Here is a 70238-nt window from a genome sequence, read left to right as displayed (position 1 = left end):
TTCTTACTATCCTTGTAAGCACCTTCCATATCATTTATATCTAACCTGGCAGTTCTGCTCATGTGACAGACAGACAGACAGACAGACAGACAGACAGGATCATAGTGGTTACCTGACAAGCTCTTCGTTGTACAGAGACTTGGGTGATTCCCGGCCCAGGATGTAGACTTGGCCTTTGAACACAGACAGCTGCACTTTGCCCTCTACATTCTCCTGAGACTTGGCAATGCAGTGGCGCACAAACTCACACTCTGGACTGTACCAAAATCCTGGTGAGAAATCAAGCATGAATCAACACAGGAGAAAGAGATGTAGGATTCTGTAGCGGCTTACGGTGTTTCCTTTGTTTGATTTGAATTTATAAACCGTTCAAGTAGCCTTCAAACTTTTATGTACAAATCTTCTAGTATTTATAGATTACTAAATAATTTTTAATGGAGACTCGTAGTGTGTGATTTAGGACACTGCCTCTGACAGTCTGGATCTGCTTGTGTGTTTAATACATCTATAAACAGTTGGGAAGAAAAAGCAATCTCATGCCAAACAATAAATGACTAGAAAATGAATGGTATTGGGAATGTTTTAGGAACACTGCATCAAGTCTATTGAAAAGGATCATAAGACGAGCTACACACACGTCAGCATTTTCTCCCCCACCGATTTTCCCCTGCTATTAGCGTATCCACTGTAGTTGTGATGGTGTGCAGGTGTGAACGGAGCCCCATGTAAAGTCCATCATTCCCTCTCTTCTCTGTGGGACAGCAGGGACCGAGCGCTCCCTCTCCGGCTCCGGCTGCCTCGGTTTCCCCCGAGCGCAGGGCTCTAATGAGTTTAATCTGTTCACACCTTTGTAAGGTGCTCTGTTCCTCTGTGCCTGCTCTCACTCCCATGTGGCTTTAATTGCAGGGAGACTGATCTGTAATCAGCCATTAATGAGTTCAAATCCTATTATGGGAAGGAAAGACGGGCCAGAGAGCAGCCTGCTGCTTGTGACAGAGGGATTAGGACACCTGAGCTAAAGAAAGACGGAGAATAGAAGAGGAGGCTTGGTGTGAGAGCGAAAGGAGGAGAAGAGGTGTGTGTGATCAGTTAGGTGCTCACACCTGGGCTTTATTATTATGTAACATCTGTTATATTGCCTGTACCTTTAAGTGTATTAATATTAAAGTTGAATTTTGAACAAAAGGAGATCAGCGAGATTTACACGAAACAATTGGGCAAGTGTAGTATTGATGCTATTATACAATACATACAGTAAAAATAATACACATTTGTTTTAATGCTTTGTGTGTCAATAATTGTTATTCTATAATTCTGCTCGAAAAAGTATTCAAAAGGCTTCATACCATTATACAAAAGCTCAGAGAACTTGATGCCTAGCCCTTGCTTGATGCGTCTGACCTCTCTGTCCATAGTGAAAGCCTCGATGTCCAGATGAGCATGATAAAGAATGGTGCCTCCAGGGGTCTCATAGATACCTGACAAGGAAGTAAGAATGATATAAGAACAGAAGAGCAGACATTTGCCAAGTGCCATAAATGTAAATGAGGACAATTTAAATAAATAGAGCTGTCAAATTGTCTAGAAGATGCTAGAAGTATCTGAGTCCGGTCTCATGACCAGGTCACATAATTAAGATAATGAAGACTGCTGACCAGCATGCTGTCCATCACCTGTTATAGACAGAGCAACAAGCGGAAATGATAGGGTAACAACCCTCAGCTGCCAAAATCTACTGCCCTGACTCTTCCACCCTGCAATTTACAACATCTTTGTGTGTGTGTGTGTGTGTGTGTGTGTGTGTGTGTGTGTGTGTGAGAGAGAGAGAGAGAGAAGCCAATATTTAACTTGTGCACAAATGAAGCTGTCACTCAGCTGTCTAAAGAGATACATGACGGGAAGATCCAGGGCTAAAGTTTTAACCATGTGAACAGGTTTACACACATACTAAACAGGCACATAATAATCCTAGGAAACAACCTTTTAAACGTATTTTCTGTTTTGAACGTAATCAAAATCCAAACTATTATTTCTCTTTACCGTACAACGTGATCGGTTAGCGTCGTATTCGACAGCTTTACGAGACGTCTTAGGCTATAGGCTATATGCTCGCTGTATTTTTCAGTTGCTTAGCAACAATATTCTAGTCTAGATTTTAGACACTTGAAGAATAATTGTATTTATGTTAAAAACACAAATTTTTGAGGCCCATTATAGCAGAACATTACATATACCTATCATATACATATGATTTGTTCATTTAGGTTCATGTTAAAAAGAAACAGTTCAGTTTATGCTAACTATGATTACAGTAGTTACGCTGAGAGTTCCTGAGACGCATCTCATACGAGGGGCTTGGAGAGATCTGGCTTGCAATGTGAGCAATGACACAACAAAAATATAGGAGCCCATACTGTATGTTGTATTTTTGCACCATAAGACACTCAAGCAAGATTTTTTTCCCTACATTTAAACATGCTCGTGTAGTATTTTGAAACTGCATTACAACACCAGCACATAAGACGCCCGAGTAAGCGACGTTCAAAAGTGTAAATCAGAGCCACATCACACTCGTTCAGAATTTATCTCATCAACTGAGAAAAAAAGCTCACAATCTAGAAAACATCATTGTTTCATGGTAATTTGTCAAAATAAATTATTTTAGTTTGTCTATTTAAATTACAACAGCCGTCTCAATAACTGCATAAAAAACATTTATGCTGCCTCATAATGACATTTGTTAAGATTTCACAAGAGCAGTGAAATCAGGTGTGTATGTTGTCAGAACATACGTTGTGGGAAGTGAGGGATGTGTGATTACTCGTTTTAAAGCTGTTCACGTGTGAGAATGACGATTCACACGTGTAAGTAGAGCTACGGGAATAGAGCGGGGTTTTTTACGATTTAATATTTTTTGGGGAAAAAAACTGAAGGAAAAAAGAGAAGAGATAATACTAAGAAAAGTTCTCATCTGACATCGTCCTGGGCTGTAGGTCATTCTAAATGTATCCCCAGGTTTCTAGCGAGCATTCCTCTATATCACAAAGCTCTTAATTGGGAAGCACGCCTCAGGCTGGCAGAAGGGAAACTGAATGACCATAGATCCTTCTGCCCAAAACAGGACTTAAAAAAACGACTGATCTTTTAAGAACTAAAAGCTGGCAATCTGATACATTAAGGCTCTGTGGATTTAAGTGAAGCTAGAGCCAAAAAGCTAAAGTGCTCCAGTTCCGTAAGGGGGCATCTGATAACTCTCCCTGAATTAAGCTCCCTAAAGGAACGGACCGCTAGTACAGATTATCTAGACAAAAGCCTGCTGATTTGCAAGCATTAATCTTTTAAAGTGTGTGTGTGTGTGTGTGTGTGTGAATAAGACAGAGAAGGAGAAAAATGTCACTTAACCTAAGTAAAATAAAAAGTGTGTGTGTGTGTGTGTGTGTGTGGTTAAACTACCCCTTGCTTGGCTCATGACCCTTTGGGCGTCCCGCCCTGCTAACATAGGTACGCAGAAGCAGCTTAGCATTCTTACTGTTATCTAAGCAGGTACGGTTCTCTCCAAGATGGCAGTGTGGAATTAACGCCAGGTTTTAACACTTCAAAGCCTCCGTCACACAAAAATACACACACAGATTACACTCAATTGCAAATAACCCGAGGCGTGATCAGGTCCAGATAATGGGTAATGACAGGATAAGTAAATTTTTTTTCTTTTTTACGGGTGTTGCTTTCTCTTTTGGGTTTAAACAGCATGTAAAACGATTCAAATTTTTACGTTATTGTTTTATCTATTATTATTTATTAGTCGCTTTAACGTTTTTTTAACATTTTATTTTATTTCTTTATTAATTTTACACCAAATGTAAAAGATATTTATTAATCGTTATTCATAATAAAAAAAAAAATCAGATCCTCATTCCGTTATAAATAATTAATATACAATTACTATATACGAACAAAAGTTATTATTTTTAGAGGTAATCAAGTCTCTAAATATAAGATGCGTGTGATACGATACTGCAGTCGTACGGCACGTAATTTTCCACACAGGGAAATAAAAACTAAATAGAAATACATGACGTTTATGCTGTGCTTTCTTATTTATCTGTAAAAAAAAAATGTATAAATAAAAACACAGTCGATGTTTCTGCAGGTCTTACAGGTATGACATCAGCAGGTGGATATAAATCTGCGACATTCCTGTCTGGTTTTGCCTTTGAAAGGTTTTAGACTTCATCCTGACTGACAATGTGACAGCTGACTGCGAGTCTGCGGCACTGGGAACAACAAACACAAACAGTGCGCTAATGGCCAGAGGAGGGTTGCCAGGTCCACCGCACATCTGTTCGGCATTATTACGTTGACAACCGTCAACCGGGAGTCGTTTCCGTTCCGTTACTCAGAAATGACCCAATGTCTGCCGAAGAATCATGACAAACACACATCTCTCACTTCACTACGTTCGTCCAGATTTTGTTATAAACACAGGCTGTCACTTCCTGTTTCTGCACTTCTAACACCAAACACCTTCATCTTTCTTTAAGACCAAAGCTACAGTCAAATCTAAAATAAAAAAAATCTACCTGCCACACTGTGGTAAAATGGAAAAGATGTGGGTTCACTGGTCAGTGTTACACTCTGATGCTCTCATGTGATGCACAATGACAAAAAAAATAAACAAAAACAAAAAACGTTTTAATCCATTTTTCTGGATGTAAAGAAGCTTAGACCCTTTGAGGTCACATGGGTGTTAGAAATACCTCTGGACTTCATTCCGATGAAGCGGTTCTCCACGATGTCGATTCGGCCGACTCCGTGCTTTCCTCTGTAAGGACACAAAAAAGAAAACACACGCACACATATACAGTACATATATAAAACAGCGTTGAATATAACAATTTTAAAGTTTATAGTATAAAAATATAGCTTGCAGGTTCTTACCCGACTTCATTGAGATAGGTAAAGATCTCCAGCGGCGTCTCTTTGGACGTTCCTTCTTTCAGGTGGCTCACCTTCACTGGGACTCCTGTCTCACACCATTTCACAAAATATGAAGCATAACCGTAGACAAACATAACGGAATCATGCAAAAGTAATGGCCCCTATAGTTTGATTTAAAGATATAAAAATAAGAAAGCAAATAAAAAACAAACAAAAAACAGTCACATATACGCGTGTATTACATTCTAATTCCCATTTGTTCCGGGTTTTTCCTAGCTTTTCTTATTTAGCAGAATTTCCATGACTTTCGAATGTTACAAACGTGGACAAAGACGTGACATTTTTAATCATCCGTGATGCAAATTAATTAAGGTAGAGAGAAATAATCTCACTAGGTGACTGGTAACTGGTAAGGTTTTAAATTAGTTTCAGTTTTTTTTTTCTCATCCAAAAGACCAGCCGATTTAGCAGGGGAAGAAAAAACACCTAAACTCAATACAGAGCTGAAGAGATCTGGAGGAGGGATAGAGTGATTTAGGAGGAGTGGTGGGAAGAGGTGAATAGCAGCACTGAAGAAAGGCACTTATAAATTCAAAAGCTTTACTACTCTTAAGGCTGTGAAATTGTGAGCAGAGCCTTCAGTAATTTAATTACACACTCCAGCTATTGTGTCACCATGTCCTCTTTAGTGAGAAAAAGAGAGAGAGAGAGAGAGAGAGAGAGAGAGAGAGAAAGAGAGAGAGAGAAAGACAGTAACAGGCTTCAGATCTAAACTTCAACAGATTAGCGAACATTTCAGAGATTAGAAATAAAGTTGTTGCTAGTTAGACTTAGCTGTGGCTTTCCTTGACGAAAGAACATCTCTTTTCCAGAGATGTTCATCATCGTATTAACTAGAATTGGTGTAAATGTCTCATTGGTGCAAGGATATTATTCATAATAACACTCTCTGGTGTTTATAACAGTTTATAATCGCACCCTCAAGTGTCACCCACATGAGGATGAGGTTCACTTCTGAGACCGGTTCCTCTCAAGGTTTCTTCCTCTTCTATCTAAGGGAGTTTTTCCTTCGCTTCAGTCACATCAGACTTGTTCATTGGGAATAAACACAAGCACATTTAAATATAAGTCTAATATTAATCTTAAACAGAGACGAATTTACTTAAACTCGGCAAGTCGACGTCCTTTGAGTTTTGAGATGACTAAAGTCACCGTTATAATCAGTTAGACGAATGACCTTGTTATGTAGGGAACAAAACAATCTTTAAATGAAAAAATTTATTTTATTCATTAACTCATTCTTTCTAGAATAAATCTTGAACAAAGCTGAAGACGTGTTAATTATAAAGATTGTTAATGGATTTCTAACCCTTTCCTTAATGTATTTGAATACGTTTCTATTGTCAAGTTGAGTGAAGAATCCAACTTTTACCAGAGCATTTATTTGGATTAGTAATTGCACTTTTGCGTGAGTAACGAGTTTGGATGCCTTCGCCATCTCTTTACATAAAAGCCTTCCGTGGTAAAAAAGAAACAAAAAGACAAATAGGACACAGTTGAACATTCTGGCACAGACGAACACTATGTAAGAGCCACCATGCCTGGTCCAGCTCTCGCTCTTTTCACTCCACATGCTTTGGAGCCCCATAAATAAATCACTGTCAATAGGCTACTTATTCATAGCATGAAATGAGCAACTCGGAGGCCAAAGGTGGAAAAGATGCAATAGACCAAGGCTTAGGGTGGAGAGCTGGAGCGACTGGAAGAAAGACAAGAGAGGGCTTGAGGACTCTTTTGAACAGCGAGAAGAAGTAAAAAAAAAAAAGTGCTGATCGTTTTCTAACCTTAACCGCCTACTCCCCCTTTTCTATGCATCTGGGAGCCTCATTAGCATTTAGCATGCTTGCAGTTGCCAATCACGGCCAAATGGAGCGGTTCAGGTCGCCCTTTCTCGGCTGTGGGTGTAAAAGCCCTGTTAGAATGACACGTAAAAAAGGGACTTGACAAAATATTTTCAGACATGTTCCTTTGTCAGACGCCCCATTCCCATATCCTGGGAGCGCCCCGAAGGGTGCAAGGGCGCCCCGAAAGAGCAGGCCTCGTCTGAGGAACAATGCCGAGGATCACTGCAAATAGTTAATAATTAGATTAAAAGTTCAAATAAATTAAAGCACGGCGAGAACGCGGGAGTCTCTCGGATGCCCCCCTACCCAGTGCCTATCAACATGCAGGTCCTTTTCTCTGCCTCAGCCTTTCCTCAGTGTAGTACAAAGAAACAGCAGACACAGTTGTAGGAAAAATTAAAGCTTTACATTCTTCCTCTCTTTTTCCCTTCCTCGGACCATGTCTCTCTCTCTCTCTCTTTAACCACAGAGTGAGCGCAAGATGTGGAAAAGTAAAAGGGAGGGGCTGGGCTTGTAAAATGACAAGAGGAAAAAGGTTTAGTAGTTAAAAATTCTTTTTAATCGATGAGAAAGCAAGCGCTGAGAAAGTAAGCGAGAAGAAAAGAAAGACGAGAATAATAAAAAAGGAGAAGTTTTTTTTTTTTTTACAGGACCAGAGAGGAGGGGGGGTGGATCTTTTGTGCGTTGTCAGTAAACCAGCTTTTCTCATGGATACTAAATGGAGGTGACTAAAATCTATGAATACTGATCAGAAAAGGATCATAGACTAGTTTAAACAACACAATGACATCAATGTCTGATCTAATCAGTTCACTGGAAACTCAAGGGAAGCTTGGGGGGAAAAGAAAATGCAGTTCCTTGAGTTCCTCCATGCGTTAGGTTTAACTTCTTAAGGTTTGGGAAAAGTAGTGCTTTATTTTTCTTATAGGACGGAGAAATGATGACGTGACGACAATATCGTTACGGATCATAAAGAGTTAATGTGTTAATTCCGTTGTAATAGAGTACAATCAAATCTATGTGCGTAATTAATAATTAATACTTTAACACACAACGGGTCATGTTATTGATATAGAAAAGAATATAACAGCAATTATAATGATTATTTTATTTATATAACAGCCAATGATTGTTTTTTTTTCAAGTCACGAATTTTAACAGTATATCGTCACGTATCATATTAATGTCGTAAAATGTCCATAAAATGAGTTCGATCCTGTTCTCGATTAAGTTATAGCAGCTATAAACACTCGCTCCCTCACACAGTTCATGATGTTTGTAATCCTTGATATGTAAAATGCGCTGCATTGAAAGAACAACCCGTACAGTAGCGAACACTCGTTGCCGAGTAGTTACCGTGGTAATAGCTCCGATTTCGCAGAGAATAGATTTTAAGATTTTACTCTTTGTCTATAAGTCTCTCCATAATACCGCTCCTCTCTATTTATCTGAACTCCTTCATCCCTATTTTCCAATTAGAAGCCTTCGCTCATCTGACCAGGCCATGTTGGTGGTTCCTCGTGTACGGCTCAAGCGTAGAGGTGAGCGAGCTTTTTCTGTGGCCGGTCCTAGACTATGGAACTCCCTGCCACTAGAGATTAGGACGGCACCCACCATATCTAGTTTTAAGTCCATGCTAAAGACCCACTTATTTTCTCTAGCCTTTTCATGATTTGCCCAGGGGTTTATGTCTGTTCACATCCGGTTTATGGTTTTATTTATCTCACCTTCTTTTACACTGGTTATTTTATTGTATATTTATTGATTTTTATATATATTTACATATATACATATATTTTTTTTAAGAATTCTTATTTTAGTTTCTTGAACTACTTTGTGCATGTGTGTATTCTTAAGCGTATGTGTGTGTATGTCAAACGCACTGTGAAGCACTTTGGTCAGCCATGTGGCTGTTTGTAAATGTGCTATACAAATAAAGTTGAACTTGAACTTGAACTTGAACTTGAATAGTTACGACGGTGCAATTCTTTTTCAATACCCTTTGTACATCATTATTACTACTATTATTTGTCTTAAGCCATCGACACAGGGACTTTCGATCAAACCGAACAAATTCCTCTCTCCTGTTCCACGACTCGTTTTGCAGTTCTGGAACATTCCACAGCCAATGACTGGCATTAATGCTCATGTTTTTATACTTGTGTCATTTAGAAGTGTGTCAGTGCGGCTAGACTGAGGCTAGTAGGACAGAAGATTGGTCAATATCACAACGCAGCAGGAGATCTGACTCCCATCACCGGGCTGACGGATGGGGGCAACACAAACACACACACGTACACACCTTTGTTAAACTCTATCTCCAGCACGTCTGGTGTATTCGGTGACTCTTGAGGGTTCTTGGTCATCAGATAGAGGTCAGAAGGAGCATGATTCTGTGGGAAAAAAACAAACAAACATTAAATCTGGTGTTATTACGATCAAAATGAGACCTAAACTGACTTCTCATACACACTGTCCATGATGGAGGAAGAGAAAAATTCAGGATGCGCTTGTGCCATTTTGTGCATTAAAAGTTTTGGCACCCTTATAAAGCAAGAAACGGTTCCAAACAGGTCTCTGAAAAAACGTCGAAGGAACGAGAGCGAACCTGAATTTTCCGCTCCGAATCTCTGCCTCGTCTACATTCGCATGGGGTGAGGGTGGGTGGAGGGTGTTGGGGAGCTGGGGTTGCTGAAAGTAAACGAACTGACGCGTCAGACAGAGACACCCCCTGCCAATTACCTGACATTACGGCGAGATGGCAGACGACGCATCCCGAGCAGAGGCAAATTGCAGGGGAGGTATGCAAAATAACCACCGGGCGCATTTAAATGGAAACCTTTACCAGACAAACATGACGATAACTAATCTACGTCCAAATGAGTGCCTTCGCTTTCCTTTTAACTAAACAGCATACCCGACTGCCCCGGCGTCGCCTCTTTTCTTTTCCGCTTCGCCGCTTTCTGTCACGAGATAAGAAGATAAAAGTGGGAATAAACATGTCTCTTCTAAAAGCTCCAAATCGAGGTTTTCAAGCAGAGTGACTTTTGCTAGAGTGAACTAGATGTAATGACATTTCCTTTGAAATACTGAATATGCTGCTGCACAAAAGAAAAGTCATCAAATAATAAACAGTATTGCTTTGCATACGTGTTGAAATATCAATTAATAGTGTGTTTTTCCCCCCAGTGAAACGTTAGATTACACGTAATGTATAATATAATTAAGGAGTGAATAATAATAATAATAATAATAATAATAAAAAATCGAGTGCAAAAGCAGAAAACAGAATTATGACTTGAAATTAAATTAAATTAAATTATGATTCAAACTAAATGAAATGTTTCTATGGAAGTAATTAACCATGTAATATGACAATGCTTACAATTTCAATATTAAAAAAAATGAACATTTTTCCTCTCACACAGCTTGTCATGTTGATGAGAAATTAAAAGTATATACCCTTTTGTCCTGAAAATGTTCTCGTGTTAAGTTAAAGCTTTATGTCTATCTCTGAATTTGGAGACTCCTTCCAAAAATTGCCAATAAAACATGTCCTCTATTATAAAATCTATCCCACATTTTTTTACATATAAAATAAGAGACTTAATAGAAACCTGTGATTTGATTTCATTACATTAAGCGTTTTTAGATGAATATCATTCATCTTGTGAACTGAAAGTCTGTGTCGAATCAATCAAATAGACACAAAAGTCGAAGGTCTGTAATAAAGGCTTCGTATTAAAAAGAAAAAAAAGAAAACCTTACAGGATACAAACGGGAGTCAAAATGCTCCCCAAGCTAAAATCTTTTACTACCTACAGGGCCGAACGATACCCAGCAGTACTGTGACGAGCATCCACATGGACAGAGCTCGACAACGTGACATCGCAAGGTTCATGGAGGTAGAAAAGCAAAGGCGAAAAGCAGAGTCGCAGCTAGAGTGTGAGCAGATCAATGAATTTCAATTCCAGCCCCCTGCAGGTGGAGCCGGCCCTGCTGCACGGCCCTGACAGAGAGACAAACTGTCGGCAGAAAGGAAAGCTAGAGGGAGAGAAAAAAGGGGGGACATTGGTGGCAAATGGTCCGTGAACTGGCCCATCATGTCTCCGCTTAGGCGGCTCACTATGAGGGTCTTTATCCGGCTCTGCCCATATTGTTGTCCTCCGAGGCGAGTGAATGCGTGGCCCCTGAAAGAGGACCACGGCATGAACTTAGAGCAAGTAAATTTCTCGCTTTCCACATGTTAGCTGCCTCATTGCCTTTCAATCAAAGACCTGGAGCTGAAAGTGAGAGACAGAGAGAAAGGTACAGGGCAGAAGGGGGGAAAATGAGGAAAGAAGGAATAAAGATAAAGCATTGAAACCTGGGCACTGGAATGGAAGTGACGTTTAAATCACATGTCTTTTGACTCTCTCCCTCTCTCTCCCTCTTTCTTTTGACTCTCTCTCTCTCTCTCTCTCATACATATATATATATATATATATATATATGTATGTATGTATTTTAACCATATATATATATATCCCCAGATATATATATATATATATATCATATATATATATATATATATATATATATATATATATATATATGTATTTTCCCCAGAAACGTTTACAGAATGCAGAAAGCCATAAATAACTAATAACTAGACTGTGAAATATATGAAGTTTAACTTTGTTTTTCTGCTTAATCAATTTTAGTATCGGAGAAAAACATGCATGAGGTTCATGCTTCATCTAAAGGAATAAAACACTGGCAGCATGTTGTTATAGGACAGTAATTATTAACGCTGATGTAATCAATCAGATCAAACTATTTTCCAATAACAACATGTTTATACTTAAAGGTGTTGAACAGCCAAAAAACTAAATCCTATAAATGTATAACTGATGATATGACAAATCTTTTCGTTTTCTGGGTATCTAACATCTAACAAGGAAGGAGTCTCCAGTGTCAGTGTTTCATCGATTAGGTTAGTAACTGTAGATAACTCTTTCTTGGTAACATGATACACTGCATTTTTAAGAGAAAAGTTGAGAACTTTGTGCCTTTGTGCCTTTAAGACGTCTGGACATTATGTAATTCATCATTGAACACTGCTGTAACAATTTTTTAAGTCTTACTCAGTTTTTTCCTCAAATCTCCAAAAACAAATGACCACCCAACGCTATGTATCTTTCCCCCTCTGGGCGAAGTATTAATGAGCTGGTGAGTGGCTCAGAGACACGTTTCATTTCATTTCCTTTTCTGCTCAGAGTCACACCAAAGGTCTCATTGTATTTACCAAACAACAACGTGTCTCTTTCATATCTGTCCTCTGGGTCACTCTCAGTTAGGCCGACACTCTTCGTGAGTGACAGAGATGCTATTTTAATGAGCGCTAACATGGCTGGAGGACACATCCGAGGTCAAATCGGGAGGGGAGAGAGAGAGAGAGAGAGGGAGAGAGAAGGAGGGAGAGAGAGAAGGAGGGAGAGTGAGATGGAGAGAGAGAGAGAAAGAGAGAAGGAAGGAGAGGGGGAGAGAGCGAGAGAGAAGGAGGGAGAGTGAGAAGGAGAGAGAGAGAGAAAGAGAGAAGGAGGGAGAGAGAGAGAGAAGGAGGGGGAGAGAGAGAGCATGTGAGAGGAGAGAGAGAGAGAGAAGAAGTGAGAGATAGAGAAAGAGAGATTGAGAGAGAAGGAGCGAGAGAGAGAGAGGGAGAGAGAGGAGGGAGAGATAGAGAGAGAGAGAGAAGGGAGAGATAGAGAGATAGAGAGAAAGAGATAGAGAGAGAGAAGGAGGGAAAGTGAGATGGAGAGAGAGAGAGAAAGAGAGAAGGAAGGAGAGGGAGAGAGAGAAAGAGAAGGAGGGATAGTGAGAAGGAGAGAGAGAGAAAGAGAGAAGGAGGAAGAGAGAGAGAGAAGGAGGGGGACAGAGAGAGAGAGCATGTGAGAGGAGAGAGAGAGAAGAAGAAGGGAGTGAGAGATAGAGAAAGAGAGATAGAGAGAGAAGGAGCGAGAGAGAGAGAGAGGGAGAGAGAGAGGAGGGAGAGATAGAGATAGAGAGAGAGAGAGAAGGGAGAGAGAGAGAGAGATAGAGAGAGAGATAGAGAGAGAGAGAGAGAGAGTCTGTATTGTCGTATATAGTGATGCTTTTTAAAAATGGGGTTGAGTGTTATTAGAAAATTCTGGCTACGTAAACATTTGTTGTTCAACTGATACAAACAGAGACTAATACCAGTTATAAGCCAGATTTCAGCTTGTACATGTACTAAAAAAGGGATCAATAATTCATGGAATAAATGATTTAAAGTGGCATTAAATTCTGAGAGCGAATCATTTATGGGAACTTTCAAATTCATTTACTGTCATTTATATATACTGTATATATATATATATATATATATACAGTATATATATATATATATATATATATATATATATATATATATATATATATATATATATATATATATATGCGCTTTTTTCTGTTTTAAAAAATCAATATTTAAAAAAGTCCATAAGCAAAATTTATGTTCCAACTTCAACCTTTTTTAAATATTTTTTTTATTATTATGATTTTCCACCTACTTACTATAATAAAGGCAGAACAGCTGCAAATAATAATAATAACAAAATGAATAACTAAGCAGCACAATTGTGTTCATCTCGTATCGAAAAGGGAAATATGACAAAGCCACAATGCTAGTTTGATTGGATCGAGCTCATTCCTGCACAGTCTACAGGAATTAATAATCCGTATCCCATCACACAGACAGCACATGATCTCTCGCCATCCCTCCATCAGCCTTGATCTATCTCTCTCTCTCTCTCTCTCTCTCTCACTCTGTCACTCTTCCTGACATGTATGTGTGACAGAGGCCTTTGTACTTTACTGTTAACGGTGACATCTTGGTGTCACGGTGTCACCCTGAAATGTTTCCCCTCCCACGTCGAAGCCCAAGGCAGACAATGGTGGCCCCGAGAGTGCCGGGCAGCCAGGGGGCCCAGCTGGGCCGTGCATTCCCATGAAATCAGAAATTAGCCAGGGCCGCTGTGAGGACAGGTCACTGTCTGTCTGTCTGTCTGTCTGTCTGACTGTCTGTCTCTTTGTCTGTCTGTCTGTCTCTTTGTCTGTCTGTCCCAGCCTCATCATGAGTGCAAAGAAAACAAAAAAGAATAAAAAAGGTATGATGCAAGGGTTCAAAGGTCATGTGACTGGGTAGGGTGTACGGTTTTTTAATTCTCAAATCCGATCGGTCAGAAGTTGTTGATTCATCTCCTATAAGAGCGGCTCCTACGGAAGCTCAGGCGCAAATTACACGTTAAATACGAATAGTAACGAATCATCCACAGGGACTTGAATCACAGGGACACTGGATGGGAGATGCGACACAATTAGAATCTAATCGTACGGTCATTTATATGGTGGTGTTAACAGTTATGGAAGGAGTCGCCGGTGTCAGTGTAATTTTAATAAGTAAGAGTAATTATTTAATAAGTAATTAGTCTTCAGGATGGAGGATTTTGAACTTCTTGTTCCACAACGTTAATTATAACTATCATTTCTTCATAAATCCAAAATGTTGCCAATTTGCTGATAAATAAGAGATGTTCTGCTATAGAAAACGAAGCAGCTTCGGGTTGGGATGGGTTCCAATCCTGCCCTTCGTTATTGTATTTTATCGTTAATTATTACCTATTAGTGATTTGATTAGGGATTTGAGTGGTATCTCGATCCTCAGGGACACCGAGCGATTATATAAATCAGAGAAAACATATTTTACAATCAATCGTGAAAAGTTTTTTTTTATTGATTTTTTTTTTACCTTGGGGTTCTCCAGTATTCCAGACTCGTAGCTGTGGGAAAAAAAACACATCTGCTGTTACTAAGATCAATAATATAGGGTGATATGATATGATCCTGATGATATGATAGGATACGAATATTTCGATATATTAAATATAATGTCATGATAACTTGAGTGCTTCAGGGTAACAAACATTTGCCTGTGTTCACACTGCTGCTAAAAATATATCCTCATGATACTAATTCGGATTTTGGACCACGTTCTTATTGGGTAGTGAAATCTGATACCATCCGATCTTAGATTATCTGATCTACCTGGGTGCAGGGTGACTTCAGGGCTCCTCATAACAAATGTAATCTGTTTCAAGACCTTTGCTTTTGCAGATATGTTTGTAAGTGCAAATTTACAGATGATAAATTCATATAAAATTATTTTAAATATCCAGAGAGAATTGTCTACATTGTGTATATAAAATAAACGTTTAACTGCCACGATAGACAACGTGTCCTGTTCAGGCATATTATAAAAAATGTGAAAAAAAATCAATGAAATGTGAAGATAAATGTGAAGGATTACGGATGTTTTGAGCTGAAAGATCTCACCTGATGTGCATGAGGTTCGCGTCCACGCTCCAGGGAGCTTTTGGAGTGACTGGGACAGGAATACCATGATTCTAAAAAGGAGATTGTGTTAAAGAGCAAAACTAAAATGTCAAAAGATTTAACAGAGGCAAGTGGAGTGTATCTGAGGCTTGTATCGAATAGTTTACAATCGTCATCATAATCATCATCATCATCATCCCTAATCAACATTTATCACTACAGATTTTTAATACCTCTGCATACTCCATGAGATCCGTTCGGCCCCGGAAACGGTTGTAAAATTCCGGGATCCTCCAAGGCGAGATGATCTAAGGTAGGACACAGAAAACTCTAAATTTAAACAGGAAAGCGAGTCGAGAAGATACAGAGATTACACACAGGCAGGAAGAATCCAGTTCTCACCTTCACTTCAGGGTACAGAGCGTAGCAGGTCAGCTCAAACCGAACCTGATCATTGCCCTGAAAAAACAATAACATTGACATTATAATTAATTTTATATGTATATATGATTTAAATGATGTAAATAAAAACACATTTTAATGGTGAATAGGAATAATGACATTAATAATAATAATAATTATAATAAGCCTAATAAGAAGAAGAGGAAGAAGAAGAAAAAGAAGAAGAAGAAGAAGAAGAAGAAGAAGAAGAAGAATTAATAAGCATGTATAATCACTAAATATAGTGAGGTACAAGAACACAGAAGGATCAGAATATTTGTCTCCATCTAGCGGCAAAAACATGAACTGAAAGTCTAATCAAATTCCTTGACTTTTTTAAAGGCATTTTACAGCATAATGAATTTTAATTTCTAAAATATCAAAAACAGATAAATTATCAGATTAAAATACAAACTGTAAATATAAAACAGTAAATATATATCTCCTATCATATTAACTATATATTGAATTTCTAAAACAATTTATTATAATTCACCAAATAAAATGTAAAGTTTTTACATCATTTGAACATTTCTCAGGAAAATGTAAAAAAATAAAATAAAATAAAATAAAATAAAATAAAAACATAAAAAGATGTGCAAGTCCAAAATAAACTCACACACATTTATCTAATATTCATTCATTCATTCATCTTCTACCACTTATCCGAACTACCTCGGGTCACGGGGAGCCTGTGCCTATCTCAGGCATCATCGGGCATCAAGGCAGGATTCACCCTGGACGGAGTGCCAACCCATTTTATCTAATATTATTTTAATTATTTTATCATTGTACGTCTTTCAGGTTTCACAATTTACCTTTTTTTTGCCTTTGTTGTGGTCTCACAACCGTAAAATGTTAATCTTAAGTTTATTTTACCGAATACTGATCAAACTGTCAGTGAGTTTAATAAACTGGGTTTATTTAACTCCACCCAGCATGTGGGGCCAATTCTGACTGCTGCACCAAAGTTTGTTTTATGCACAGAATAAAAATCGGACGCTAACGAGCAGCTCAGATCTGATCTGAAGTATGAAGTGTTCAGTTGGACTCCAGCTTGTGTGCACTAACCTTCCCAGTGGCCCCATGGGAGACGTATTGTGCCCCCTCCTGGCGGGCAATCTGGACCTGACCCCGAGCGATGCAGGGCCGAGCAATGGAGGTCCCCAGCAGGTACCGGTCCTCATAGATGGCGTTGGCCTGCAGTGAGGTCCAGATGAACTCTTCTACAAACTCAGCACGTAGGTCCTCAATGAACACCTGTCACACACACACGCACGCACACACAGACACACACAGACACACACAGACACACACACACACATGCACACAGACAGACACACACAGACACACACAGACACACACAGACAGATGACTTTGAAATCATTACTTACTATACTATAACAATGTTATTATGAATAAAAATAAAAATAGTTTATGAGGACTACAACTGAAAACATACAAGTTTTGAATTTTACCACAAATTGTACCATAACATATTTATTTTTACGTAATACAACACAGCTTTTTTCACACTTTTATTCAACTGAAAGAGATGACATGCTGATTTCCAAATAAACCACTGGGTGAATATTCATTCATACTTTATTTAATTCACTGGTTTATCCGTTACCTTTTTCGCCCCGAGATTCGTTGCTTTCTTTCTGGCTGCGTCAAAGTCTTCCTCCTGCCCAATATTAGCCTACAAACACACACAAAAAAAATCCCTGACTGCATGAGGGCTCATTAACGTACATTTCTTTCTTTTACAAAATGATCAATGTGCTGAAATTCCTCTATATTGAAATCAATTTTCATAAAACAATTTTCATATTCGACCAAATTTCCCTGTAAGCACAAAGTTAAAGATGGAGTTTGTAATATTTTAAAGTGTCTCTACATGTACAATAATTCTATCATTTCATAGAAACTTTTCAAAAACTGTAATTCACAACATTGCCATAAAATGTGCCAAGCTTGCTTCTTCGTTTCAAGCGATTATTTTTCATTTTTTTCTGGGCCAGAAATGAGCTCCACCCCTTATTGAAAATTAAATGCTCCTGGTCTTATACGCCAACACACAACTAGTACTTAAAGCAGAGCTCCATAATATGAAGGTTGCAGAAATTCTGCATTTTACATACTGCTCCTTAAAATGTTTTTTTTTGTTGTTTTTTTTTTTTTTATAATTTTGTAGCTAATCACCAAACAGAACGTTTACTGTAGTTTAAAAGCTAAGTAAGTACCTTAGTGTACCTTAAAGTACCTTACTGGTCCGAGTCAAATGTAAATTGTTTGGCTTGAAGTTTTACACTTTTAGAAAAGAGTTTGGTCCGTGTCTGAGTCATTATGGGATGTTAAGGTGATGATGACTTTAATAAACACCTCATCCACAGCATACTTTATTCCAGAATCTAGTGTTTTTATTGCCAACAAACAGACAGTTTTTATCGCCAACTAACAGACAGTATCTCCCAGAAAATAATACACGATTCTGTTTCTTTTAAGCATCGCCCCTTGTCCTCTGACGCCACCTACTGACTCTAAATACACAGATCTCAGATTGTTATCTAATAAAATAGATTTAATATAATAAAATAATAATCGAGATTTCCAATAAATATTTAAAGAGCCACTGCGATGATACCATCACCTTACACCACAGGTTTTCCGCGCCTGGTTCTTGGGTTGCTTTAATTAAGAAAAATTTGTTTTTTTCCCCTCTTGTCTAACACACTGACACTGATTAAAATAAAAGCTTTTAATTGGTTTATAGAAGGATAAGTGCTTACTGGCAAGGTGTGTGAACGCTGTGTGCTTTTTTCTCACCAAACAATTCACAGATGAATTACAATGTTCCCATGACACATTGAGTCGTTGGCTCAAAAATATTAATAACTCTGCCAACGATATTACATCTAACAAATATTTTCTTTCCTATGAAAAGAAGGTTATGTTTGGGTTGCACCAAAAGCGAGAACCAGAGTGAATGAATGGAGTCAATGAGTCAATGAATCAATGGGTCAATGAATCAATGAATCAATGAATCAATGAATCAAGGAATGATTATTTATTTGCATTTCATGTGCAAACACATGTCAGGACAAGTGTGTGTTGAACATTCCCAACACTCCCATTACAGGAAATAAAGTATTTTTTTACAGCAAGGCAGAAAGTTGTGTAAAGCAGTTTTGCAAGTTCAACTGGACTCAAAAAAAAAAAATATATATATATACACACGATATATATATAAAATAACTTAACAAGGCCTAGAGTTGTGAGCGGTATGCGGAACTGAAAAGAAAAAAAGTAAACTTACTCTATGGTTAAACTACAGTTAAGCATCATACTATTGTTCTGTCACATTCAGATATGAACACAGTATTGTGTAGCTTTTGTCGCTGTGGGCTTTAAGGGATCAGGATTCTTCACACTTCACAGCTTTCTTTATGAGCTGCTCTGGCAAATCAACACAGTCAGCGGATTTCTGCTACTCTGCCATGTATGTTGTTTTTTTATTTTTATTTTATGAGCTCTACAGCTCTAGATCCAAAACACTGTTGAAACCACAGCAGCAGCGAAAGCCCTATATTGCAGATTATCATCAGATAATAAGGGTGAGGTCACGTGGGAAAAGTGCTTCATTAGCAAATCTTGCATGTCCTGGGATGACACTTGAGCCTAACCACTTTGTCAACTAATGACTTGCAGTGCAGCGCAGTGGTTTTAAACATTCTGCACTAATGACCAACAGGTTGTGGGTTCAAATCCCATCACTGCTTCTTATTTGCTTATAACAAATAAATGTTAGCAGTACTTACACTGTAACATTTAATTTTTCTTTAAATTACACACACAAAACCAAGTTTTAAGACAACATTTAAAACACACACATACACACACACGTTGCTGTAAGAGCAGGCTTGATTTCTCAAAGGTCGTTCTGTAAGCAATTAACTTTTAAGGAATGCTTATTAAACCAATTCCACACCAAAGCAATATTTTCTGTGATCTTTCATGGAGTGTGTGCCATCACATGAAAGGAAATGAAAAGGGGTGAGTTTCCATGGTGATATCTTACCAGGTAGGCGATGACATCATAACCTTGCTCCTTGAGCCACACCAGGATGCAGGACGTGTCGAGTCCGCCGCTGTACGCCAGGACCACTGTACCTTTGGACATTTTTTCTACCTTTGGTACCTTTCATAAGTCAGAGAAAACAGAATTAAAGTTTAAACAACCAGGCAATCATGATTACAGATTCACAATGATGTTTTTAACACGTGAAAATAAAGTAAATCTGGAATTTTAATAACAAAAACTCATATTAGTTTTAAAACACTGACTTGATAAGGATAAAATTAATTTCACTAATTTAGAAATACTACAAAAGACTGTCTTTGTAAAGGAAATGGTGATTGTCACTTGTGTTTTCAGAGCTCAAGACACCGTTTTTAAAGATTAATGTTTAAACCTTGTGTATTAGACCTACTGTAGATTAGTAAGTAAAAATATACTTTAACCCAGGTAAGTAACTAAAATTGGGAACAGGAAACATTTATATTTTACGAAATTCTGGTGTGATTTACAGCTGTTCACATTTTTTTCTTCCTCTTATGTATGTGTTTTGAAGCCAATGTGCATTTTAGATTATGCATCGTTCATTATTTTGTAAAGCAATGGTTCTGTGCAGAAATCCAGAATTCTGGTGATCAAGATTGAAGAAAATAACTTATGACTTCCTTCTGAAACACTGAAAAACGCTGTTTTACATCCTGAGAATCTGCATTTGTGGATCACGACCCATTAAATATATTTTAGGGTGTAAAATAACATTTTAAGCAATATTTTAAATGATAAAGTCCAGTCCACTGGACGATGCCGAAACAAATAAGCGGCGTTTCTTGGTGTAAAGTTTGTCCAAGTTTGTGGATATATACTTTCAACACGATCAGCTTGTAAAATAAACATTCATTCATTCATTCATTCATTCATCTTCTACCGCTTATCCGAAACTACCTCAGGTCACGGGGAGCCTGTGCCTATCTCAGGCGTCATCGGGCATCAAGGCAGGATACACCCTGGACGGAGTGCCAACCCATCGCAGGGCACACACACACACTCTCATTCACTCACGCAATCACACACTAGGGACAAATTTCCAGAGATGCCAATCAACCTACCATGCATGTCTTTGGACCGGCGGAGGAAACCGGAGTACTCGGAGGAAACCCCCGAGGCACGGGGAGAACATGCAAACTCCACACACACAAGGTGGAGGTGGGAATCGAACCCCGACCCTGGAGGTGTGAGGCGAACGTGCTAACCACTAAGCCACCGTAAAATAAACATGATACATAAATATAATTAAGGAAAAATTAACCCTGTTTAGTATTGAATCGTGTTGGTTACGTAATGGTAATTCTATCCGTAATGCGTAATGGTAATTCTATGCGTAATGCGTAATGGTAATTCTATGCGTAATGCAATTCTATGCGTAAAGCGTCATGCGTTATGCAATTCTACCTTCTGCACTATATTTTCGGAACATTTCTAACAGACCTGCTAAATAATGACATATGTTCTAACAGTGGATAACTTATGAAAAAATATGACTCACCCAAAGCGAAGATAAACAAACAGGTAAAGAAACTCAGACAAAAGCTTCCTAGACCAAACAGCAGGCGCGCGTGGACTTTATATACAAGCCCGTGTTTCGTCAGCGCGTCTTCATGCAGCGAGCCAATCAGACACCAGAGGAGTATCAGGGGGCGTGGCAACGCCCACATCCCTCAGTACGTGGCCTGATGTAACGTTTTATCGAGCTTACACGTGCTGGGATTGTTTTGTCAGATACTAACATTAACAACACTACAATAATAGTATATAAACACTTTATTACGGTTATATACAGTATTATTTCTCTCTTCCTTTTAATAGAAAGTCTATTTAAGATCTGTTACTTTACACTTTTATAAACATCATCCTTGGAGATGAGATGAATTTTATCAACAGTTAATTAGAGATATTCTGATTAAAACTGGTATTTGTCCAAAATCATTAATAAGTAATTTTATACACACAAAAACGTGTTTCGGTCCATTATTGAGAAGTTGTGTCACTTCTCTGTGAAGAGAACTGGGGTTCAATTCTAACTCAGCATGCTTGCTGTTTTTTTTATTTTATTTTATTATTCTCTTAATAATAAACGTGCAAAACACACTTATTATTAACACCTACCACGTAACGGATAAGACTTAAATAGTTAACCCGGTTAAAAATGTATCCGTGCATAACCAGCTTGTATTTAGGAGGTGACACGAGACAGGACAAGAACTGTGAACCATAACCTCCAGGTCCAATATTATGAATGGTGATATAATCGTAATTTATAAACATATGGATACACGATTTCTTCATTTTGAGATCAATTCTACTGGGAGTTCTGTAACTGTCTTTGTTCACTCATGGGTTCCTTGGATCATGATGTCTTGTCTCTTCTAGTAGATTTGGACATTATCTGTATTAGTCTTGACTGTGTCCTCTTCCCAGGCACACGTCAGTATAAAAGCCTTCTGTTTCCAACCTTTAGACTAGAAATCCCAGGTTGCCTTCACACAATAAACCTTCTCTTTAATTATTACGTGGCTGTCGGTCTCCTTATTCTTCAGACATCTTCTGATGCCGCTGCAGAATTTTGATGCTCCAGCAGTCTTTTTCGTAATACAAGCTGTTCACATCTAACGAGGTCCAAAATATTTTCCATTATGTGACACACCCTTATCTCCCAAATCTACCTTGAAGGAAGTCTTTGTTATATAAAGACCTTTTGAATAGCATTGATATTAATCACAATTGTTCCTTCCAGGAAACATGAGCTGGAAATTCCAGGTTTGCATTTACAGAAAAAAAGAAGTTCTGTTTATTAAAAGTGGAGGAAATTTTACGCTAAGCTGTCAGTCAGTGGCCTATTTTCTCAGCGTTCTTATCCGGATACCTGTGGTTTCTTTTAAATCAGTCTACATCTGCCTTCTTTACTTGATTACAAGAATCCCATTTCATCTATTTAAAGTTGCTTATCAAATAAAACCAAGAGTCAAGAAATACTCATAACCCACATTTTTGTGATTTATTTTTTAAATTGTAAAAACATTGTATGCAATGGCATAATTGATCTGATACGCTGGAAACATCTGACATAAACAGTAGGTCTAAAAAGAGTTTTTACAGCCGACATATATATGTCGGTATATATTCTGTATATATGCCGATATATATTTTGAAGAAAGATGCCACAAGCACACTTTTTGAGTGGAAAAAATAAAGGATTATGTATATATATTACATTTTTTTATATATTTTTGCAGGATTTTTTAATTTAATAAAAAAAATGTGATGACTAACGTGCAGGCATTTATCTAAATATATATAATATTTTTTTCCAATAAATATTTCCTTTTTACCTTATTTCCGACTTTCCTTCTCTGTTGTTATTTTATATCTTACAATTAGAACTAAATGTAAAGTACTTTGCAGTAAAAACGTGTTCCTGAACCGTTTAGTTCCGCACATCTTATTATAAAGACTCATTTCCTGAAAAGAAAAAACAAAGCAAACAATACACAACATAATGAGACACACCCTTGAAAGCTGCAGCCACATAACAAGCTGTGGTGCAGTGTAGACCAGACCGTTCCGTTCTACTGGAAATTATGTTTAATCTTTCACCCATCTACAGTAACCGGTTTATCCTGGATACGGCTGCTGTTGATCCGGTGATTACACCAGAAACCAATCCATCACAGGGTTTCTCTCTCTATGACCCTCTGACACACACACACACACACACACACACACACACACATTTAGAGTACACTACTGACCTATAGTGTTTGTTTGTTTGTTTGTTTGTTCTTTCATCAGACCCAACATAACCTGCTGTCATTGTTGCTACTCTGTGACTGAAAGATTTTTTTATTATAAACCATAACGTCATCTTTTAACAATAATCCCAGGGTAATAAATGGTGGAACAAATAGATGCAGCATGTAAATGTGTTGGGGGAAAAAAAACCTGTCAAATTATTTCTTTTGAATGATTAGTTTGAAATCATATGACATGCGAATCATTTATTAAGCTCTACTATGAAGGATTTAAATAGAAATATAATCCTTCTCTGTGTCTTAACCATTCACATTCACAGCCCAAACTTGGAATCAATGTTCATTAACTGTAAACCCTTTTATTCACCACGGGAATTCCCCTCATTTGTTCTGATCGGAGTCTCCATCCACCGCAGGCCAACCTGAGTGATGCACTGCAAAATCTGGCAAACCAAATATCAGGCTTGGAGCAAAATAACCCGGATATATTATCCTTGGAGACTTTAACAGAGCAAAACTAACACTTGAACTTCCAAAATACAGACGGCATAGTAATTGTCCCACAAGAGAGAAAAATACACTGGATCATTGCTACACAATTCTTAAGGATGCATATCGCTCTGTACCCAGGATAGTCTTGGGGAACTCTGATCACTGCTTGGTCCATCTTATCCCAACATACAGGCAGAAACTAAAATCTACTAAGACTGTAGTCAAAACAGTAAAGAGCTGGACCAGTGAGGCAAAGCAGGAACTTCAAGACTGTTTTGACTGCACTGATTGGAGTATCTTTGAGTCTGGAACTGACAGCCTGGATGAGCTGACTGACACTGTGACATCTTACATCAGTTTTTGTGAAGACGTGTGTGTGTGTGTGCACCAATCAAACCCTTCTGCACATTCAGTAACAAAAAGCCATGGTTCACAGCCAAACTGAAAAAACTTTGACATGCCAAGGTAGATGCATACAGAGGGGAGGACAAAGCTCTGTATAAGCAGGCCAGGAACCCAGTGACAAAAGAGATCAGAATAGCCAAAAGAAGCTATTCTGTCTTCAACAGATTCCTGGAGCTGTGTGAAGTCCACTCCTGCTTTACACTTTCCACAGTCATCCCAAGAATCCCTCCATCACTGGACCGAATGACTACAGGCCTGTTGCTCTGACATCTGTTGTCATGAAGACCTTTGAACAGCTGTTATTGGCCCACTTAAAAACTGTATCAGAACAGCTGCTGGATCCCCTACAGTTTGCCTACCGAGCAAACAGCTCAGTGGACGACGCAGTCAACATTGGACTGCACTACATTCTGTAACACCTGGACTGCCCAGGGACATACACCCGGATTCTGTTTGTTGACTTCAGTTCGGCTTTTAATACAATAATTCCGGGAATTCTCCACTCCAAACTCCTAAGGCTCACTATACCGGCTTTCATCTGTCCAGCTTCTGTATAGCTTTCACTATACCAGCTTCCTGACAGGCAGGAAACAACAGATGAGACTGGGAGGTGTTAACTCCAGCATTCGGACAATCAGCACTGGTGCTCCTCAGGGATGTGTCCTCTCCCCGATGCTATTCTCTGTACTAATGACTGCACGTTAAGTGACCCAACTGTTAAACTCCTGAAATTTGCAGATGATTCTACGCTCATCGGTCTCACCCAAGATGGCGACGAGTCTGCATACCAGCAGGAGGTGAAGCGGCTGGTGCTATGGTTCAGTCAGAACAGTCTAGAGCTAAACACCCTAAAAACTGTGGAGATGATAGTGGACTTTAGGAAAGACCCCTCAACACTACTCTCCCTCACAATATCCAACAGCCCGGTGTCATCTGTGGAGTCCTTCAAGATTCTGCGCGCTACAATTTCCCAAGACCTGAAATGGGAGTGCAACATAAACTCTATCATCAAAAAGGCCCAGCAGAGGATGTACTTTCTACGTCAATTAATGATGTTTGCTCCGCCACAGGAGCTGTTGATGCAGTTCTACACTGCAGTCATCGAATCTGTCCTGTACACATACATCCATCACCATCTGGTTTGGAGCAGCAACAAAACAGGACAGGAACAGACTGCAACACTCAGTAAAAACAGCAGAAAAAATAATTGATGCCCCCCTGCGAACCCCCAGGACGATACAAGAACCAGAAACCGGGCAGGAAAAATCACTACTGACCCTTCGCACCCTGACACAACCTTTTTCAGCTTTTACAGCCGACACGGAAACATTTTTAATATGAATTTCACCGCATTTGAAAACAACGTCAAAACAAATGATATATATTTTGAAGAAAGATGCCACAAGCACACTTTTTGAGTGGAAAAAATAAAGAATTATGTATATAAAAATAAAAAAGTAATTAGACAAAAAATATCTTAATTGTGGTTTAAGTGTTCAAATAGATTTTAGAGTCACTGTATGACATCTTATAATCATTTTCTGTTCAGTGATATTGTTATTAAGAATCATTTTATATTTGTGTCCATTTTCTTCCCAAGTCTTTTATTTAGAAAATAATAGACATATTTTTGCAGGATTTATTAATTTAATAAAAAAAAAAAAAAAAATGCGATGACTAACGTGCAGGCATTTATCTAAATATATATAATATTTTTTTCCAATAAATATTTCCTTTTTACCTTATTTCTGACTTAACTTCTCTGTTGTTATTTTATATCTTACAATTAGAACTAATTGTAAAGTACTTTATAGTAAAAACGTGTTCCTGAACCGTTTAGTTTGTTTTGAAAAAACAAAACAATACACAACATAATGAGACACACCCTTGAATGCTTCAGCCACATAACAAGCTGTGCTGCATTGTAGACCAGACCGTTCCGTTCTACTCGAAATTATGTTTTATCTTCCACCCATTGTCAGTAACCGGTTTATCCTGGACACGGCTGCTGTTGATCCGGTGATTACACCAGACACAAATCCATCATTGCAGTTCTACACTGCAGTCATCAAATCTGTCCTGTACACATACATCCATCACCATCTGGTTTGGAGCAGCAACAAAACAGGACAGGAACAGACTGCAACGCTCAGTAAAAACAGCAGAAAAAATAATTGATGCCCCCATGCCCACCCCCCAGGACGATACAAGAACCAGAAACCGGGCAGGAAAAATCACTACTGACCCTTCACACCCTGACACAACCTTTTTCAGCTCTTCCCTTCTCTCAGGCGCTACAGAAGTTTGCTTACTAAAACTGCCAGACACAGGAACAGTTTCTTTCCCCAGACAATCACCCTGATTAACAACTCACCATAATTATATTCACTGCTTCATATCTATAAGTACTGCATTATCAGAACTGTCAGTCATCACATCATCTGTATGTTACACACACTACTGTTGCTATATATTGTATAAAAAGCATAATAGTGCACAATATTGTTATTTGCACTTACCACACTTTATGTACTTAACTGTATGTCATATATTCTGTATTAAAATACTTAATAATTAATTAATTCCATATTTAATACTTGTGCTGTCTATATTGTCTCAGATCGTCTGTATTGTCTTGTCTTGTATAGTATAGTGTCATTTATGTCTGGAATTTGGCTGGAACCAAAATCCTTGTGTGTGTCAACATCAACACACTGATTCTGATACGAGTTATGCTTATCCCAGATTCGGAACAAAGTTGGTTACATATTAATTAGAGGCTATTAAGTCCAATTTTCAGCTAAACATTTCTTATATCTGTCAGATTTTATAAAGTTTACTGGGACATGTTTTATCTCTATATTTATCATGAGGTGTGTAGTGTAGTGGTCACATCCCTGCTGTCTTTGTCTCTTCACCAAGCAAAGAGTTTGGATCCAAAATGAGGTAAAACTCGAATCCGTGACAAAAAAACCCCCCAGACAAAAACACACCACAACCCTGTAACACTGTATCTGTACTGTTTGTGTACATGTGACAAATTTTAGACGAAGATTTAGCCAAAAACGGAAGAAGAAAATTCACAAGATTTTGAAACAGTTTATAAACCAGAAGCAGATCTAACTTTTTTGCTTTTATTTTTTTTCTCCACCTGAAAACAAAAGTAAATAACAAAAAAAACTATAAACTCAAGTAAATCAATGTGTTATTTTGACAACAGCAAAAACACAGATCGAGACAAAGCTTGGGTGAAATAACAGACCGTCTTCGACCTATTCCACTTGTGCAGGTGTGTAAAATAGTGTTTATTTCTTTGTTTGCTTGCTTGTATAAACTGCATGTCTGTTTACTGCCTGGATGCAAGCTAAGGTACAGTACACAGTCCGCTAGTGTAAAAAATAGAGCAGCCAGAAGGTGCTGTACTTCCACCTTTTTATTCTGTAGGGTGGTTTATACACAACGAATCCCCCTTCGGCACCACGAGCGGCGTTAGGAAACCCTGCGCGCTCTTAAAACAAAGAGCCATTTGATTTGACACTTGGGTTGATTTGAGAGAGCTGCACCATAAACAAATAGCGGTGCCGGTTCGAATACTCGGTCGCATTCGGAAAAAAAAAACCTTCAGTTGGAGACCTAAATTACTGTCGTTTCACAGAGTCTATATGCGGACACATTCACAGCTATTTCTCAAGTGTTTTAAAAACAACATCCATATAGCAATGCACATGATAAGTGAAGCATCCCGACAGGAATACGTTTATAATGCTACGAAGACAGCAGTCGGCAAACCGTGACAGAGGGGAAGGGAAAAACAAACAAACAAAAAAACAAACAAAAAAAAACATGAATCAACTCAGGCAGTTCATTAGCATTCAGGATTTATAGTAGGACATGACAAGGCATCTTAAAAACTCATGTCATCGTGGTGAATTTGTAAAAACAAAACAAAACAAAAAAGGGAAGTGAGCGAAAGAGAGAGAGAGAGAGAAAATGGAGGTGGCTTCATGTTGTATTGTTTTAAGATTTTGCGGGTCCTTATGTCCTGGGCAGTGGATTTGTTTGTTTGTTTGTTTTTCCCTGTGTAAGGAGACGGACTCTCTTTACCACTCCTTCTTCTTCTCGTCCATAGATACGCCCCCGGGCCCGAGAGCCACTACTAGCAGCAGGCCGCCGACGACTGACGTAGTCTGGAAGAAATCGTATTTGAGGAAGTCGTGCATGGGCTTGTAGGCAGGCACCGTCCAGAAGGCGTTGAAGTAGACGTTGATGGCCATGAGCCACACCACCAAGGTGAGAGCCGCCAACTTGGTCTTGAAGCCGATGGCCACCAGGATGATGAGGGCCGTGCCCACCATGTTCTGCAGGATCTGAAAGAGGAAGGGGAAGAGAATATGATCGAGAAATTATTGATATGATTGATAATTCAGAATCAGAATCAGATTCAGATTTATTGGCCAAGTGTGTTGACACACACAAGGAATTTGGTTCCAGCAGTTTGCGACTCTCAAAGGTACAGACATAAATAACACTATACTGTACAAGAAAACAATGCAGACGATGAGATACAATATATACAGAATGAGTATAAAACATGAATATAGGATGAATAAAATATATAAAATATGAGTATAGAATATGAACGATCAGTTGTGTACATAAAGTGTGGGAGTGCAAATAACATTATTGTGCAATATACAGATGATGTGATGACTGACAGTCCTGATTAATGCGGTACTTATGATAAGAAGCAGTGAATATAATTATGGTGAGTTGTTAATTAGGGTGATTGCCTGGGGAAAGAAACTGTTCCTGTTTCCGGCAGTTTTAGTAAGCAAACTTCTGTAGCGCCTGCCAGAAGAAAGTACATCCTCTGCTGGGCCTTTTTGATGATGGAGTTTATGTTGCACTCCCATTTCAGGTCTTGGGAAATGGTAGTCTTTCAGTATGCAGATTCATCGCCATCTTGGATGAGACCAATGAGCGTAGTATCATCTACAAATTTCAGGAGTTTAACAGTTGGGTCACTTGAAGTGCAGTCATTAGTGTAGAGGGAGAATAGCAGTGGGGAGAGGACACATCCCTGTGGAGCGCCAGTACTGACTGTCCGAATGCTGGAGGTGACACCTCCCAGTCTCACCTGTTGTTTCCTGTCTGTCAGGAAGCTGGTGATCCACTGATAGATGAAAGTAGGTATAGTGAGCCTTAGGAGTTTGGAGTGGAGAATTTCCGGAATAATTGTATTAAAAGCCGAACTAAAGTCAACAAACAGAATCCGGGCGTTTGTCCCTGGGCAGTCCAGGTTTTGCAGAACGTAGTGCAGTCCGAAGTTGACTGCGTCGTCCACTGATCTGTTTGCACGGTAGGCAAACTGTAGGGGATCCAGCATCTGTTCTGTGACAGAGTTTAGGTGGGCCAATACCAGCTGTTCAAAGGTCTTCATGACAACAGACGTCAGAGCAACAGGCCTGTAGTCATTCAGTCCAGTGATGGAGGGTTTCTTGGGGACCGGGACGATTGTGGAGAGTTTAAAGCAGTTTTACCTTTTTAATTGATAAAAAAGGTAACGCTTCGAGACTCACAGAATGGGGCATTCGTTTAGTGCACGTAGCGTGCAAGTGTTTTTGTTTATAAATCAACTGCTGAAAGAACGGACGGTTGGTAATCAATCCTGACTAGCATTTCTATCATCTACTCACTGCACTAGCTTTTAACTAAGGACTTATGAGAGAGAGAGTGAGAGAGAGTGAGAGAGAGAGTAAGAGAGAGTGAGAGAGTGAGAGAGAGAGAGAGTGAGAGAGAGTAAGAGAGAGTGAGAGAATGTTTCCAAACAAAATACTTAGTTAGCCAACATGGAACAACACTTAACACTAACACTTGTTAGGCCTGTGTATTATTCTGTAATTAAAAATTGAACAGAAATTTATTATTTATTTAAAAAAAAACAAGGATTTTTCTGGTTTTCTTTTTTGCATCATCCTGATGTTTTACTGCTATGGTAAAAAAAAAATTTAATTAAAATAAAAATTTTGGGCAAGGACTTGTGGCTTTTTAAAAGGAAAATTAATTATTAAAAATTGCCACTAATTTTCCAATGGGGCACAACATGGTAAGAAAAAAGACAGAATAATTATGGCTATTAATACTTTGAGCGATGTGATGATGAAGTCATATTTTAGAGTTAATTTACCTCAACACGTTAATTTACCTCAAGTGTTTCTGCTACTTCTAAACTGCGTCACCTGAAACTCTTTACAATTCCTAATTCGGACCCAAATTCAGGACGTGAAGCGTGTGTGATGAGCTCTCACCGAGAAGAAACTGGAATCGAAGTGCAGCAGAGTCATGAACATGAGAACGAGGAGCACACGGCCACCGAGCTGCATGTACTGCTTTGGGGAGCTCTCACCCATCGTAGGCACGCCGGCGAACATGCTCTTCCCCTCAGAGCGTGACTCGGCTAACAGTAGCAGCAGTCCACCTCCCAGAGCCATGTTCCTGCACACAGACACCAGCGGTGTAGATTAGACACTAATCTGTTGTCTGTCAAACACACCACATCCGAACGGAAGGATATTCTGCTGTATGTAAACAAAAACAACTCGGATGCGAGTCGTATGTTATTCCTGAAGTGACGTAACCAGAAACTAAATTTTGGTGGGATTAAGAAATATATGAAAATATTTAAGATAAAGCTCAGACAGCAGCAGGAGCGTTAACACCACAAATGTGTCGTTTAATCATTTAAGGCCCGGTCTACTGTCAAACAATCTTTCCACATTAGTAATGCTGCCATGAAAATTCATTTATGACACTGAAAAAGTTGAAATGCTCGATAACGGGACAATAATTACATCTTATATTATAAATCTTTATCTACTTACTTACTTATCATCGAGCAGCTCTCACCTCCATAATTACAACATTTGTGATGTTATCTAATATCTAACAAACAGGCGTTTGAGGTTTTTATCGTATTCTAACTTCAGAGACGATTCTTCTCTCGATTGTTGGCACTTCAGAGTCTAAGGGGCTTTTTACACTTTTATGTGGCCTAATGTAAATGGAACAGTTTTAACCAATCAGATAGCTATCGGATCAGAGAAAACCCATGAAATGACCGGGTGTAAAAAGGCCCTTAGAAAAACGCTGAGACACTTGAATTGCATTTAAAGGCTCAGGACTCAAGTGCTGACATTTTCCAAAAACGTAGTAGAATTTACCTCATCAAAAACTTCAGATCCCATAGGATACTGTAGGCAACAGTCTGAAACAGAGGGGAGAGAAATAACATTAGATTATAATCAGACATTTGAACTGTTGTTAAAGCTAAATATGGGTTCGTTCATTACCTGTAGCGCAATAATGCCAAATAATCCAAAGCAAGCATACTGTACAAAATTTCTACTGAGAACAAGGACGCAGCCGCCTGGAAGGGAAAATAATTTTGGTTAGAAAATTCACGCAGATGAAAAGTTTGAAGATGATTCAGTCCACCATAGAAAGAAATAAAATCAACAAACTTTGGAGTTTTGGGCTTTAGGTTCTGCAAATACAAAAAGATCTGACAGTGAATTTAGAAATGCTTGTGAAATCAGGCCTCACCCAGCTGTCCTAAAAGGTTAAGCAGCACAAAGCACGTGGCCAGGAAGTAGCCGCAGCTCCATGTGGCTTCGATGTAGTCTCTCTGTTCGTACCACTGGAACCACATGCGGATGCCGTCCTCCAGGAAGGTGCTGATGAGACACAGGCGCGCCAGGTGAGGCAAGTACTGTTTCGTCACTCTGAGGAACTGCACAAAACAAAGGCAATCGTCTTCATTTTCCCTAAAAATGTAATTTCTTTTCTAGATATTCTGTAATACCGGCATCCCATAACACAAAGAAATATCTTCAATAAGCTCTGATTAGGAGCACTTTAAATAATTGTGTATAGTTTTATAGTGTATCATCTCTGGGTATTTGATTTTTTTGAGACCTACTGGGTCTGGTTTAAAAACTTATTTATAGAACCCTGAAACTTCAGTGAAAAAAGTTACGCATAAATATTCTCAATAAGCTTAAAATAGTGGAGTAAAAATTACCTACAGGAATCAAATCCAATCCATAACGTCACATCATCTGCTGTGTTATGATACAACTATTATAATATGATGTTAATGTATGTTTCCCATCATTTTTTTAGTTGCTTGTTTGTTTAATTGGTACTTGTTTTTTTTTTTTTTGCAGAAAAGAATAAATAAATAAAAATTTCACAGATCTCCTCAAAACTATTAAAATTATAAGCAAAATATTTTACCTGTTTATTAGAGCCATTAACTTTAAACTCACAGGCTACATTTTTAATAAAAAATGTTTACTGATTTATGGATGTTTTATTACAGTGGGTTGTGATATCCACGAATGTTAAAAGAAAAAGACTCTATTTATTTTATTTTTTTCTAAATTATCCTCAAAAATTAGAATCGGTTCTTTTGTCTTCTCTTCAGGCTCTGCTACTACACAGAGCTCTCCATTTTCAGGTCTTTCATCTCCACCGGTCGCTCCTGTTCCACCTTTAAATACGGCTCATTATCAAGCCACGTTTTAAAGCAGCCGAATTACCAAGCTTGTGCGCAGCATGTTCATTAACAGAGCTCTCGGGCCATCACTGACGTGTGGGCTGATACTGCAGGCTGCCTCACTGATTGGCTGATGCATTCTGGGAAGTGCTGATGTGGACTGCTAGGTAGGTGGGAGGGAATGTGTGTGTGTGTGTGTGTGTGTGAACTGTGAAGCCAAACAGTGCTTGTGCAAATCACCTGGGCTTAAGCAAGGGGGAGTATTGTGGCAAGGTTTCTAAAAATGCTCGTGCATAAAGAGCAAAACACAGAGAGCACGTCAGTCACCTCGGGACTTTCGTTACAGACTAGAAGATGAAGCTCATGCGACACAGAAACGACAGCTAATCTCTCAGGGGTTAATCCGGTGTTGCTTGTCTGTTATCTACAGTTTAGCTAAAAACACAAAATGAATGTCAAATTCATTTAGAATTTTAATTAGCTATCGATTGACTTTACACAAAAGAGATATGACTGACAGGATGTGCCTTCTGTAATCTCCCTTTATTCCTCAGATCTATACGTGTATATTCTTACACGCTCTCAAAACAGAAAGGTACCGAAGAGTACGTCTTCTAGTCGCCGAAGTGGTACCGTTAGAAGTACATCAATAATTAGCTTTTAAATGGTCTTTAAGAACTAAATTTCTACCATAAAGATATGTGTAACATGATGTATTGGTTTGTAATTATTTAAAACACACGATCGTAGATCTCGTTCACCAAACAAACAACTCCTGCATTGTCGTGATTGAAAAAAATCCCGGATAAGTGAGACGGCTAGCACGGTTCTACACACTGCGCTTGAAATCCGAGCTTCCAAGATCCCAATTTTAGGATGGAGGTTATTTCTGTAACATCTGAGCTATGTGTCAGTCGCTTTCTTTATACCGTCACACAATTTTATAGGCATTTTACCGTATCTTCATTCAAAATCTTAATCGGTTCAACACCGTGCCAATCCACAACACCAGAGAGAGACACTGAACACCACAAAGAGCCTTTTATAAATGTGTGTAAAGAAGTCTGTGTGACCGGGATGTGTTAAGACACCGTTGAGCAACAGCTGGCACATAATAGTGAACTTTGTCTTGCAGTCATGTATAAAGCAATAGCATGTTATAATTATAATTAAGTGTGTGACACTACAGATCACAGGGTTTCTGGTCTGGGAGAACCTCTCGTCTCTAACATCTGAGTGTTTTCCTGCTCTAACACACATTAATCAGTTGATTAATTGAATCAGGTGTATCAGAGCAGACAAGAGATAAGCGCCATTTAGATGGGATTAAATGTTTTCAGATAAGCTGTAACCTGAATCAAGAGTCAGCATCCCTTTGCTCTACTCCAAGGCCTTAGTATCATTTGTACTGTGCTCATATATCGGGGTGGCGCAAAAATCCAGAACCCGATCCGTATGAACGCAAGTCCATGGGCAGAGCTGGATCTGATCCTGTTCCACCTGAAATGACCGATGCAAAAAATACGCAGCTACACCTTTTAAATTAAATCTGAATTTGTGTCTCCATATTTAACAGCTCTGTTTATATTCAATATATTTACTCATGTTTGTGAGAGAGACAAAATATTGAAGTAACTGACAAGACACGCTCCTGGGGCGGGACATACATGCTCTAGGGAACATTTAATTGGACAAACACAATACTAGTACAGGATTAGTCATCAGAGATGTGACAAAAGACAAAACTGTTATACACACACACACACACACAGAGACACACACACACACACAGACAGACACACACAGTCATACTGCAGCCTGGAAAAGCCAGTAAAAAGAAAGCTACTAAAAAGTTTGATTTTAATTTCAGAACCAATTTAATCACGCGAAACAGTCCAAAGAATGACATTTGATTAGCAAACGATTTGAGAAACGTTTCCTAAACCTGCCACAAGACGTCTATAAAAACTTCTGCACTGTCGACAAGATGTATTAAATGTTTAGAAACAATTTGCTTTACACAATCAGTCAGTAACCTTATTGTCAATTCCCAGCTTCTGTCATTTTTATAGTTTAGTAAAAGTGGCTCAGTTTACACGTCACTGCAAGCAACAAACAAGCAGCTTTTTACTTCTAAAGTTCTAAACTTAATTTAGCATTAGCATTAGCTAGTACAGCTTAATCCAGAACTCATCACCTGCGAGTCGTGCAAAAGTTTAACGAAAGATTAACTCTTTAAAATGAGCAAGTCTGTATTATTATTATTATTATTATTTGACACTCCAACTGATGCTAAACTAACTAGCTAGCACCCACCGCCTCCCATTCAAATCCACTGCAACTTTCCTTGCTAACTAGCCTAGCCGGCTATGCTAATCATCCCTAAACCGTGCTGTTTTAGACAAACAAAACAAAGTGTTTCCGTTATTCGGTACCTGATCAGCGACATCCTCCGCCGTGCTCATTATATCCTCCTGCCCCATGGCTTGTCAGTTCCGTTTACACACAGCTGTTAGAGTAAAATCTGTTGTTTTGGTTTTTCTCCCTCTTATTTTAGACAGTTATATATTTCCCCCCCCGCCTGTCCGTGAAGGCCGCCGCCGTCCCACAATCCCGCGCGCGCCGCTACGATACGACGTGATAAGACGGACCCTCTGTGCGTGCCACGTGTACCGAAGTCTGCGTGCGTGTGTGCGTACAATGTACACCACACAAACACACACTATTAGCATACAGTAAGTCTTGTCTACTGTACAGTACTCAGTCTGGTATAATTCTTGAGACACGTCATTCAGATGGAATGTATTAGTTAAGTATAACTGCACGGATCAACCAGAATTATTTCTATAGTATTAACTCCTACACAGAGACTTACACACACACACACGTTTGTGGACGTAGATATGTATTATTATTATTTATTTTTTCAATCTAATAAAAGCTAAAAATATTATAAAACACCATCAGGTTTGAAGAAATATGAATATCGGATGTACCGATATCGGTCGATATTCAATGCTGCGGCATCGTCATCGGAATCGATAAACTGGTAAAAATTATAATAAAAACGTTCCTTCGTGGATTTCCAGAAATAGTTCTCAGCACGTCCTAAACCGTTTTCGGGTCCTTGCCGTTTTCTTAACACGTTCTTAAAAAGGTCTTTAGTTCTTAACGTTTGCTAAATTGTTTGCGAAAAAGCTCGACCGTTCTTTAAAAAACCTCTTTGGTTTTTAGTGTGATCCCAGATTACTGTTGTTGTTTTCTTTTAAGCTTTAGATGTTAGTATTCTCCTAATCTGTTTGTAAAGAAGCTCTTTAGTCGTTAGTGTTTTCTTATAGAGTTTTTGTAATGCGCTAAGAACAAAGAAACATTCAAACAGGTTTTTCAAACAGATGGCGAAAATATTACGCGTATTTACGTTGTCTTTTCCCCATCCAACCTATTTACACAAACTGCAATTCACTGTATGCATAGACAAACAAAAAGCAGTATACATGAAGTATCTACTATCTAAGTTTTAAAACCTATCAGAGAGGCTGTCAACACATTTATATATATATATACACAAAAACAAGACAGCTTATCACCCAAAGAACACCGTACACATAATGAAGCATGGTGGTGGAAGCATGGTGTTGTCGGCTGCTTCTCTCAATCTGGGACTGGGGTTAGGTGGAGAGAATCACCTACTGTAATTGTTCACAAAACAGTGCAATCCTCAATTAAACAGCTGAAGATGAATTTTTCACCTCCTGAACAATAACGACAGTCAACAAACGAAATGGCTTCAGAAAAAGAAGATCAAGTTTTGGAATGTCCAGGTCACCGTCCAGATGTAAATCCTTTTCCAATCACGTGGAATGATTTGGAGACGGCTGTGCACGTTAAATCCCCTCACAATCTGATAGATGTGCACACTTTTGTAACCTGTTCAATGTAAGAGTTTTCTTTGCAATATAACATTAAAATTGATTCATTAATTAAGAGGGGGGGAGACACACACATCAAAATCTACATGTTATTCATAAACAACTTAATCTGAACAATTCCAAGTGTCTATTTTTGAGTCTCAACAACGAAAGGAAGATCTGCAAATGTAGCTTTCAGCGAATCTGGGCAATTGGTCTTGGCCATCCATGTCTGTCGTTTAACAGCCACAGATGCTGCCATGATCCTCCCAGAAAGTTCTGCCTGGTGTGAAGAAAGCTGAAAGGTGTATTCTCCGATGAGCTTGAGCTCACTGAAAACACCTGGGAGCCTTTGAGGCGTCGGGTTTTCAGAAATCTCGGCTAAGAGGCGCTTCTGGTAATCCGACAAGTAACGCAAGTAGTTAGCAGTCTTTGCTAGCATGCCGGCGGTTTGATAAGAGTTTTCTGCAAGCTCTTCCGTGACTCTCCAGGGCTCAGGAGGAACAGACTGTTCTCGGGTGCTTGCAGGCGTGACGGCTTGGAAGATGGCCGACATAAGCTTGTTCACTTGAGGCATCTGGTCGTAAGGTAGAGACTGGCTTTCGTGAAGCCTGTACAACTCAGAATACACTGGCTTGAAAGGTTGTGAGCTCGCTGGGTTGGACCACGTACTTTGGACCAAGTCCTCAAACTCTGGCAACATAACTGGATGTGGGGAGTCATTTTGAGATTTAGGAAAATCGATACCCAAGTGTTTGGCTGCCCGTACTATGAGATTCTGCAGCTCATCAGACGTGAGAACCTCTTGCACTGAACTCACCCGTGGCCGTAAACTAGATTTTATAGCAAGCGAGATATCTATTGGCCCGTCTTCTTGCTTTACTACATTAGATAGAGAAACAGATCCAGAACCAGCAGTGCTACCGGTCTGTTGTCCCTGATCCACTTGAGAGCTTTCTGCTAAATTTGTAACGTCGACCTGTATCCTGTTTTTCTCCAAGACATCAAGCCTTCTCTCTATTGCGCTCCAATGTACTTGCATGGCCCTCTGCTGGGCTTCCAGTTTCTGCTGCACCAAGTTAAGCAGCTGATCACTTTTCCGGTCAAGTTTTGTAGAATTCTTCGTTTCCCTCCGGGTCCTTTTCTCCCGAACAGACTCGCAGGAGGAGTCAGAGCTCCAGGACGAACATGAGGACGAAGACAGGGGCCGTTTCTTTCTCCGTCCGCAGCCCCTGCTTGAGTGCCTCGTGCAGCACGAGTGACACCTAGACGAATGGCATCTCTTGTGTGAGGTCGAAGGCGTTGACGTGGGCGCTACAGATGGAGCTGAGTCTAGCTTATGCTGCAAGGCGACATGTGATAGGTACGTACCTTTTACCGCTGCAGCGTTTGGATCAGGCAAGTCCATAGACGGTGAGACAAGAGTGAACATGACGGGTGCAGTGGAGAAAGATGGTCCAGGAGCAGCATTTGCAGTCTCTTTTACGGTAGGTGTAGCAGACACCACCCTCACAGATTTAGCTGACGATGCCACCGCTTCAAGTTTAGGCTGAATTCCATTCTGAGACGCCTCGCTTTTCCGCTGCTGGGCCTCCTGATGGATCACCTCCTGCACCTTGGTGAGACGCTTGATACAAGTACTCCAGTCCATTTTGGCACAGTGTTGACATTTTCCATACTCGAGCACGGCTTCTTTGGCGTGTTGGATTCCCAGGCAGATTAAACACTTTTCGTGCGTGTCTTTGGACTGGATTTTATAGTTGCGGCAAGAACACCAGATAAACTTCACTGTTGTACTTGCCATGGTGGACAGGAAAGCTTGTAACAGACAGAGTCTAGGTGTTTAGAGTAAACTTGCCTGTGAATGCCTGTAGATTTCCTAAATGTAAAAATAAACAAACAAACAAACAAACAAACAAACAAAAACAGTTAGAATGAATGTACTGGGGCACTTAAAATAAATGTAACCTATGGAGTAAGACTGAAGAATGATATCAGCCATGTGATAAAATATCAAAATTAAAATTATCTTAAAACTGTAAAGATTTATATACATTTCTTATATAACGTTAGTAGTTTTTTTCCCCACAGTATCACAAATGAATATCTCATTTTTTCTGCTTAATTTCATTTCATCTCTTTGCCGAAATTCACCGTTCAGCGTTTAACTGGAATAATATATTGTAATAATGTACAATAAACATCAAAACTCATCAATTCACTGATATTTACGGATCCGACATTTATCCTGCATGTAAATATCCGTAACCCGCTTTGATTTATGAATAAAAATCAAATCTCAGCATTACCACAAAACCGCAAACGCTGCTTCTTCAACCCGAAGGTAAACACAACAAAGTGCGTCGCCTTTAAATGACGTCAAATGACGCGCGACGGACAGTCGATGAAAGAGTGAATCTGAAATAAATCATTAAGATAATAAACGAATAGGAAAAATGTGTGTCTTAATTTGTGGGGGAAAAAACCTAAATCATTGGTTACTGAGAGTCAAGACTTACATATGGCAGTTATTAAATAGTATCAAACGTCCTTTAAAGTGATCTAATTTTCACAAACATGCTTATTGTGTGTGTGTGTGTGTGTGTGTGTGTGTGTGTGTGTGTGTGTGTGTGAGAGAGAGAGAGAGAGAGAGAGATTATGACTGGTGGTGTTTATTGTAAGTGTTTGTTGCCTTTTTGGACTCTTTATCATTTGTAATGTTGCTCCCATATAAAACAGTTCAACTCAAGCCCAGACATTTTTAGGGTCATGATTGAGGACAATGTCCCTTCCAAAGACAAGCTGTTTTTCGTGTTGAGGTTTTGTTCAAACCGACCACCGAAAATACCCTCTGGGCATCAGCGTTAGAATGTGGAAGCACAAAAACCAAGGCTGCGATCTTTGATAGCCTCCCAAATTGGTTCAATCCAGTCACCTTTGAAAAAAGGAACCAGGGACCTCTATTACGCAGATGTTTTCTGGCACCATCTCAGGGCACCCAGTTTGAGAACCACTGGCCTACTTGTTCTGAGCAGGTGTTGTCAGTGAACAGGCTGTAAAACTGTTGGCTAAGTTACAGACACTCATGAAAAAACTCATGCTGATTATCTTGGAAACATTTTGGGCGCTGCGGCATATTAAATATATGATAAATAGTAAGTTTTCTGCATGAGAAAAGACCAAAATGCGTGACTGTCACACTCAATGCGTGACACTTGACAGCCCTGCGTTTGGTTAGTCAGCTTTTAAACCCCTTCTGTTAATCTCTTCTAAATATAATATTCCAGTTTCTATATAATTCCTAAAGAGTATCCTGTGATTATGGCTGCTTTTTCCTCTGGTCTGTAAATGCTTCTTAAAAATACCCGTCCTCATGCTCCTCCATCCTCACTGGATTCTGCTGATACTGAAATTGGTTTCATTTGTTTCTCTTATTCCTCTATAAAAAAAAGAACAATAATTGCTCTTTTCGGGCTCTGAGATATGTGTTTTATTTTTTATTATATCGTCTCCAGTCCTGTTAGTATTTCATTTGGGAGTGGTTTTGTTGATGGCCTGTTGAAACTTCCTCATAGATACTTAATCACTAAAGAAATCAAATACATTTCTTTTAAACTCATTTATAATAATTGTGATATTGAGATATGTTGTATTTTTTTGTGGATTACATTATGACACATTCGATCGTTTATTTTTGACTTGTCCTGACTCTTTCGTTAAGGCTCACATCTTATCCAGCTTTTAACATTTATATCCCAAACATCCTAAACGTAATTGTTAACGTTATGCTTTCTTATTGATGAATTAATCGCATCGACTTTACCTCCATAAAGCTACAACCATTTACATGTAAAAAATCTGTAGTTTATTTAATAGAAATAGGCAAGTCTTAAGATTAATTAATGAATTATTTGGCTGTAGTACAGAACGCTCTAGTGATGGCCTTCTGTGCTCTAAAGTGTCGAGATGACTAATGAAAGTTATAAGTAGAAATCTGAATGGATATTAAGAAATAAACACGACTTAAAAAATGAACAGATTCTTCCGTCCCAAACTGTAGTTAGTGACTGTGACATGGTTCAAAATCCTAACTGGAAATGCATATGTAATCATTTAAATAATACAATTTCAAACGTCAATGGCCAACTATTAAGTCTACGATCATCATCTCTGTGAGCATGAATTAAAACGATTTATGCAGAAATATCTGGCCGCCTGTTTAAATGTGCTTTTCATGACATTTGAGACAGCGTATCATAAAGTCAGATGTATTATATAGTGATAGAAATGCAGCAGTAACGTCAGAGGAAGCCGAATCAATGCGTTTTGTTTTTTTATTTTCCATTCTTCACTTTGCTGATCTGCTTGAATCCTTTCCTTTTTTTGTTTTTCTTGAATTTCTTGTTAAACCCAGCAGACTGGACCTGTAAAGGCAGAGAAATACAGTCAGAAACCTGTAATTCTATTACCATTAAATACAGTTTATTGTTATAAATGACTTCTTGTGTATGTATTTGTGAAAGAAATAAAAATAAATGTAATCTGCTGCCATATATAAACAATTTTTTTCACAGAAAATAAAAACAACTGTACTGGGGAAAATATTTGATCTAAATACCTTTTTACGTTTCTGCACTGCTTGTTTTGCTTCTTCTGGTGCAGAAACCTCCATATCCTCATCCTCATCATCTGTCTGGAATTCATCTTCATCTTCCTCAATCTCTTCCTGTCCTTCTGGATTCTTTAGCGTAAAAAGAGTAGCTACAAGGAAGACAGGAGCAAAATGTGTGTGAGAATCTCTCACGACTGTTAAATTACACATGACAAAATGTATAACGTTACAAGAGATGCTCGGAAATACGAACAGAAGCAGTACAGCAACATGTTGAATAATAAAAAAAAAAATAGAGCTAGTATAAAAGCTTACGTGGATAGAGATCCGACATGCTGTCCTCCGAGTCGCTGGCTTCTCCCTCGCTGGAGCTCGGAGCCCAAATGCCACTGTCTTGTTTCTTTTTCACTTTCTGCTTTTGTTTGTGCTTGCTGCTACCTTCACTCGTGCTCTCCATGCCATCTTCTGTGTTTTTGGGTCTGCTTTTTTTCTGCCGGAGTCTGAAGGGAACAAACTCCACACCTTGTTTCACACATTCCTCATCTGGAAAAAAGTAAAACACAAAACATATTGATCCTGTGATCAAGATACAATAACAAGAAAAGATCTAAGCGTCAGTCAGAAGGAATGATAATCTCACGCTGTGTACTTTCTTGGAAAAATGACAAGCCGTTTATTTACCTCTTATTAATGATAATAAAAAAAAAACAGAAAACTGTATAAATCTATAATATCAGCCAGTATCTAACTTATTTGTCTCTCCTATGACATTAACTGTAAAAGAATGAAAACTTTTTTAAAAAGCTTCTTGTTCTTTATTTAATAGGAATAATTGTAATCATGGGTAAATTGATGTGGTACAAGAGGAATAAAACCAAAGCCGAGTTTGATACAGTAAAGCCACATCAGCGGAACTCTCCATCGTTGATTGTTTTTGCAATAAAATCATCATGCACCCTGTCTTTTATTTGTAGTACTAAAAATTAAGGAACAATTGGCCGTATGCGAAGCATGCGATTACATTCTGCTAAAGCTTTCTTGAACCGTTTTCCACTGACATGCCGAAGGACGTGATGAGGCACACGATTGAGGTGTCTCAGTGTCAGCTTGCAAAACAGGTGATTCCTGTGTGGAAAGAAAGAAATAAAGGAAACGTCAAACAGACACATGTCACAATGTCACATTAAAGTGAAATAAAAACAAAAGTGATTTGTATTTCCTTCTAAATAATAAACAAACTTACTGCTGCTTTGTGCTCGGGACCAGATGAGGTTCATACTGACAGTAGTTAAATTCCTCTCCAGCACACAGTTTCTTGTATTTCTTCCCAGATATAAAGCTCTGGACCTCTGCAAGGTTGCATGGAAACTCGTGGCCATTTAACGTACACTTGATCTGAAAGCAAGACAACACGTGAGACACGAATTATAAATGAGATATTATTTAAAAACCTGCAGCTGATTACCTTTTTGTCTTCAGTGAGCTCTAGAAAAGGTTGATTTTGTAGGAATTCCCTTAAATCTGCAGGCAAGGCGTCCATCTCTGTTCCAGATAACACGTGTGCAGGAAGAAACTCGTGATTTTTACAGAAAACAAAGCTATATATGATCAAAAAGGACCCTAAGCGTGTGGCCAAGAACACGAGAAATACCAAATTGATCTAATTACACAAAAATAAGTGACGTGTTTTAAAGAATACTTTGAAAAATGTTGATCTTAACTCCAGCGTGACGTATATTTAGTGCGACGCTATTACAACACCTCTTTGGCCCACAAGCTCAGATAGGCGACTATCAATAATGCCTGTAATAGTTCAGTTTTTAATCGTATTAATGTCATTTGTATTTACGCCCGTATTGCTTGTTTTTAATGAAATATAAGTAAAAAAAAAAAGACAGTTATCGTTATATATATCCGTTCATAAATATTTTATTTTATTATGGCATTTTATCAGGACACCTATTAAGTCACCTGACAGGTATCATAAACAACAAAACCAGAAGCAGATTAATGTCTTGTTTTAACTCACAGTTTGTGTTTAAGGGTTTATAATGAAATGTGATTCTCTTTTAAAGCTCCTTTAGTGTCAGTAGAGATGAAAATGTCAGGATTAAACGGAGATCCAGAGCTTATAGCTGATGATGGGATCATCGAGGATGAGGATGATTTTAATGAAGAAGGTGAGTTTTATATACAAACACATCTGAGTGATTCTGAAAATGTATCACAAATGCATTATATTTCTTATATCTAACAGATAAAGTTAGGATTAAAAGTTCATAATCTGTAGAGAAGGCTGTTAAGGAGATATCCGGGTTGCCAGATTGGTTCATTTCGTTCTTTTCACATTTCAGTTATTATTATTATTATTATTATTATTATTATTATTATTATTATTATTTGTATGTACTATAAATTAATTATTATTATTAACCACCAAGGTGAATAAGGTGCTAAAATCACTGTGTGATAATGTAAAGCATATATTTGTATTAATTTAAAACATTGTGTTATAATGCTTGTACTATGATGTCACACCTGAAGTGAAATATTAATTGATTATAAACTAGATTAAATGACCAGAAGAGTTTTTTTTTGCTCCTGTGTTTATGTATACAGAGTTAATAAGTTTGTTCCACATGGTCACATGGTCACTGTCCTGTTCATGGTCTTGTTTTTTGTTGTTGAAACTTTAGAGTATGCTGCAATTAACTCCATGCTGGACCAGATAAACTCCTGCCTTGACAACTTGGAGGAGAGGAACGATGCTCTGAACGGACAGCTGCACGAGCTCCTGGAGTCTAACCGGCAGGCTCGGCAAGAGTTTCGAGCTCAGCTCAACAAAAAGCAACCGGAAGAGCAGAAAGCACCAGTGTCTGAGGGATGACGACTGGATTCCAGCGCTGACTCATTCCACTGGCATAAAGCTGTCCTGTATTTGTGTTTGCTCTATTTACTATACGGCGTAGAAACGTCAAGCTTCGTGTGTACAGCCGTGTTCCTCCATGTCATGTTTTATTATTGTTTTATCCGAACAAAGATGATTATTTATGATAAATATTTAATAAATCACTCCTTTCAAAACCAACCGCTTAATCATCAAATATTTTAATAGACATTAAAATGCAGAAAACAAACATCTGGAGGAAAAAAAAAATACAAGATGCTTCCAGCTCCTATAAAACAACCTTTTTTAAATCCTTATTTCATTTGTAGAATAAAAATAGATTATGAAATGTACAGTTCCATTCTGATGGTGATCATTTTCAAATATTGTTGTGGTCCTGGAAGGAGGTAGGACTCAAATCTCTACACATTTTGTTAGCTTTCCTTAACGCTATTCCTTGCAATGTGTCTTTCGAAACAGCTGTGTGAGTAAAAGACTACAACGAGTCATGGTATTTTTCTTTCTTTCTGGAACTGGATTTAAGGTGTACATCTATAGAGTTTAGTTGTTAAATGGAAACTGGACTGGACTGTCTCTTGATTTCTGAGTGATTAATACTGCATGTGGCTAACTCGCGTCTGCCGTTCATTTTATAAAAAAAAAAAAAATCAAGAAGGATTAATCAGCTTAAATGTACACCTCAAAAGAGGAACTGTGTTGAGTGTTTACGGCTTTCAAATCCTGAAGAAACGATCATCTCAACTCTCTCGAGCAGATTTGTTAATAATAGAATTCCTGGACAGTATGAGGGCAGATCTAGACCTGTGCTTGATCTGGATATGGCTTCAGATCTTTCTGGAAATCTTGGTCACTAAAACAATTCTGGAAACATATCACTTCAATTCAAATCACTTAATATCTCACTGAAGAAACAGGAAATTCTCAAAGACCAAACTTTCCCACTATTGCTAGCAAACCCACTTACTAATTAAAAGAAATCACACAAGTCCAATGACACCGGAAGTGTGAACGCTTTCTAAACAAAGCCTGTGCAGGGGATCACGTTCGTGATTCCAAGACAAATTTATCTGAGTATCATCTGGGGAAATGAGATGATAAATCCACTTGGGATTGTATATTTATTTCTATCTAAAGCACAGCAGTTATTGTCCTAGAGTTACCAAAGTGTACTGCGGCGCAACAGCCAAATAGCACGACTTTTACTTGCCGGGTTAAACACACAAAACATGCGGGTTTAGGGTTTTTCCAGTGTATTTTGACAGTGCGTGGAGATGCAAGTGGGAGGGAAAAAAAAACAAAAAAAAACACCACACAGAAAAAAGTATTACAATCACACAACTAATGCCACTGAGGGAGTGAAAAGATCCTCACCAAAAAAAAAAAAAAAAACAGCAACAACAACAAATTTGTATAAAGCAGCTCTTCTTCAGTGTTTCTTTATACAGGATTTATGAATAAATGAATCCTGGTTAGTTATTACAAGTTCTGCACTTGCTCACATAAAAAAAAAAAAAAAAGAAAAAAAAAGAAAGCGTAAGCACAGGATTTGGAGAGATGTATACCAACACAGGCCTGGACTAAAGTAGAAGTTTGGAGATGCTTTTAAACCCACCACGATAGCTGTGTCTTTTTCATTTCCACCAAACGTCGATCTATAAGGTGGACCAGATCCTGTCATGGTTTTGGACCACATACCATAGCTGTAAAATTAATCCGAGTGAATAAAAAGTGTGAATTACTGAGACAGAAAAAAATAAACTGACCGATTACCCTCGCCTAGTGATAGGAGCATGAAAAACAAACGGCGTGGTGGTACGTCCAGCTAAGCTAACAACATTAATAACGACGACTCCACTGACACTAGGACACTAAGATGATGCTCCCGGATTCTAGGCTAAGACTGCGACAAACACTCGTGAAGTAACACTTTCCTTGTTGTTCGCTGGAATAGCAAGCTCTTGAATGCTTTTTGCGCAAACCTGTGAGAGCTTAAGCCGAAGGCTCGGTTTCTTCTCTCCAAGCTCGGATCGTAAAAGATCACCTTCTCCACGGGTGACCCGCAGACATTAAGCATTTAGACCGATTTAAGTTTTTTTGTCAACGAACGAATCCAACATATGAAGGCTTTAATGTGTGCACCACACGCATGCTTCCGTTTCTCTAGAAGACACAGCATCTCTGAGTCGTGTCTATACATCATGCCTACATTGAAAGACCATTTATCCAAGAGCATATCACAGGTTTCTGATCAGGATTTACCTGAATTTATTCTGAAGCTAAAAAAAAAGTGGCCCAAAACAAAATAAACAAGCCAGGAACTGTGATCATGTTTACCTTTAAAACTTGATGTTCGCTTGATTCGCAGCTCGGTTGCACGTTATTCCACAGATCGTCTCTAAACACGTGTTTCCGTTCAAAATAAACGTACCGTAATTGTTTCTTTTTTTATGCTTTACAGAACCATGATAAAAATGCTTGTTAAAGTAAAACGTTGCTACATTCTAAGTCACTACAAGCTTCTGAGGGATCAAGAACCTCACGAGATAGAAATGTGCAAGATCCTTATTTCATCAGTACACACATTCTGAACAAAGCACAAAGGGAGGAAATAAAATAAAATAAAATAAAATAAAAACATACTATAACTTGTGAGGGGTTTAAATGTCAAATCCGGGACAAGGACCTATGAAATGACTAATGAATAAAAGACCTACTCTCTACAGGGTCTGTCCTACTGTCCTGGGTTCCCACACTTTTAGTGAACAGCAGAAGATGGGTAATAAACATTGAATTACATTTTCCCCACTCTTTCTAACTCTAGCAGCTCATTCCTCCATCTCTGCATCTTCCCCAGTGCTCAGCGTCGTCGTCCTCCCCTCCCTCTTCTCTTGGCGGCCGTCCTTCCGCGCCCTCGGGTCGTCTTCTCTTCAGGCACGGTGCTGAGAACGTCCTCCTCAGGCTCGTCCGCGTCAGGCTCTTCTGTGACCGTGTCTTCCTCTGTATCTCTGGACTTTGTTGGAGACCCAGAAACAGGCTGCTGGTTAGGAGGAGATGGCGGTGCGCTGCTGCCGCTGCTGCTGCTGCCGTTGTTGTTGTTGTTATTCCCTTTGCTGGTGCTGGCGGTGGTTGTGGTGGTGATACTAGTAGTGATGCTTTCCTGAACAGTAGCTGCTCCAGTGGACACTAGTCTACTGTTGCTGATGACAGGGTCACTTAAAGAGGAACCACTAGGAGACTCTGTGTCCTTGGATTGATGATCCTCTGAGGTACAAACTGACTCTGAGGCCTCTAAAGCTGAAGCTTCCTGAATCTTTAATGCTTTATATCTCTGTAACGGCAAAAAAAAATTAAGTAATTAATCAAATAAATAAATAAACATAAAGTAGTATTACATCATACACCAGGCAGTTGTAAGTAAACAGCAAAGCAGACGTCTTCTTAATTAGCAGCGCTTCCGTTTTTCCCCTAAACACTAATTCATTATCATAAATACTACGTCTTAACCACAGCATCCAGGCACCACTGGATGTAGTAAAGTCCGGTTCAAAGATACCAACGACGATGACGCCTTTGACTTACCTTTAGATTATCGAAGTGTTGGAGCGTTTTGCAGTGTGAGCGTCGTGCTGATGCCTCGTAGTGATAAAACTCGTTACACAGTCGGCACAGGAACCCGGCCACGGGGATGACAAAGTTGGAACCTTGGAACCGTATTCGCAGTAATTTAGTAATGAAATGAATGAATGAGTCAAAGATAAAGACTGAATTTGAAATAGGCAGAAGCTCCCACACAGACGGTCCCGGTGCACGGTTCTAGCGTGGTCCTTACCGTATACGGTGTCTGAGTCGAACTCTTCCTCCTCCGTAATATCTTCCAATGTGACCTCCATCTGTACAGGCAGACCTTCCTGCTAAAGAAAGAACAACACAACTTACACACTCTTTTCAGCGTTAATAACGATTGGATTACTGGAGCAAGAAGAAAAAAAAAAAACTCATGTGGGATAATTAATCACTAAATTCCCTAATTCTACCTGTCCGTTTTCTTCATCCACCTTCTCTTCCTCTTCACTGTCGATGCCTTCTTCATCAGCGCCCACTGTGTACACCTCCAAGCCCAGGTCGTCCAGATTCCCTTTCCCGGTCTCTTTTAACAACTATGTAAGAAAGATATTTCACCATCAGTGAAGAAGACATGCTCCATCAGTAAGACTGCGCTGGACAGAAAGTGTACCTGCTCCATGCGCTGTTTGTGCTCGGTGGACTGCATGTGTTCGACGAATTCTCTGGACGTCCTAAACTGCTGCTTACAGACGGTACAGCCGGGAGTCTGAGAACGGCTACAGAGCTGCCACCAAATAAAAAAACAAAAAACAAAAAACAAAAAAAAGAATGTGTTTAAAATTTTACGCACATTTTTGTTATAAAATAGCTTCAAATCTGTCCAAGTGCTCTTTCTGTGCTGCGTTTTAATGTTAATCTAAATAGTAAGTTTCTAATTTTCTATGAAGAAATCATGACTTATGTATAACTAAGAGGTTCAACCTTGTGCTCCTTGGTTTTACGATGATCCAGGACATTCGTGGTGAAGTGAGTTTTACAGGTGGGACACCACCTCTGCAAGCCTGGTCTTTTCTCCCTATGGGATACGGGACATTACGTCACTACAACACTTCAAATCCATACTGTTTTGGCAGCATCTTAGAAGCTGTTTTCGTTTTTTATCTCGCTCACCCGTCTTTGCGTGGCCCCTGTAGAGACTCCTGTACACGAGGCAGCAGTGTGACGAGGCAGGCGTTACTCATGTGCTGAATTTCCATCATCCTCTGCTGATGGGCCAGTCCATTCATATGGCTCTGGAAATTCTGCACGCACACACACACACACACACACACACATTAAAGGTTGCTGAAGTCACTAGAACAGTACACAGAACAATTACACTATCAGGAAGAGAACAATGGAAACTGCTGTAAGGATCATAGAAAATTCAACAAATTCATGGACAGATGGACGGACGACCCAAAGCTATTCAATGAATACGTTTTCGGACCAACAATTTTTAGAAAGATCTATGGAAGATGATAATATATTTGATTTAAAGATTTCTTCGATGAACTTATTGTCACTCAGCCCGATGCTGATAAACTACACCGATTTCAGAGTGGCTTACTTGTTGGTTGTGGCAGGTAATGTTACAAATATAGCAGTAGAATTTGTTAGCAGTTTCTCCTCCTCCTCCTTCTGCTGCTTCCCTAGCCACGTCACTGCTCTTGGCTGCGTCGTCTTTACCATCAGATACAGTCCCCGAACCTACAGGCTCCGGCTGGTTCAAACTACTCTGCTGATCTGCATTTTTGAGTGAAGTCTCAGGGCCTTCGACCTGCTGCACAGTGAAAAAAAGTCCTTTAAACATCCAGTTTATCAGCATCCTGCAGAAATGACACTGGATGTGATACCAACCTCAGCTGCCCGGCTTTGCTCCAGTGCCTCGGCTGCCTCGGACCCGGCTACTGTCCCGTCTTCTTCTGGTATGCAGTCTGACACAGACAAGTCAAGCACAAGTTTAATTACTGTTTACCCTGAAGCGGTTGGAAGAGGTATAGACGAGCGACTGACTTGTTTACGACTCAACTCAGTGTGAAAGCGGTGTTGTGCTTTTTTAAGGTAATAATTATTTGGATCTGATTCCATGGTTACCTGCAGTATCGGGATCTTCAGCAGTTCGTTCGTACTCGGTACTCGGAGATGCTTCGGTCTCGAGCGGGTCGTTTGACCTGAGGACATGTTAAAATACGTAGTCTTAATTAAAATCACGATGAACAAATGCTTGATGTCTGTTACAGCGTTTATGAAAAGCTAGAGTGCTACAGATTCTAACAGAAGAAAAAGAATGTACCCTTCAGCTCTCTGTTTCTTAGCAGCAGGCTCATCCGGCTGCTGCGTGGATGATTGACCGCTGACATCTGCCACCGATGTGGTTTCATCTACAGCAAAAATGAATCAATTTCTGTTTCCACACAAACACAAAGATAACAGTAGAGCATATAGAGTTGAGCGGCGTGTACCTCGGCTGCTGCTCGCCCCAGACTGGCTGTCGGGGCCGATTGCAGGTCTGTGTTCGTTCTCTCTTTTCCTGTCCGGCTGTCGTGACTGAAAGTCCTGTGTGTACATTGATAACCCAGTCACCAATAGCCCTTTAAACTACAAGCAAATAACTTACTGGCCTTTTAACAAGTCATGGATACACTGGTTAATTATTACACACAGCTTACGTTGTTAAAATAGCGAGCATGAGGGTTGAAGTGTCGTGGAGGAAATCCCATATGTGGAGTTTTTATAGCAACCCCAAGTGGAACCGGACCCAAAATGGAGGATCTGGAGCCTGCAGCGAAAAACTGCTGAAACTGCTGTCCACCCATGGCAAAGCTCCGCATTCCCCCTTTTAAAGAAAAAGAAAATCCAAAAACATAAACTTTAGAAAATGTTCTCTTTCAGCATATTAATATGTTTTAAACAGCAAACATAAATCTCTACAACATCTCTAATATTTCATCTACACATTTGAGAACATAGATACTTTCTCATAATCAGTAGTTATATTACAGTTATGCTGATGGATTTTATAATGCAACCTTATCACGTGTCATGTTTTTTAATATTTGAATATTACAACTAAACAGAAGTAAGGAACACAATGATGAAATGAATCGTTTGAAACACAATGAATAAAACATGCCACATATATAAAGAGTGGAGAGGTACTCAGCTTACCTTGCATCTGCTGCATCAGTAATGCGCCTTGCAGCATGGGATTAGGGGCGATGATGGTCTGGGTGGCAGAGCACAGGTTGACCATGCGGGCAGAAGGAGGCGCCGGAGCCGGGACAGTCATAGGCCTGTTAGAGCCCAACAAACAAGACGACAATAATCTGAGACTCAACCAAGAGGCCAATTTAAACATGGCACTCCCACCACCATGCTTCATGGGAGATTTTGAACTTTTATTTCATTTACCCTCTTGTTTTTAAAGAGAATTATGAACTGCTCAGTGTCTACGACTAAGTGAAAGTAGTAAATATAACCACTTTGAACTAGCTTACTTTCCACATTAATGTATTAAAAGCTAACTGCGGTCTCCATTTGATCAGCTCGCATCCAGTTGTTACTGATACTGAGATGTTTGTATGACGAGGAATTCTATATAGAACACATGACCACAATCACACCCATATAAAACAACTCATCGGTGGGGTCTCACCGTCCTCCCCCGTGGTGATGGGGGATGTGATGTGTTGGTGGAGGTTGGGGTGGTGGTGGAGGAGGTGGTGGAGGCGGCGGTGGGGTTTGCTGCTGGAACAGCTGCTGTAGCTGACGAAGGTGCTGATGAAACTGCTGCTGCTGCTGCTGCTGGTGATGGTGAGGGTTAAACATCCTGATGTTGGAGGTGATGATCTGACCAACTTTACTGCAATACCTCAGTAGTGATTCCTACAGATTAAAAACAAAAAAATATTTACAAAAAATATTCCTTCTTTGTTTAGTGTGTTACATGGAGATTTTTTTATATATATATATATATATATATATATATATATATATATATATATATATAAAGTTATTAAAGGAATATTTAAAAGGAAAACTGATCTGGGGACTGTTATGGAAAAAGGAATAGCATTAAACATTAAATAAATAAAAACCCATCGCTTTTGTTTAGTCTGTCTTTTTAAACCACCTGTATTCAGGAAAATAATCCCGCCTCCTGATCTGTGATTAGATAGTTTCGCCCCGCCCCTACACGACAATTGGTTAAATATGACCAGTCCACCTATCAGTCATAAAAACAAGCCAATCCAAACAAGAAGGATTGGAATACAGGTGTGAAAACAAATGAACGTTAGCTATTAAAATGATCAAATACCTGACTTGTCTAAAATAAGATTAAAAAAACAAACATTAGGTTAAATACGCACAGCTACGTCAGTGCTGCGATTAACAATGACAAGCGCTCAACGCTTAATTATGAACATAATCAACCCTTAGAACTAGCACGCTAGTTAATGTAAGCTAACCACGCCGAGCATTTTCTGCTAGGAAACCGTTAGCTAGCTTTTGTCAATCAGCTAATAACACCGTCGATAGAACTAAGTGTATGTTTACTATTGAAAAGAAAGTCTTTTTTTAAACTGCGCGCGCGCTACAACTTTGTATTCAGTGAAGACGAGACAAAACTAGCCAACTAGCTAAGACGTTAGCTTTTAGCCGACAGCCTGTTGAAACTTTAACGATATTTTTTTAACACACAGAAGATAATTACGTATCAAATAACATTTCTAAAAAAAAATAACGAACAAAAGTTCAGAAAAATACGCGCACCGTCTATCATAACATTACCGACTACGCACCTGCTATGCTAACATACCGGTGTTTGGACGGACTCGGCTTAGCTAGCGTCTACGCGTCCTGATTCCAAATACCTCCCTACTCACTACATTCGTTCATTACTTAGGGTGTAATAACATCGCTTTCTAGTGCACTTTATATTCAAAATGGTGTCATTTGACATTCGGCCTGTGAGTGTGGTTGAAAATATGCTTTTCTTTAAGTATGTTTCCCCCTACTGGAGTGGAGGGAGAAGTGCAACCATAAATAAAACAAAGCTCAAGGAAAAAATGTGTTCTCATAATACAAACATTAATAAACCTAAATCTAAAAAGCTCTATTCTTGATTCTTGATCATTTTGATTCTTGATAATTTGATTACACTTTATATTATAAACCCCTCTCTAATAATGCCTTGTGAATGTTTGAAGTAATGGGCTTAATTAAAGCATAAAGATACAATGAGATGTGAATAATAAAAACAAAAACATGACATGTAAAATGTCCCAGAACAGTTCATTCTTCATTTCTTTTTCAGTTCTATTATTCTACCGTATTTTCTCAACTGTATTATAACATTTATAACATATCCATCTCACACAAAAAAACGTACACATTTATACAATGAAGTCTTTTTTTTTGTTTAATTCTTTTGTCATAAAATCATAAGCCACACCACAGACATTGAAGGAGGAGGAGAAGGAGAAGGAGGAGGAGGAGAAGGAGGAGGAATCCCCCTTTTTACCTCACAATGGAATAATCCGTTAGCATGGAACCGTACATTGGCAATCAGCACTGGAGTGACGTACTGTAGTATGAACTGTATAACGTAAATAAAAAAGGGTCAAATAAAAGTAAGTAAGTAAATAATACTACTACTACTACTCCTACTACTACTAATAATAATAACAACAACAACAACAACAATAATGATGATGATAATATAATAATAATAATAATAATAATAATAATAACTATAATAATAACTAATAATAATAATAATGATGATGATGATGATGATTATGATGATATTATTATTATTATTATTAACAACAACAACAATAATAATGATGATGATGATGATAATAATAATATAATATATAAAAAATATTATATATAAATATAAAAAAATATAATAAATAAAAATATAGCTGCAAGCAGCGATACTGGGGTCAAGCCGATCAGATGCGCTCAGAACATGTCGCTGATGAACCATACCAAGTTTCGTAGCGATATGGCATTGCATTCATAAAATACTGAACTTAACGTGAAAATTCAAAATGGCCGACACACAAAATGGCCGTCCGAAAACCATTTGGTATCGTTTGACTCAGCATGCCTCAAGGAGTCTTAACAATACCTCCTTCATGATTTTAGACTCAAGTTTACAGTAGTTATAAGCGAAAATACCTGTTTTTAAAATCTCGTGGCCACTAGTTGGCGCTGTCACAAAACGTTGCATACACCCTTAGGTCATGTCTATAATGACATATCCCAAGTTTCGTGTCGAAACGCATAAGTTTTGCGAAGATACAGCCTCACGTCTGTTTTGAAGTGCTCGCCACCATGTATGTTGCCACGGTATGCGACAATGCATTGGTCTATCAAAAAGCTTTTGATAACTTTTTGTCTTGGGTGTCTCTAGATGCAACGTGCCAAAGGACACACAAATCGGTCTAGGAGGAGTTCGAAAAAGTAGGTTTTACGGAAAATTCAAAATGGCGGAAAGATATTCATGACAGAAATGACGTCATATGGTGCATTCGAATCGGCATGAGCAAAGGATCCAAAATATGCAAGAACAAGACACAAAAAGACACAGCAAGACAAGACACAAGAGACAAGACACAAGTTTGTAGAGTCACAAACTGCTAGAACCAAATTCCTTGTGTGTGTCAACACACTTGTCCAATAAACCTGATTCTGATTCTGACAAGAAGACAAGACACAAGAAGACAAGACACAACAAGACACAAGAAGACAAGACACAAGAAGACAACACACAAGAAGACACAACAAGACAAGATATAAGAAGACAAGACACAAGAAGACACAAGAAGACAAGACACAACAGGACAAGAGAAGAGACAAGACAAGACAGAACTTTATTAATCCCCATGGAAATTCTTTTGATATGAAGTGATGTGATTCTTTTCATATGAATTAGAAATCCAGTACAAGAGTAGTACAGACTCGACTCAGCTAGTTATTGATCTATGAGACAACAAGCATGATGGAGCAGCTGGAACATGACCTGAATGGAATTGTGGGAAATGTAGGAACTAGTCATGAAACACGAGTAGACCAATATATAAAATGAACTTTACATGGGGGGAAGAAAAATCAGAATTTCATTACAAAATAAACTCGTATTATTTTTTTATTTTCTATATATTTTTTCAGAATTATTTTTACATTAAAAATATTTATTTTGCTCCATATTTTTCTGTTGGATGTACGTTTCATAGACCTAGACATCGTGCCAGGAAAGTCGTACATCTAATTACCGTGACTAAACTACTGGTGCTGTTCAAAGTTAAAAGTATACTGTAGTGTACACGTTCTTACATGAGGCAAGATGAGGGGAGAGAGGGGAGAGAGAGAGAGAGAGACAGAGAGAGAGAGAGAGAGAGAGAGAGAGAGAGAGAGAGAGAGAGAGAGAGAGAGAAAAACACAGAGAGAAAGAGAGAGACAAAAAGAGAGAAAGAGAGAAACAGAGAGACAGACAGCGAGAGAGAGAGAGAAACAGAGAGAGAGAGAGACAGAGAGAAAGAGAGACAGACAGACAGACAGACAGAGCGAGAAAGAGAGAGAGACAGACAGATAGAGAGAGACAGACAGACAGATGCCCAGACTTCTTTTTTCTGTATTGTGATTCTGAGAATTTTGTCTCTAGGCCAAAGACATAATTGGATTTTTGGACTGTTGGTGGCGCTAGAGGGTTTGAGCTAGACACACGAAAATTGCTATAGTAACTTCTAAGACTGGCCTCTACATGTGTGCCAAATTATGCCAAATATATATTTATATATATATATATATATATATATATATATATATATATATATATATATATATATATATATATTTATGTAATGTATTTAATATTTGCGTAGTATTGAGTTGCTTGTTTGTTTGTTTGTTTGTTTTACAAAAGACATCATGCATATATTTCAACGTTATATTAATAAAAAAATAAATATACAGATAAATAATAACGCAAAATAGGGCCATTAAAATAGCGCCCACTAGCGACCATTAGGGAGCGAAACAAGATGGGACTTGATGATGCAGAGTTGGGGCGCCAGAGTGGATTAAAACCCTTACTGTTGTACAATTTATAAACCTAACTAAAAAAAATCCCTACGCAGTTGTTTTGGTTTAATCGAGACGTGACTGTAGGTTTTGTAGCGATTAGAAAAATATTTGGAGTATATTTATGTTTTTATTTATTTAAATTGGTGCAGAAAACACACGATTTATTTAGATATTCAATGTAAAAACATTTGAGGTTTTTTAATGGTATTTTTTTTATTATAATGGCTATGGATTCTATTTGTAGAATGGACTCAGTTTAGCATTCTATATTCTGTCTGTCAAGTTTCCAAGCAAACCCTAAAATTGTAAAAACGCTGTCGTTGTGATGGTTGTCATGATCTTAATCTGAGTTTAAACCAATCTAGAAAATCTAGAAGGATTTCTACACAAAACACAAACCTTCCTGTTAGATTAAAGGCTACATTTAAGCTTTTTAAAGTCCAAACACTAAGTATAATTGTAAAAGTGGTAAATATTATCACTTAACAGTAGAGAGTTGAATAGAATTGTGCGTTTTGAGTCACTGATGGAAAATCTGTCCCTCTTTATTGCTGAACCACAAGGCAACGTGACTAAAATAACACAAAACATACATTAATGTGTCTGTTGATTGTGATTGATTTTCCTTAAGAAATACAGATCTCCTTCCACCCCTCTGCAGTTTATAGGTTTAGAAGAGACCAAATGGTGCACTATATTGTCCAATCTGGCAACCCTTTTTCCCCATAATAAAGAGGAGATCTCGTCGCCTGGCAGATTGCGGAGGAAGGAGGAAGGTTGCTGAGGATGAGTCTTCATCACATCACATATCATTACGTGTCATAACAGGGGATATCACAGATATAGAACAAAATCCGGGTTAATATTAGGGTCCAATCTGCCATTATCAGTCTTGTGTCTCCTTGTTTTCTCGGATAAGGAGTGATCCACAGTTCCCTAAGCACTCAGGATGGGGAACCGGGGAATGGAGGATCTGATCCCGCTGGTGAACCGGATGCAGGACGCGTTTTCAGCCATCGGACAGAATGCGAACTTGGACCTGCCTCAGATCGCAGTGGTAGGCGGCCAAAGCGCAGGGAAGAGCTCCGTGCTGGAGAACTTCGTCGGAAAGTAAGTGATTTGTTTGTTTGTTTGTTTGCTTGCTTGTGTTTTTCCCAGATTTCCCAGATTCCTGGATACCAGTGATGTCATCTTGGTTTGGTGCAGCTTTGCTCTCCAACACAGCGTTCAAGAATTCACAACATTATAATGATCATTGTAATGATGCCACCATGATGATGACCATCAGGTTCATCTGCACATAGTGATTTCCAAACAGAAATATGATGCATCATAGGGGAAAAAAAAACAGTGCGTCGTCAATATGCCTGAATATACCCTTAGTCACACAAGGTCACATGTAAGTCTGTATGAAATGAATGAAAGTTGAACTGATTTCTTGTTTCCCCGTCAAACCCCTGCAGTTTCTCTCGTACACACTGCTGCAGTGGCACTTCAGTGTCACTCCTGCACTGCAAAACAAATGACGTCAAATCAAATAAAAACCTGAATCTTTAAACCTTGTCAAAAATGTCTCATATACATGACTATTAAGCCTATATCAAGAGTTAAGAGCAAATGTATCTCCCTATACAATAAAAATATTTAAACCCCGATGAGGAAAAATGATATTTTTTATTTATTGTACACTATAAAACCAGGAAATCCTAAATACACAAGACAATATATATAAATATTGTTTATTTAAAAATGACATCGTGAATAAAATGATAAAATATTATCCACCACTATCATAAGTGTATACTGCTGAAATGACAATAAAATATCTGCAGGTTTAATAATCAGATCTTTTTGGTTTATTCTAAGCCTATAATAGAAAATACTACGTAAATCTGACCGTATTAAACATATATACACTTCCTAAGATGTCATTTTTTTGCTTCATCATGGATTCGATGACAGTCAGCTGTAACCCGGTTTAACGTGTGCTCATCTTTTAAAATCGTGTTCACAAACATCGTTGAGAAATAAAAGAACGACGGTTTCAATAGGGGACTCACACACGGTTCCAGATGAAAGCTTGGACACTGTTTGGTCATTTGAACAGAGGGGATGATAATTACCAAGCTGTGTTCGGCATGCTGTCTGGAACACGCTCTGAGGGGAAGGAGAAAGAGAGAACATGCTGTGATATGACCTTGGAGCTTGGATGAATTGGTGTGCTTTGGGCTTTTTAATATCAAGCCCATGATTCAGGGTACAGTCATGCAGCGTTAGAGCCCAAGGTGTATGGCGTAGGCCAAGCAGCAATGTTCATGAGAACGTATCTGGGATCTGGGATACGTTCTTGATCTCTGGGAGCCATATATGTGATGTGGTAGGGGTTAAAGTGTTGGACCACTGATTCGACTGGAAGATTGTGATTTTGATTCCCAGGGCCACTCGGTGTCCACTGCGGGGCCCTTGAGCAAGGCCCTTAAACTTCAATTGCTCAGTTGTATAAGAAATGTAAATTGCTCTAGCTCAGGGTATCACGACAAAAAAGTGATATTTTAATTTATTGTAATTTTGTGTGATCTTGAAGTGATTTCTGGGTCATTATGTTTGTCCAAAACGGTTAACTAAATTAACAGATGACTGAAATCTCTGGCTAGTGTAAACAGAGTATGTGGTGTCCAGAGAAAAGATGCTGAAGAGGAAACCATTGATAGGAACGACATATAAAGAACGACATATTTTTCAAACTAAATATAAATGTGTAATCATTGGCAAAATGCTGTGGTATAAAAGGAATACAGGACTGTTACAGGAAATAATCTTCAAGACTTTTAAGGTGGAAACACCACTACCACATCACCATGTAGTTGATTATTTTCCTATAACGGCACTTCCCTAGTGTTTTATCCAGTCTCTGGAATGAGAAATATGTTGAATATAATTCTATCTGAATGTGTTTACCAGTGGCGTGATTATAGTGCTTGTCTTGGAAGAGCCACGAATAGTCGCTCATACACAAAAACATGTCGTTTTCCTTGAACGTAACATGTTATAACGTACGAAATCTGAACCCTTTCTCATTGTGATGTGATTTGTTTGCATCCTTGTCTTCTTTATGCCCTTGCTCACGTGTGTATTCGTTCTGTACACATTTCTGAAGTAAAGTAGAATACTAGGGAACTAGTTCTAGGGAACTAGGGAGCGGATCGAGACGAAGCCTCTGTCAACACTGACGAAATCATTCTTGAGCAGTGTTGTTAAATTAAATTTAATTCATTTCCACTTATGTGCAAAAGCACAATAAGTTAATAAAGGCAGATTCAGGTGTAAGTCATTAAACAGAAGTACAAGCTTAATGTATTAATTAGTAACAAGGAGATCAAATATTTGAAATATATAAAAGCTACATAAAAACCTGATCCATCTTATGAGTGATTTAAGTGAATTTTGAGTAAAAGTGCTGTGCAATTTTTATAATTCTCAATTAATAGGTGTTGTAGTGATTAGTGAAATCAGCAATGGGGCCATAGTCAGTTACTTTGAGAGAGAGAGAGAGAGAGAGAGAGAGAGAGACAAAGAGAGAGAGAGTCAGCCATCATTTGAAAAGAAGTGAGATGGAAATATAGTGAGAATAAGTAAGGATGAGGAAAAAATAAACACAAAAATGCCAAGAGAAAACAAGAATTGCAGTAAAAAACATGATGCTTTAGTATAAGGCTGAGTGCAAAACTTTGTACACCCCAGACCAAAATCAACAAGCCGAAAAAGTGTCATATCCGAGACTTGATTGTACCAGGTTTCACAGATGTTCCTTAAGGAATCCTAACTTATTAACATTAGTGAAGAAGTCTAAATGACATTTATAATTTATTTTATATGACCTGCAACTAAAGATTCATTCTTTTTGGTAAGTTTTTATCGAAAATTGTAAACCTTCAGGGATCCAAACTTGTAAACACACAATGTAATAAGTATTTACAGGGAAACGCAATCATGGAACAAACCAATGAAGAGATAAGGTTTGTTCGTTTAAACAGGAAGCTGTGACCATATATGGAAAATAGACACTGTTCAAGGATTATTGCTTGTTGTATATAGTAGACGTACACATGTCTTTAATTACTGTACATTGTTATTACATTTCCTAAAAAAATATGTACAGTCTCTTTAATTTGAGGTTCTGACCAATGAAATTGTGGTCAGTTTCCTACTAAAAGGTCTCTGGTGCAGGACTTCATGTGGTCTTAATGGGATCTTGGTAATGCAAGCAATATTGTACTTAACTACAAGTATACGAGTTTCTGAGACAAGCATTTTTTATTTTCAGCCTGAGTCTTTTACATTCTCCTAAATTTCTGTATCAGTCTGTGTGATAGATGCACTATAATGGGTGTTATAAGAGCAGTTATCTCCAATCGCTGCTATGTTGTTGTGCTCTGATTCGCATGTCTGGGTCTGTGTTGTGCTCTCAATGACTCGTCCAGATGGAAATGTTTGATATATGACACCAGGTGCAGGGTTTCACACTCAGCCTTGAGCTGTCAGATTTGTAAAATGTAAACACTTTCAGTTGAGGAGATGATTTAGATATGGAAGTTGTGCTAGACTGCTTGTTTCAAAATGTCGTGTTGACGTTTCCAAATGATCATGTTGCATCACACTCTGGGACTTTTCACGATGTCTGATGTCTTACGCGTACATGAGCTCACAAATGTCTGTGATTGGCTAGTCACTGTGATTGACCGGTGAGAAAGAGTGCCATCCCTCCCACCCATCCAGCACAGGTCATTGATAAGCCTAATCCAAATTATTGTTATTAATTTTTTGTTTAATTTCACAAATAGCATTTTTTTTCTTTAAAAAAAGCTCACATTTTACAAGTAGTCCTATTGAATCTGGGTAAAATTACAGTTTGTAGTCCTAATAAAGCTTTTAAAATTTTCAGAAGATGTCAAGTGCTTTTTAATTTCCCCTTATCAATCAGGTAAGCTATGATACAGCACACCCGGAACAGTAAGGGTTAATGGCCTTGCTTAAGGGCCCAGTACTGGCAGCTTGGCAGTCCTGGGGCTTGAACCCAAATCAACCCGATCAACACCGATCATGGTTGGCTCGGTATTTGTTACACAGTGATGCATAAAGTATACCTCTGTGAATAAGGTTAGGGAACAATTTCTTGAACAAGCCTTAGAGTTTGCCACTGCGTAGAGCATCTATTCACAGTCGTATGTGTGCATGGGTATATTGTCAGAAGAAACAGAAAGAGAACTTAAACATGGAAACATTGGTAAAAATGTGTGGGACACCTAAGAACCAAATACACAGTTAATTTAAAGAGAAAGCAGTCTTGTTAATCAGGTTTCAGCACCAAGGACAGTTCCCAGGCAACAAAAAAACTACAATGTTCTACTTTTGGGTTGCTGATCTGGGTCACTTCTCTACAAGCTTACCAAAGATTTGAGGCTAAAATTAGAGCAGAAAGAAAGAAAGAAAGACCTCAACAAAAAATTCTGAAGGATTTTTTTAAATACTCTCTAAAGACTGAAACCTGAGATCCACTATATGGCCAAATGTTTGTTGACTCTGACAATCAATCAGTTTCCCTTCACGGGAACTAAGAGGCCCAAAAGCATTAGTGTCGTGCACAGTGCCCTGACCTGAACCTCACTGAACACCTACAGAATGAACGGAAACACAGTTTGCACCCCAGACCTCCTCACCAACATCAGGGTCTGATCTCACTCAGAGAACAGAGAAAAACCAAAAGCCTTCCTGAGCCTCTGTCTCACCGTTGAACCGGATTATTTCTAATCTGCTAGTCAGGCGCTGCCCAACAACACTGAGTAGTCAGTTTCAGTCTTAGGCTCTGTAATCTTTCTACATATCAGTTGTATTTTCTTGTCATCATATTGTACTGTAATTAATACCACAGTGCTGCTGAGGTCTTGATTCTCATCGCTCAGAACATGTGTATTTATTTTCTACAACGGCATTTTCTATAACAACATTAGTGAAGTGAAGATCATTTGGTTTTATACTTGTTGTAGTCATTTAAAGAGACTAATAGTAAGTTTAATAATAAACAATTAAAAAAATACGTGATATTTTGTTTAGAAGGAGTCTCCGGTGTCAGTGCTTTCAATCAGTCAGCAGGAAAGCATCATGGAAAAGTGTTCAGTTCAGAGGATACTGAGTTCAGAGTTTCTCCATGTTATGGGAGTGTGTGTTGATTCTGTGGGTTTCATCTGTCAGCTACAGGATGCGTAAACGTTGGTGAGACAAAGATAGCGATGTTTGTTATTCCAACAAGAAATGCTCACCATTTTGCATGGAGTGTTTGTGGAATAACAGACGCTAACTGGTTCATCCTGACCACTAACCAAGACTAAAAAAATAAACGCATGATAATGGTTTATGATGGCATGAACAGTACAGCGTTTACTTTTCTATGTTGTCACATTTCATTCTAAAACACGTACGTATCTACTTTATGTAGATTGTTAATCATTGAATGATTAAGATATCATTTTTTTTTGGTTATGTCTCCTTAAGACTCCTAATATGCACAATAATTCTTTATTTTTATTTCTCGCTCTCTATCCCCTGCAGTGTAATGCTTGCTGGCGTGTGTGTTCTCAGCGCTTGCTGGATGGCTGCCATGTGACATTGTGAGGACAGCACAGGAGAGAGAGATAGAGAGAAAGAGAAAGAGAGAGAGAGATAGAGAGAGAGAAAATAATGGAGGGATGAAGGTAAGGAGGAGGGGAGCAGGGCACGGGAAGATTAGGACGAGGAGGCGGGGCAACAATATGTCAGTCTCCATCATTGCTGATCTGAGCTAAGCGTGCATTCTGGCCTCGATGGGGGATGGGAAAGAAAGACAGAGAGAGAGAGAGAGAGAGAGAGAGAGAGAGAGATGCATCCTTTATTTTCCGTACTGCATTCACTCAATGCGGGAAGCTATTGTGCTGTTGTTGATTTACCGGTTTGCTGTTTGACTGCAGGGGGCTGGACTTCTCTAAAGGATCTGGATGGTGTTGTGTTTTTGTGTTTATGTTTTTTTAATCATCATGCACCAATTCATCTAGAAAAAAATGTTACATAGCAACCAGGCAAAAATATGTAGGTTATGGTTAGCGCTGAGCTGCCTACATTCTAAATATATACAGTATGTTTACATGTCCATATGCCTCACTGCTAACACACACACACACACACATACACACACACATACTACACACACACACACACACATACACACACACATACTACACACACACACACACACATGCAATACTGTAGATTTTATAGGAAAATACTGGCAGAACAGTTGCTAATAATATATTGTACAGTTAAGTGAATTAAACAGTAATTTACTATAATCATTGTTTTTTTGCTGTTGTTTGATTCAAAGGTTATAACAGTACAATATTTACAAGATGTAGCCAAAAACAAAGCACGTGCAGCAGCATTTTTGCTGACAGTTGATACTAAAACCTGGATTTTATTAACAAATTGGTACTCAATACTAAGGCGAGTATAAAGACATACAGTTATGCTGAAGCTTAGCATTAGCTCAAAGTTCTGTTTTGTTTAGCTGTGCTGTTTAATAAACTTGTTAACTTACTAGTACTAGTGATAACTAGACATCTGCATCAGAGAAACACACTCAGACCAAAGAGTTATCTGCCCTCTTCCACATACAAGTGCTCACAGATGCTCCTGATTGGCTAGCACCACATGGATTGACAGCGGGCAGAGAGTTTGCCCCTCCTACCCTGAGAACACAGACAGTTTTGCTGTACTGATTCCACCAGTATCACAGATCACTGCAGTATCATCAGGATTTGAAGCTACACTTGTTACCTAACGAATTGGCTCGTAGTAGTGGTGCGTTATTGTGGCGCGAACGAGTTTGATTCGGAGTCGACTCTTTTTGGCGAGTTGAGTCGATCGCTCTGATTCACTGAGAAAAAAGTGATAGCAGAGATTCAAAGAACCTGATGGCTAAATGATTTTGTACTGTAGTTTATTTTGTACACTAACTGCTACATATTTACCAACAATGCATAGTTTTTAATATAAAACACATAGTCATGAGTTCTCTGTTTGTTTAATATGATATAAACCTCATAATGCACGACTGCCAGAGCGCTTTCTTCAGTCTAGCCCTCCGTTACGAGCTGAGCCTTGTCAGTGTGATTGAATCTGCGTTATCTGGCACTGGCTATCACCCATATGGTCCCTTCATATGATCCCGTATCCGGAGGCGGGGTTGCCATCATGGGAACCTGTAGTTGCTGCCATCTGGCTTGAGCATGGTGTCAGTCATGATGGAGGAATCCAGCGTGTTCACACCAAGCCCGAGGTTGAAATTTCTCGTAACAGCTGGAAATTGGATTTGAGAGATTTTTTTGGGCATTGCTATAAAATCTGGGGGGTTTGATAGCAAATCATTCAGCACTTTTCACCTTTTAATAAAAGTTGTTTTTCTTCTTATTGCTGGGTTTCAGAATCACACAGAATTTTTTTAATTAATACTTCATTCTTGGTACTTAGTACTAGGTGGTAAGAGTTTGATAATAAATAAAGACTACCAGATTTGCAAAACAGGCACAAAAAGAGCCAATTTAGTAAAATATCTACTTTAACTACAATTGATAGAGTGTGATATATTTACAAGACAGCAAACATAAGACAATAAGGGACCTCAGTATGCACATAGGAAATCAGGCCCTTGTTGTAGCTCATCAGCCTCCAGTTTTTTAATGTATTATGTGTTCCAAGATGCTTTTCTCCACACCATGGGTGTAAAGAGTGCCTATTTAATTGACCATATCCTTCGTTCACGGAGACTGTTTTTTAGAGAATTGTGCTGATTAGAAAACTGAACAATTGCAAATGTGTGTATTTGATTCACAAATAAGGTGATTTTCCATCAGGCTTTATGGCCTTAATCGAACCCCACAATATATTAGAGGCATTTCAACACCTAAACATCAAACACCCATAACAACAATTGCATTGATGCTGAAATGGTACGACCTTGAATGCATCCTTTCGGGTGTCTCAAAATTACAGCGTGAAAAGTATTTAACTCACTTTGATGCAAATAAATACATTACTGTCATTCTAGGCTTCAAGTATTAGGATGGTGGATAAATTCAACAATAAAAAGCATGAACCTAAATCCTTGATTGTACAATTTGCCTTAATAAATAGAATCGAAGAGATGCTCTAAATAATCATGCAGAATTTTTTGTACACAATCAGAACAGCGTTTTTTTTTTGTTCCTCACGTCACAGGGACTTCCTTCCCCGAGGTTCTGGCATCGTCACACGTCGCCCTTTGGTCCTGCAACTCATCAACTCCCCCACTGGTGAGCTTGCTGCCATGGCAACCACACTCTCATCAGTCTCTCAGGTCTCCTGAGAGATGACGCATCTAAATGCTGATCTGTCCCGGCTCGTTTCCAGCAGAAATCGCACACAATTCAAAACAGTAGGATAAGAGACGATCAGATAGAGAAAACAGACAGCATTTAGTTTCAGCTCAATGTCTATTTTTATTATTATTATTATTATTCCTAAAGATAGTATTCATATAAAATTTTGAATCAGTGTTTGTGTGTAGGAACAAAATAGTGGCTTGATTATGAGACATTTAGGACGGAAATGGTAATAATGTATTGCATGGCATTAAAACATTTTACTATTCGTGCTTTAAATCACAATTTCTCTCTCAACACCGCCATCTAGTGTGGGTTGAATTACCACACCTTTATTATTTTTCTTTGTTTTCTTTTCATCACTCAAATAAGAATAAAAATATATACAAAGTCAATAATTTTTGTATTTCTATTAAAAGTAACAATAAAGTATGAAATATGTATTACAATATGCAAATGAGGTAATAGATTATATGCACTAATTTGCATGCTACGAAATTTAATCCATTTAGCATAAATAATAATAACTCATTTAATAATAATAATAATAATAATAATAATAATAATAATAATAATAATTTATTTATTTATTTATTTATTTAAAAATCCTTTACCTTTCTCACAGGAAAATATTCCGCACAGCTTTATGAGGATACGTCAAAACAACTGAACAACGTAAAGTCTGATTTGAATATTTATGACCCTGAGAAAATAATTAAAATATCAAAACAAATTTTATTAAATCATAAAAAAAGAAAATGTTTCTGCAGGGAATATTGTTACGATAGGGAGGAGAAGGTGGATGCAGTGAAGACTTTATGAATGCTCAGAGCAAAAGAGAATGAAAACTGTGATTATAAACAAAACAGCAAAAAGTTACAGACTGGAAACATGATTTAGCAAAACACAGAAAACTCAGTGGCAACAACATTCTCGGTGCTCATCAGAGCAAAACTGGAGTCAGGTGTGGGAGATTGGGGCACGGGACATGCAGGGGCTGATGGATAATGTGACACATGAATGTCTTAATATTGAGAGATTTAAAGATGCATGTTAGCAAAATTTCTACCAGTTTTACCTGAAAGTCTTTAATAATTTAAATCAAATTATTTTAAATAGAAATATATAAAGCATTTGAAACAACTGGAAATTTCTATATATTTCTATATATATATATATATATATAATAGATATAAATATATTATTTCAATTTACATTTTAAATATATGCAAGCCTGTCCTTTGTAAAAATGATCCCAAAAATCACCTTTAGTCTTTAATTATGTTACACTTTTTTAAATGCATTTCGTTGTCTGTTATACAAGATGTTACTCATTTCCTCTTCATACAGAGTTTGCAGAGTTTTTGCACTGTAAGGGAAAGAAGTTTACAGACTTCGATGAAGTGCGGCAGGAGATCGAGGCGGAGACGGATCGTGCCACTGGGCAGAATAAAGGCATTTCTCCAGTCCCCATTAACCTGCGTGTTTACTCTCCTAATGGTGAGAGTAATGTGTACTAATAACACTAGCAGTATAAAATATGAATCCTATTGTAAAATCACAGACTGAGCTTCTGCTTTATTAGATTTAACACATGACCTTCACACAAATTGTACTTTTCTGGCAGACATCCATCGTGTAACTTCACGGCATCGTTTATATCAACAGAACTGATGTTTCTTGTGACAGTTAGTTATCTAGCAACTGACTTTGACCTTCAGTTTGTTAAATGAACCGAACGCCTTATATTACATTACGCCAAGCCAGAGGCTGTGTCTCAGTCAGCTACCTAGTTGATTAATCAGCAGGACAGATCTCTCTCTCTCTCTCTCTCTCCCCCTCTTTCTTTCATTCTCTCTCTCTCTCTCTCTCTCTCTCTCTCTCTCTCTCTCTCTCTCTCTCTATTGCACGTCTTTAAAAAATCCCATAATTCACCACATAAAACAGAGAGTATTGATGGTTACTGTGCTCCCTTACTGGAACTAGGGAGCAAGGGAGCAAAGAATCTATGGATCTAGGAATCAGTGTACGTCAGTCATATTACTTAATTAATATGCAAAAAAAGGAATAAAGAATAAAGGATAAAAAGTATGTTTTAAAAAGCTAATTCTAACATGTCAGGACACATCATACTGAACTGTTGCTGATTATTTTCCTACAATACAATGACCTGGAAGTGTATTATCATTTATTTAATTCATTGTCACTTGATTTGCATGAGCAGAACGATTCTAAAACCTTTCACACCCAAATATTTAGCTTTAACTGCTTAAACAGCAATGAATCAAATGAATCAGAATCAGTTAATCAAATGAGTCAAATAAAGAAAATGTGAATAGTTTAAGCAAACAGACTGTTCACAGTCAAATATCTCACATCCGAACTCAACTCTCTTTTCCTTAGTACTGAACCTGACACTGGTGGATTTGCCTGGAATGACCAAAGTGCCAGTCGGTGACCAGCCAGCTGACATCGAGCACCAAATCAAGGACATGCTTATGCAGTTTGTTACGAAGGAGAACTGCCTGCTGCTGGCTGTATCTCCTGCGAACTCCGACCTCGCCAACTCTGATGCCCTGAAGGTTGCCAAAGAAGTGGATCCGCAAGGTGTGTGCCATGCTTTTCCAAAAGATCAGCATGACAAGACATATATAATTGTATACATGACAGTGAGGTCATAAATAATAAATACCCACTCATTTATTATGTGTTTTGAAGATCGCTCTTAGAACACTTTCAAAGGTCAATAACCTCTGAAGTGTGTGTGTGTTTGTGAAGGTCTGCGTACCATCGGTGTGATCACCAAACTGGATCTGATGGATGAAGGAACAGATGCTCGAGACATTCTAGAAAACAAGCTGTTACCTCTGCGCCGAGGTGAGAATTAAAAAAAAACACAGCTTATTTGTTCTGAAGCTAATTTGCTGTATTTTTATTATTCCAGGTTGATCGTAAGCACTTTAAATAAGCAAAGGAGCAACCGCTTCTCTGACGCTCCTTACATCAGCGTAATGTACAATGGCATGTTCGTGGTGTGACGGTTACACCAGAGATGCAAGTCGGGTCACAGACTTGTTAGCGATCTACTGTAACTGTAGTGAATCGTAGGAATGAGACACGAGTGAGTGTGTGATGACGTTGGGAGATTTATTAGCATGAAAGTTGTAGCTTCAAGTCTACAGGTGAGGAACTTAGAGGGACCTGGATAAGACTAAAGGATTAAAGCACTGCTGCATCACTGTTTTTATTTAGTGCTAGAGTCGGGGTAAAATCCCACTGCATCACTATAAGCACAGCATTGTGGGTAGTGTAGGGATATAAAAGCAGACCAATAAAAAAGTTTAAATAATGTCAGATATTTTTCTCTATATGATGAGAGACCTCAAGGATTTCCTCTTGTTATTTTTACTGTATGTCGAGTGGCACTGCGCAGTGTTGCCCTCTAGTGGTTAAAGGGTGTTTAACAAACAGCATCACTGACATGTTGGATAGTGAGGTAAAAAAGAGAAAAAATGAAAATAAGGATTTGATTGAGAGAGAGAGAGAGAGAGAGAGAGAGAGAGAGAACACCCATGGGTAAGATGAAAAAACAATGTCTTGATTTCAGCGACACATCTGGAAAAAACCTCTGTTCCTTTCTTTGCTTAGCAATAAAACATATTTATGGGAAACCCTTGAATGCATTATGCTGACGTTCCATTTTTCCACTTGGTTTCGGGCAGAGCTGGGATGTTTTCTGAATTTGTTCCATCGTACGCTGCCTTTACCTTCTCTGCCTCTGTGACTCACTCATGTAACATGCAAAACCACAACGAGCGACGCATATTTTATACACGATTACAGAAATGATCTTTCAGTAATGAAAAAATATGTTAAAATCTTCATACGTCTGTGGCCCTATGTCTCTGTTAGGCTACATCGGTGTGGTGAACCGCAGTCAGAAAGACATTGATGGGAAGAAGGACATCACTGCTGCTATGGCCGCTGAGAGGAAGTTCTTCCTGTCGCATCCTGCCTACAGACACCTAGCAGACCGCATGGGGACTCCGTACCTGCAGAAAGTGCTCAACCAGGTGAGAAGAAGATGCTTGCAGAAAAGCACAAAGAATCTCTTCTCACCAAGCTGGAAAGAGCGAGTTTCCAGGACTGTAACACCACCACAATATCACATTCTTTCCACATCACTTACTCTCTACTTACATATTCATGTCATTACGTATGCAGTTAATGTCATTTTCAAGTACTCCATTATTGCATATCCATTTACATTTATGGTGTTAGCTAACCTTAGAAATTCACTAATATCATTGCTGTGTTTATCCACTGAGAGAAGAAATTAAAACATTTCTAACCCTCCACTTATTTTACAGCAACTAACCAATCATATCCGAGACACGTTGCCCGGACTGCGCACTAAACTCCAGAGCCAGCTGCTGTCCATCGAGAAAGAGGTGGACGAGTATAAGAACTTCCGCCCGGACGACCCGTCTCGCAAGACCAAGGCCTTGTTGCAGTGAGTAACTTGGTTTTATGCATAAACATGCAAAGGATATCCATATACACAACAATGATCAGGATAAAATGGTTATCGACTATAAGGTTTCCTCATAATAAGGTGCCTCACAGTAAGAGAGTGACGTGAGAGA

The 70238-nt window shown here is 38.6% G+C and overlaps 7 protein-coding genes across 15 annotated transcripts in view; 2 read left to right on the top strand and 5 right to left on the bottom strand.

Moving 5' to 3' along the window:
• ass1 (argininosuccinate synthase 1) overlaps nucleotides 1-21397 on the bottom strand; it is a 23801-nt gene extending 2404 nt beyond the window's left edge. Inside the window, exons 1-13 of the mRNA XM_060862818.1 lie at nucleotides 21299-21397; nucleotides 19759-19878; nucleotides 17311-17379; nucleotides 16749-16937; nucleotides 15639-15695; nucleotides 15470-15544; nucleotides 15237-15307; nucleotides 14653-14683; nucleotides 9145-9235; nucleotides 4939-5023; nucleotides 4758-4822; nucleotides 1347-1478; nucleotides 113-269 (exon numbers count right to left, since the gene is read on the bottom strand). Of these exons, the coding sequence (XP_060718801.1) occupies nucleotides 113-269; nucleotides 1347-1478; nucleotides 4758-4822; nucleotides 4939-5023; nucleotides 9145-9235; nucleotides 14653-14683; nucleotides 15237-15307; nucleotides 15470-15544; nucleotides 15639-15695; nucleotides 16749-16937; nucleotides 17311-17379; nucleotides 19759-19860 (1124 nt within the window). The 5' untranslated portion in view covers nucleotides 19861-19878; nucleotides 21299-21397. The remainder of the gene's footprint in view (nucleotides 1-112; nucleotides 270-1346; nucleotides 1479-4757; nucleotides 4823-4938; nucleotides 5024-9144; nucleotides 9236-14652; nucleotides 14684-15236; nucleotides 15308-15469; nucleotides 15545-15638; nucleotides 15696-16748; nucleotides 16938-17310; nucleotides 17380-19758; nucleotides 19879-21298) is intronic.
• A 6181-nt stretch (nucleotides 21398-27578) lies between these two features.
• surf4 (surfeit 4) lies at nucleotides 27579-35702 on the bottom strand. The gene is made up of 6 exons (XM_060862621.1): nucleotides 35451-35702; nucleotides 32061-32247; nucleotides 31808-31884; nucleotides 31679-31722; nucleotides 30767-30953; nucleotides 27579-28825 (listed from the first exon to the last, which is right to left on the bottom strand). The coding sequence occupies exons 1-6, from the start codon at nucleotides 35496-35498 to the stop codon at nucleotides 28559-28561; spliced, it is 810 nt and encodes a 269-aa protein (XP_060718604.1). The 5' UTR covers nucleotides 35499-35702; the 3' UTR covers nucleotides 27579-28558.
• Nucleotides 35703-35903: 201 nt separating this feature from the next.
• LOC132840709 (uncharacterized) lies at nucleotides 35904-39286 on the bottom strand. The gene is made up of 2 exons (XM_060862619.1): nucleotides 39233-39286; nucleotides 35904-38802 (listed from the first exon to the last, which is right to left on the bottom strand). Exon 2 carries the CDS (start codon nucleotides 38725-38727, stop codon nucleotides 37072-37074), a length of 1656 nt encoding a protein of 551 aa, XP_060718602.1. The 5' UTR covers nucleotides 38728-38802; nucleotides 39233-39286; the 3' UTR covers nucleotides 35904-37071.
• A 1908-nt stretch (nucleotides 39287-41194) lies between these two features.
• On the bottom strand, nucleotides 41195-43278 carry surf2 (surfeit 2). Its single transcript, XM_060862970.1, has 6 exons — nucleotides 43001-43278; nucleotides 42779-42930; nucleotides 42557-42660; nucleotides 41851-42078; nucleotides 41542-41684; nucleotides 41195-41347 (listed from the first exon to the last, which is right to left on the bottom strand). Exons 1-6 carry the CDS (start codon nucleotides 43073-43075, stop codon nucleotides 41258-41260), a joined length of 792 nt encoding a protein of 263 aa, XP_060718953.1. The 5' UTR covers nucleotides 43076-43278; the 3' UTR covers nucleotides 41195-41257.
• A 214-nt stretch (nucleotides 43279-43492) lies between these two features.
• On the top strand, nucleotides 43493-44623 carry bbln (bublin coiled coil protein). The gene is made up of 3 exons (XM_060862985.1): nucleotides 43493-43513; nucleotides 43611-43715; nucleotides 44232-44623. Exons 2-3 carry the CDS (start codon nucleotides 43631-43633, stop codon nucleotides 44420-44422), a joined length of 276 nt encoding a protein of 91 aa, XP_060718968.1. The 5' UTR covers nucleotides 43493-43513; nucleotides 43611-43630; the 3' UTR covers nucleotides 44423-44623.
• Nucleotides 44624-44627: 4 nt separating this feature from the next.
• On the bottom strand, nucleotides 44628-52935 carry ciz1a (cdkn1a interacting zinc finger protein 1a). 4 transcript variants are annotated; one of them, XM_060862981.1, is made up of 16 exons: nucleotides 52852-52935; nucleotides 51705-51934; nucleotides 51218-51342; nucleotides 50719-50885; nucleotides 50512-50605; nucleotides 50343-50430; nucleotides 50144-50220; nucleotides 49907-49983; nucleotides 49617-49829; nucleotides 49178-49308; nucleotides 48989-49082; nucleotides 48678-48791; nucleotides 48478-48600; nucleotides 48273-48354; nucleotides 48023-48144; nucleotides 44628-47771 (listed from the first exon to the last, which is right to left on the bottom strand). In XM_060862981.1, the coding sequence occupies exons 2-16, from the start codon at nucleotides 51875-51877 to the stop codon at nucleotides 47301-47303; spliced, it is 2151 nt and encodes a 716-aa protein (XP_060718964.1). In that variant the 5' UTR covers nucleotides 51878-51934; nucleotides 52852-52935; the 3' UTR covers nucleotides 44628-47300. The 4 variants fall into 4 exon arrangements, with proteins under 4 accessions (XP_060718964.1, XP_060718967.1, XP_060718965.1 ...); XM_060862984.1 differs by having other exon boundaries at nucleotides 48273-48351; XM_060862982.1 differs by having other exon boundaries at nucleotides 52869-52914.
• A 3963-nt stretch (nucleotides 52936-56898) lies between these two features.
• dnm1a (dynamin 1a) overlaps nucleotides 56899-70238 on the top strand; it is a 59395-nt gene continuing 46055 nt past the window's right edge. For all 6 annotated transcript variants that reach the window (XR_009647850.1, XR_009647851.1, XM_060863163.1 and 3 more), the window contains exons 1-7: nucleotides 56899-57256; nucleotides 65450-65523; nucleotides 66943-67092; nucleotides 67996-68199; nucleotides 68371-68469; nucleotides 69505-69665; nucleotides 69963-70105. Coding sequence is in view for 4 of the 6 variants with exons in the window: in XM_060863163.1 (XP_060719146.1) it covers nucleotides 57096-57256; nucleotides 65450-65523; nucleotides 66943-67092; nucleotides 67996-68199; nucleotides 68371-68469; nucleotides 69505-69665; nucleotides 69963-70105 (992 nt within the window). In the remaining 2 variants the exon portion in view is untranslated. The remainder of the gene's footprint in view (nucleotides 57257-65449; nucleotides 65524-66942; nucleotides 67093-67995; nucleotides 68200-68370; nucleotides 68470-69504; nucleotides 69666-69962; nucleotides 70106-70238) is intronic.

Source organism: Tachysurus vachellii, chromosome 26, assembly GCF_030014155.1.
Source record: "Tachysurus vachellii isolate PV-2020 chromosome 26, HZAU_Pvac_v1, whole genome shotgun sequence".
NCBI classification, from domain to species: Eukaryota; Metazoa; Chordata; class Actinopteri; order Siluriformes; family Bagridae; genus Tachysurus; species Tachysurus vachellii.
Note: the sequence above shows the minus strand (reverse complement) of the source record. Positions and strands in the feature narration are given on the sequence as shown.

What these genes read in the sequence shown, in the direction of transcription:
- LOC132840709 (XM_060862619.1), bottom strand. Translation starts at nt 38,727, where the DNA reads ATGGCAAGTACAACAGTGAAGTTTATCTGGTGTTCTTGCCGCAACTAT.
- surf2 (XM_060862970.1), bottom strand. Translation starts at nt 43,075, where the DNA reads ATGGACGCCTTGCCTGCAGATTTAAGGGAATTCCTACAAAATCAACCT. An exon ending in GTCCCGAGCACAAAGCAGCA is followed by an intron (nt 42,661 to 42,778) that starts GTAAGTTTGTTT and finishes CTTTCCACACAG; the next exon opens with GAATCACCTGTTTTGCAAGC. An exon ending in CATGTCGGATCTCTATCCAC is followed by an intron (nt 41,685 to 41,850) that starts GTAAGCTTTTAT and finishes TCTTCCTTGTAG; the next exon opens with CTACTCTTTTTACGCTAAAG.
- surf4 (XM_060862621.1), bottom strand. Translation starts at nt 35,498, where the DNA reads ATGGGGCAGGAGGATATAATGAGCACGGCGGAGGATGTCGCTGATCAG. An exon ending in TAACCTTTTAGGACAGCTGG is followed by an intron (nt 31,885 to 32,060) that starts GTGAGGCCTGAT and finishes TTTCCCTTCCAG; the next exon opens with GCGGCTGCGTCCTTGTTCTC. An exon ending in GATCTGAAGTTTTTGATGAG is followed by an intron (nt 30,954 to 31,678) that starts GTAAATTCTACT and finishes GTCTGTGTGCAG; the next exon opens with GAACATGGCTCTGGGAGGTG.
- bbln (XM_060862985.1), top strand. Translation starts at nt 43,631, where the DNA reads ATGAAAATGTCAGGATTAAACGGAGATCCAGAGCTTATAGCTGATGAT. An exon ending in GGATGATTTTAATGAAGAAG is followed by an intron (nt 43,716 to 44,231) that starts GTGAGTTTTATA and finishes TTGAAACTTTAG; the next exon opens with AGTATGCTGCAATTAACTCC.
- ciz1a (XM_060862981.1), bottom strand. Translation starts at nt 51,877, where the DNA reads ATGTTTAACCCTCACCATCACCAGCAGCAGCAGCAGCAGCAGTTTCAT. An exon ending in CATCACCACGGGGGAGGACG is followed by an intron (nt 51,343 to 51,704) that starts GTGAGACCCCAC and finishes GGGCTCTAACAG; the next exon opens with GCCTATGACTGTCCCGGCTC. An exon ending in TTACCTGCCACAACCAACAA is followed by an intron (nt 49,309 to 49,616) that starts GTAAGCCACTCT and finishes GTGTGCGTGCAG; the next exon opens with AATTTCCAGAGCCATATGAA.